The sequence below is a fragment of the Aegilops tauschii genome, chromosome 3 (assembly GCF_002575655.3).
Source record: "Aegilops tauschii subsp. strangulata cultivar AL8/78 chromosome 3, Aet v6.0, whole genome shotgun sequence".
NCBI classification, from domain to species: domain Eukaryota; kingdom Viridiplantae; phylum Streptophyta; class Magnoliopsida; order Poales; family Poaceae; genus Aegilops; species Aegilops tauschii.
In genome coordinates, this window is record NC_053037.3 from 171,453,321 (window position 1) to 171,525,409 (window position 72,089).

At 46.7% G+C, this 72,089-nt stretch overlaps 1 pseudogene; it reads right to left on the reverse strand.

Moving 5' to 3' along the window:
* Positions 1 to 18,278: 18,278 nt before the first annotated feature.
* On the reverse strand, positions 18,279 to 59,158 carry LOC123497602 (uncharacterized; annotated as a pseudogene).
* Between the last annotated feature and the right edge of the window lie 12,931 nt (positions 59,159 to 72,089).

Consider the following 72,089-nt stretch of genomic DNA (forward strand, 5'->3'; position numbering starts at 1 on the left):
CACGGCAGGGCTAGACGAGGTGTGTCTGGGCACTCCTGAGCCAGCGCAGGACTCACGAGGCCCTACCTCAAGGCGGGTTGTGCCTGGTCTTGGTTCTTGTTAGCTGCGGCGGTCCTGCAAGATGGTTAGGCAATCCTGCGCCGAACGAATCTCCTGAGGTTATCGCATGAGAAGGCCAAGCACCAACGACCCCAGGAGGTGACGTGAACGGGACCGGCCCGCCAGACAGAGCTCAGCCGTTGGATTTATCGACGCTGCAGGGACGGACCCGAGCACAGACGCCGTGCCTAGCCTTCTTATGCGAAGCATCCTGAAGAAAGACGATCGGCGCGCTGCTCCCGTGGTGGGTGGCAATCAAGCAGACGATAACCATAGATAGATTATGCATGGAAAGCGAACTAGCTTAGGTAAATGCAAGAACGATACATGCCACTGGGTCGGACCTGAGCGGCCTGGGGATGATGCAGCCCGAGGGGCGCCCCCAGCATAGTAAGCTAAAGACGTAAAAGGATACATGCCGCAGGGACAGGCCCACGCGGTCTGGGAATGATGCAGCCCAGGGGGGGCTCCCAGTTGAATAAACTTGGAAAATGTCACCTGGTTCCGTTGTCGAAGGGATGTTGGGGTAGCTGAGGATGCGTGGCGAAGGGGTTGGTCCTCACGAGCCACTGGGGCCCCGAGCCTCGATAGGCTCTGGGGATCCAGGCGGTTCCTCAAGGACCGTCTGAAGGAAATATGCCCTAGAGGCAATAATAAAGTATTATTTATTTCCTTATATCATGATAAATGTTTATTATTCATGCTAGAATTGTATTAACCGGAAACATAATACATGTGTGAATACAAAGACAAACAGAGTGTCGCTAGTATGCCTCTACTTGACTAGCTCGTTAATCAAAGATGGTTATGTTTCCTAGCCATAGACATGAGTTGTCATTTGATTAACGGGATCACCTCATTAGGAGAATGACGTGATTGACTTGACCCATTCCGTTAGCTTAGCACTCGATCGTTTAGTATGTTGCTATTGCTTTCTTCATGACTTATACATGTTCCTATGACTCTGAGATTATGCAACTCCCGTTTACCAGAGGAACACTTTGTGTGCTACCAAACGTCACAACGTAACAGGGTGATTATAAAGGTGCTCTATAGGTGTCTCCAAAGGTACTTGTTGGGTTGGCGTATTTCGAGATTAGGATTTGTCACTCCGATTGTCGGAGAGGTATCTCTGGGCCCACTCGGTAATGCACATCACTATAAGCCTTGCAAGCATTGTGACTAATGAGTTAGTTGCGGGATGATGTATTACGGAACGAGTAAAGAGACTTGCCGGTAACGATATTGAACTAGGTATCGAGATACCGATGATCGAATCTCGGGCAAGTAACATACCCATGACAAAGGGAACAACGTATGTTGTTATGCGGTCTGACTGATAAAGATCTTCATAGAATATGTGGGAACCAATATGAGCATCCAGGTTCCGCTATTGGTTATTGACCGGAGAGGTGTCTCGGTCATGTCTTCATAGTTCTCGAACCCGTAGGGTCCGCACGCTTAAAGTTACGATGACAGTTTTATTATGAGTTTATATGTTTTGATGTACCGAAGGTTTCGGAGTTCCGGATATGATCACAGACATGACGAGGAGTCTCGAAATGGTCGAGACATAAAGATTGATATATTGGACGACTATATTCGGACACCAGAAGTGTTCCGGAGAAGTTTCGGATAAAACCGGAGTGCCGGAGGGGTTACCGGAACCCCCCGGGGAAGTATTGGGCCTTAGTGGGCCTAGGGGAGAGAGAGGGCAGCAGCCCAGGAGGTGGCGCGCCCCCTCCCATGTGGAGTCCCAATTGGACTAGGGGAGGGGGCGCGGCCCCTCTTTCCCTCTCCCTCTCCCTCTCTTTCCTTCCCCCTTCTCTCTTCCTAGTTGGACTAGGAAAGGGGAGTCCTACTCCTACTAGGAGGAGGACTCCCCCCTCCTTGGCGCGCCCCAAGGGCCGGCCGGCCTCCCCCCTTGCTCCTTTATATACGGGGGCAAGGGGGCACCTCTGAACACACAATTGATATACGATATTTTAGCCGTGTGCGGTGCTCCCCTCCACCATATTACACCTTGATAATATCGTTGCGGAGCTTATGCGAAGCCCTGCGTCGGTAGAACATCATCATCGTCACCACGCCGTCGTGCTGACGAAACTCTCCCTCAACACTCGGCTGGATCGGAGTTCGAGGGACGTCATCGAGCTGAACGTGTGCTGAACTCGGAGGTGCCGTGCGTTCGGTACTTGATCGGTCAGATCGTGAAGACGTACGACTACATCAACCGGGTTGTGTTAACGCTTCCGCTTTCGGTCTATGAGGGTACGTGGACAACACTCTCCCCTCTCGTTGCTATGCATCACCATGATCTTGCGTGTGCGTAGGAAATTTTTTGAAATTACTACGTTCCCCAACTATGGCATCTGAGCCTGGTTTTATGCGTTGATGTTATGCATGACTAGAACACAAGTGAGTTGTGGGCGATATAATTCATACTTTTTACCAGCATGTCATACTTTGGTTCAGTGGTATTGTGAGATGAAGCGGCCCGGACCGACATTACGCGTACGCTTACGCGAGACTGGTTTCACCGTTGCGAGCACTCGTTGCTTAAAGGTGACTGGCGGGTGTCTGCCTCTCTCACTTTAGTTGAACCGAGTGTGGCTATGCCCAGTCCTTGCGAAGGTTAAAACAGCACCAACTTGACAAACTATCGTTGTGGTTTTGATGCGTAGGTAAGAACGGTTCTTGCTAAGCCCGTAGCAGCCACGTAAATCTTGCAACAACAAAGTAGAGGACGTCTAACTTGTTTTTGCAGGGCATGTTGTGATGTGATATGGTCAAGACATGATGCTATATTTTATTGTATGAGATGATCATGTTTTGTAACCGAGTTATCGGCAACTGGCAGGAGCCATATGGTTGTCGCTTTATTGTATGCAATGCAATCGCCATGTAATTGTTTTACTTTATCACTGAGCGGTAGCGATAGTCGTAAAAGAAATAAGTTGGCGAGACGACAACGATACTACAATGGAGATCAAGGTGTCGCGCCGGTGACGATGGTGATCATGACGGTGCTTCGGAGATGGAGATCACAAGCACAAGATGATGATGGCCATATCATATCACTTATATTGATTGCATGTGATGTTAATCTTTTATGCATCTTATCTTGCTTTGATTGACGGTAGCATTATAAGATGATCTCTCACTAAAATTTCAAGATAAAAGTGTTCTCCCTGAGTATGCACCGTTGCGAAGGTTCTTCGTGCTGAGACACCATGTGATGATCGGGTGTGATAGGCTCTACGTTCAAATACAACGGGTGCAAAACAGTTGCACACGCGGAATACTCAGGTTAAACTTGACGAGCCTAGCATATGCAGATATGGCCTCGGAACACGGAGACCGAAAGGTCGAGCGTGAACCATATAGTAGATATGATCAACATAGTGATGTTCACCATTGAAACTACTCCATCTCACGTGATGATCGGACATGGTTTAGTTGATATGGATCACGTGATCACTTAGAGGATTAGAGGGATGTCTATCTAAGTGGGAGTTCTTAAGTAATATGATTAATTGAACTTAAATTTATCATGAACTTAGTCCTGATAGTATTTTGCAAATTATGTTGTAGATCAATAGCTCGTGTTGTTGCTTCCCTGTGTTTATTTTTGATATGTTCCTAGAGAAAAATTATGTTGAGAAATGTTAGTAGCAAAGATGCGGATTGGATCCGTGATCTGAGGATTATCCTCATTGCTGAACAGAAAAATTATGTCCTTGATGACCGCTAGGTGACAGACCTATTGCAGGAGCAGATGCAGACGTTATGAACGTTTGGCTAGTTCAATATGATGACTACTTGATAGTTTAGTGCACCATGCTTAACGGCTTAGAATTCGGACTTCAAAGACGTTTTGAACGTCATGGACCATATGAGATGTTCCAGGAGTTGAAGTTAATATTTCAAGAAAATACCCGAGTTGAGAGATATGAAGTCTCCAACAAGTTCTATAGCTAAAAGATGGAGGAGAATAGCTCAAGCAGTGAGCATGTGCTCAGATTGTCTGGGTACTACAATCGCTTGAATCAAGTGGGAATTAATCTTCCAGATAAAATAGTGATTGACAGAATTCTCTAGTCACCATCACCAAGTTAGTAGAACTTCGTGATGAACTATAGTATGCAAGGGATGACGAAAGTAATTCCCGAGCTCTTCGTGATGCTGAAATCGATGAAGGTAGAAATCAAGAAAAACATCAAGTGTTGATGGTTGACGAGACCACTAGTTTCAAGAAAAGGGCAAAGGGAAGAAGAGGAACTTCAAGAAGAACGGCAAGCAATTTGCTGCTCAAGTGAAGAAGCCTAAGTCTGGTCCTAAGCCTGAGACTAAGTGCTTCTAGTGCAAAGGGACTAGTCACTGGAAGCGGAACTACCCCAAGTATTTGGTGGATAAGAAGGATGGCAAAGTGAACAAAGGTATATTGGATATACATGTTATTGATGTGTACTTTACTAGTGTTTATAGCAACCCCTTGGCATTTGATACTGGTTCAGTTGCTAAGAGTAGTAACTCGAAACGGGAGTTGCAGAATAAACAGAGACTAGTAAAAGGCGAGGTGACGATGTATGTTGGAAGTAATTCCAAGATTGATATGATCATCATCGCACACTCCCTATACTTTCGGGATTAGTGTTGAAACTAAATAAGTGTTATTTGGTGTTTGCGTTGAGCATGAATATGATTTGATCATGTTTGTTGCAATACGGTTATTCATTTAAATTAGAGAATAATTGTTGTTCTGTTTACATGAATAAAACCTTCTATGGTCATACACCCAATAAAATGGTTTGTTGGATCTCGATCGTAGTGATACACATATTCATAATAATGAAGCCAAAAGATGCAAAGTTAATAATGATAGTGCAACTTATTTTTGGCACTGCCGTTTAGGTCATATTGGTGTAAAGCGCATGAAGAAACTCCATACTGATGGGATTTTGGAATCACTTGATTATGAATCACTTGATGCTTGCGAACCGTGCCTCATGGGCAACATGACTAAAAACGCCGTTCTCCGGAACTATGGAGAGAGCAATAGATTTATTGGAAATCATACATACAGATGTATGTGGTCCGATGAATATTGAGGCTCGTAGCAGGTATCATTATTTTCTGACCTTCACAGATGATTTAAGAAGATATGGGTATATCTACTTAATGAAACAGAAGTCTGAAACATTTGAAAAGTTCATATAATTCCAGAGTGAAGCGGAAAGTCATCGTAACAAGAAAATAAAGTTTCTACGATCTGATCGTGGAGAAGAGTATTTGAGTTACGAGTTTGGCCTTCAGTTAAAACAATGTGAAATAGTTTCAATACTCACGCCACCTGGAACACCACAGTGTAATGGTGTGTCCGAACATCGTAACCGTACTTTATTAGATATGGTGCGATATATGATGTCTCTTACCGATCTACCACTATCGTTTTGGGGTTATGCATTAGAGACGGCTACATTCACGTTAAATAGGGTACCATCTAAATCCGTTGAGACGACATCTTATGAACTGTGGTTTGGCAAGAAACCAAAGTGGTCGTTTCTTAAAGTTTGGGGTTGCGATGCTTATGTGAAAAGGTTTCATCCTGATAAGATCAAACCCAAATCGGAAAAATGTGTCTTCATAGGATACCCAAAGGAGACAGTTGGGTACACCTTCTATCACAGATCCGAAGGCAAGACATTCGTTGCTAAAGAGTGGATCTTTTCTAGAGAAGGAGTTTCTCTCGAAAGAAGTGAGTGGGAGGAAAGTAGAACTTGATGAGGTAATTGTACCTGCTCCCTTATTGGAAAGTAGTTCATCGCAGAAACCAGTTTCTGTGACGCCTATACCAATTAGTGAGGAAGTTAATGATGATGATCATGAAACTTCAGATCAAGTTGTTACTGAACCTCGTAGGTCAACCAGAGTAAGATCCGCACCAGAGTGGTACGGTAATCCTGTTCTGGAAGTTATGTTACTAGACCATGACGAACCTACGAACTATGAAGAAGCGATGGTGAGCCCAGATTCCGCAAAATGGCTTGAGGCCATGAAATCTGAGATGAGATCCATGTATGAGAACAAAGTATGGACTTTGATTGACTTGCCCAATGATCGGCAAGCCATTGAGATTAAATGGATCTTCAAGAGGAAGACGGACGCTGATAGTAGTGTTACTATCTACAAAGCTAGAATTGTCGCAAAAGGTTTCCGACAAGTTTAAGGCGTTGACTACGATGAGAGTTTCTCACTCGTATCTATGCTTAAGTCTGTCCGAATCATCTTAGCAATTGCCACATTTTATGAAATCTGGGAAATGGATAAACAAAACTGCATTCCTTAATGGATTCATTAAAGAAGAGTTGTATATGATGCAACCAGAAGGTTTTGTCAATCCTAAAGGTGCTAACAAAATATGCAAACGCCAACGATCCATCTATGGACTGGTGCAAGCATCTCGGAGTTGGAATATACACTTTGATAAGTTGATCAAAGCATATAGTTTTATACAGACTTGCGGTGAAGCCTGTATTTACAAGAAAGTGAGTGGGAGCACTACAGCATTTCTGATAAGTATATGTGAATGACATATTGTTGATCGGAAATAATGTAGAATTATTCTGCAAAGCATAAAGGAGTGTTTGAAAGGAGTTTTTCAAAGAAAGACCTTGGTGAAGCTGCCTACATATTGAGCATCAAGATCTATAGAGATAGATCAAGACGCTTGATAAGTTTTTTTCAATGAGTACATACCTTAACAAGATTTTGAAGTAGTTGAAAATAGAACAGTCAAAGAAAGAGTTCTTGCCTGTGTTACAAGGTGTGAAATTGAGTAAGACTCAAAGCCCGACCACGGCAGAAGATAGAAAGAGAATGAAAGTCATTTCCTATGCCTTGGCCATAGGTTCTATAAAGTATGCCATGCTGTGTACCAGATCTATTGTATACCCTACACTAATTTTGGCAAGGGAGTACAATAGTGATCTAGGAGTAGATCACTGGACAGCGGTCAAAATTATCCTTAGTGGAATAAGGATATGTTTCTCGATTATGGAAGTGACAAAAGGTTCGTCGTAAAGGGTTACGTTGATGCAAGTTTTGACACTAATCTAGATGACTCTAAGTCTCGGTCTAGATACATATTGAAAGAGGGAGCAATTAGCTAGAGTAGCTCCGTGCAGAGCATTGTAGACATAGAAATTTGCAAAATACTTACGGATCTGAATGTGACAGACCCGTTGACTAAAATTATCTCACAAGCAAAACATGATCACACCTTAGTACTCTTTGGGTGTTAATCACATAGCGATGTGAACTAGATTACTGACTCTAGTAAACCCTTTGGGTGTTGGTCACATGACGATGTGAACTATGGGTGTTAATCACATGGTGATGTGAAATATTGATGTTAAATCACATGGCGATGTGAACTAGATTATTGACTCTAGTGCAAGTGGGAGACTGAAGGAAATATGCCCTAGAGGCAATAATAAAGTATTATTTATTTCCTTATATCATGATAAATGTTTATTATTCATGCTAGAATTGTATTAACCGGAAACATAATACATGTGTGAATACATAGACAAACAGAGTGTCACTAGTATGCCTCTACTTGACTAGCTCGTTAATCAAAGATGGTTATGTTTCCTAGCCATAGACATGAGTTGTCATTTGATTAACGGGATCACCTCATTAGGAGAATGACGTGATTGACTTGACCCATTCCGTTAGCTTAGCACTCGATCGTTTAGTATGTTGCTATTGCTTTCTTCATGACTTATACATGTTCCTATGACTATGAGATTATGCAACTCCCGTTTACCAGAGGAACACTTTGTGTGCTACCAAACGTCACAACGTAACAGGGTGATTATAAAGGTGCTCTATAGGTGTCTCCAAAGGTACTTGTTGGGTTGGCGTATTTCGAGATTAGGATTTGTCACTCCGATTGTCGGAGAGGTATCTCTGGGCCCACTCGGTAATGCACATCACTATAAGCCTTGCAAGCATTGTGACTAATGAGTTAGTTGCGGGATGATGTATTACGGAACGAGTAAAGAGACTTGCCGGTAACGAGATTGAACTAGGTATCGAGATACCGACGATCGAATCTCGGGCAAGTAACATAGCGATGACAAAGGGAATAATGTATGTTGTTACGCGGTCTGACCGATAAAGATCTTCGTAGAATATGTGGGAACCAATATGAGCATCTAGGTTCCGCTATTGGTTATTGACCGGAGAGGTGTCTCGGTCATGTCTACATAGTTCTCGAACCCGTAGGGTCCGCACGCTTAAAGTTATGATGACAGTTTCATTATGAGTTTATATGTTTCGATGTACCGAAGGTTATTCGGAGTTTCGGATATGATCACGGACATGACGAGGAGTCTCGAAATGGTCGAGACATAAAGATTGATATATTGGACGACTATATTCGGACACCGGAAGTGTTCCGGATAAAACCGGAGTGCCGGAGGGGTTACCGGAACCCCCCGGGGAAGTATTGGGCCTTAGTGGGCCTGAGGGGAGAGAGAGGGCAGCAGCCCAGGAGGTGCGCGCCCCCTCCCATGGGGAGTCCGAATTGGACTAGGGGAGGGGGGCGCGGCCCCTCTTTCCCTCTCCCTCTCCCTCTCTTCCTTCCCCCTTCTCTCTTCCTAGTTGGACTAGGAAAGGGGAGTCCTACTCCTACTAGGAGGAGGACTCCCCCCCCTCCTTGGCGCGCCCCAAGGGCCGGCCGGCCTCCCCCCTTGCTCCTTTATATACGGGGGCAAGGGGGCACCTCTGAACACACAATTGATATACGATATTTTAGCCGTGTGCGGTGCCCCCCTCCACCATATTACACCTCGATAATATCGTTGCAAAGCTTAGGCGAAGCCCTGCGTCGGTAGAACATCATCATCGTCACCATGCCGTCGTGCTGACGAAACTCTCCCTCAACACTCGGCTGGATCGGAGTTCGAGGGACGTCATCGAGCTGAACGTGTGCTGAACTCGGAGGTGCCGTGCGTTCGGTACTTGATCGGTCGGATCGTGAAGACGTACGACTACATCAACCGCGTTGTGTTAACGCTTCCGCTTTCGGTCTACGAGGGTACGTGGACAACACTCTCCCCGCTCGTTGCTATGCATCACCATGATCTTGCGTGTGCGTAGGATTTTTTTTGAAATTACTACGTTCCCCAACACTGTCTCCATCTCCGCCAGGACTGCGTGATGCCTGGCCTCCTGAGCCGCCAGGATGCTCTGCAGGTTGCGCTGGAAGGTGGTTGCCATGCTCGGCAGGCTGAATGGCATGCGAACATAGCTGTGAGGTGGGCCCTCGCGACGTCCCATGCGCGAAGGCCAGAAGAGCTCCTGAGATGCGGCCCTGTTGAGCCCTGGGATGTCGACGCAGACGCCCAGCCCGCCATCCTCGCCTGCATGGTGAGCTGCGCCAGGTGGGCGGCGGTCACCGCGCATGGCTCTTATCCTGTAGCTCCTTTGTGGTCTTGGCGATGAACTCATGAGAGCCGAGCACTCCTCGCCCGGTGTCCTCCTGAGGGAAACGTGCCGCAAAGCACGCCTCCACGTGGTGCCTGAGCGCCTCCCTCGTGATGTTGGCTAGGTCAGAGGCCCTCCAGAAGAGAGCCCCCGAGGCCTGCCCGAGGAGGGCGCCGGGCGCGCCTTCCTATGCGAGGGAGGGAGGCGCCCCAGGCGCGGGCGTCGGTCCTGATGTGGCACCGTTAGAGGCGCCGCTCCCCTGAGGCCCTGTGCGGAGTAGTTGCTTCTTCTTCTTGGGGATGGCCTCAGGAGGGTACTATGCACCATCGTTGTCGGGGTCTTCGACTGCTGCGGCTTGGAAGGCACGCTCGAGGGAGCACACCACATCTCTTTCTTCGCAGGGGACTGTGATGATCTCGCCGCTTCCTGGCATCTTGAGGATGTTGTAGCCGTGGTGAGTTACCGCCATGAACTTGGCTAGGGTCGGATACCCGAGGATGGCATTGTACCGCAGATGGATGTGAGCAACATCAAAGTTGATGAGCTCGATGCGGTAGTTGTCACGCTGTCTGAAAGTGACAGGGAGGCAGACCTGCCCTATCGGGGTGGTGGAGCCGTCAGTTACTCCTAAGAAGGGCTTGGTGGGCTGAAGCTGATCGTATGGCACTTGAAGGCTGTCGAATGTCTCGACGGACAGGATGTTAAGCCCTTCACCACCGTCAATGAGGGTCTTGGTGACTTGTACGTTGCTGATGACGGGTGAGTAGAGCATCAGGAGGGCGCCAGCGGTGGCCGCGCACTTGAGCTGGTCCGCCGAGCTGAAAGTGATGGCGCACTTGGACCACCTGAGAGGGCGCGTGGCCTCAAGCCCGGGAAGGGTTGCGTTCACCTCGCGAGCAAACTGCTTGAAGATACGCTGAGATGCTGGGGCTTGAGCTCCGCCCAAGATGCAGGCGATAGCACGCGGTTCCTGGAAGCCCCTAGCTCCCTCGTCCTGATGGTGGTGGTCGTTCCTTCTTGGTGGTGGCGGCAGCGGAGGAAGACCAGCATTGCCCTGGGGGCGGTCCTCGCGAGGCTGATCCCTCCAGGCGCCCTCACGAGGCTGGTCCTGCCATCGGTCCTCGCGAGGCAGGTCGCGCCACCCCTGGCGGGGGCCGCGATCGTCCCAGCGTCCTCTGCCTCTTCCTCCTCCTCGGCCGTAGCCTCGGTCGTTGCGCTCGGGGCATCGACCGAAGCATCCATCTCGAATGGCCCTGAGCTCTTGACAGTCGTTGGTGTTGTGGCTGTGTACGTTGTGGAAGGCGCAGAATGGTCGGCTGCTTTTGGACGACCCGGGATGTTCCCGTCCGCGCTTCGTATCCGGTTCCGCCGCGAGCACGTCTACTCCCTTGTGCTTCACGTCCTTGGCCTTCTTCTCCTCGGGGTCGGTAGCTGGGAGATCGAGGAGGGAAAGGCGCCCTTCCTCAGCTCTTGCGCACTTGGTCGCCAGGTTGAACAGCCCCAAAGCCGTGCATAGCTCCTCGTGGATGGCGAGCTCCTCCTTCATCTTGACGTCGCGGACACCATCAGAAAACGCCGAAATGATGGCCTCGTCCGTCACCTTGGGGATCTTGAGGCGAACGCTGTTGAAGCGCTGGATGTACTTCTGTAGGGTCTCTCCTGGCTGCTGCTTGATGCGGCGTAGGTCACCCGCGGCCGGAGGGCAGTTATGAGTGCCCTGGAAGTTGGCGACGAAGCGGTCGCGCATCTCGCCCCAGGAGGAGATCGAGCCCGGGGGCAGGTTCAGGAGCCACGAGCGAGCACCATCCTTGAGAGCCATGAGGAACCAGTTCGCCATGGCTTTTTTGTCGCCGTTGGCCGCCTCTATGCTCAGCTCGTAGAGCTGCAAGAACTCCGCAGGGTCGGGGGTGCCGTCGTAGCGAGGAGGCAGGTCCGTCTTGAACTTGCCCAGCCAGGCGACGCTACGCATCTCAGGAGTGAAGGCACGACAGCCTGCCGTGGCCACCAGGGCCCTTTGCTGATGCGAAGCCTGCCCCTGATGCCCGCGCACCACCACTGCAGGAGGCACGCGGTCTTGTTGCGGTGGCGCTGGGAGCGCGGGAGCATTCTCTTGCGGCCGGGGAACTTCTTGGCAGCTTCCTTCTTCTTGCGTGGGCGCCCGACGCGGTGCGTCGCGCCGGGGGGCCGCGCACCGTCTTGGTGCAGAGGTGGTGGAGGCGCTCCGTGAGCCACGTTGCCCGCAGCTGGCAGAGGGCAAGGCAGCGAGAGGGATGGCGCGGGGGAACCCCCTGCGGCGCTGATGAGCTCGGCGATGCGGTCCAGCCAGTCCTCATAGAGGTCGTCGACTGGGCGGTAGCGCAGGAGCTTGCGTGCCATGAGCAGTGTGGCCTGCGCGTCTGTAGGTGCACGACGTGCGTGGGACGACGAGCCGGCTGGAGTCAGCGACGGGGTGGCGGTGCGGCCGTCTCGCCGCACCGAGGGGTGCAGCGAGGACGCTTGCTGCTTGTTTCCCGCCGGGCCGGTGGCGACGGGCGACGGGTAACGACAGGGAGGCCCGCCGACAGGAGCTGTCTGAACAACGCGGGCGGCGAGGGCGGCCCGGCGCTTGGCAAGGGCGGCCCGGCGCTCAGCGCGGGTTCGACGAGTGTCTGCCATGGATGCGACGAAGCGATGGGACGCGGACCGGAGGAAGCAAAGCTTCGGCGCACCCCTACCTGGCGCGCCAAATGTCGGATTTCGGGTTCTGGCAAACCCTTGAGGTTCGAACACTGGGGTGCGCACGAAGATCTCCCCTCCCTCTAGCTCGCTCTCGCAACAGTCGCAAGGCCTAGCTCGACGAACCCAAAGAACGAGAGACACGAGAGTTTATAGTGGTTCAGGCCACCGATGTGGTGTAATACCCTACTCCAGTGTGGTGTGGTGGATTGCCTCTTGGGTTGAGGAGGAACAGTTACAAAGGGAAGAACGGCCTCTTGAGGAGAGGTGCTCTGGTGGTTGGTGAGCTTATGTGTGTCGAATCGATCCCCCTTCTATGGTGGTGGCTAGTCCTATTTATAGAGGCCATGGTCCTCTCCCCAAATGTTAGGCGGGAAGGGATCCCACAACGGCCAAATTCGAAGGGAGACAACTAGTACAAGTTATCCTGACTAAAGGTGGTCTTCGCCTGCCAAAGGCTCTGGTGGTGACGCCGTCTTGGGCTCCACGGTGACCTCCGTCCTTCTGGTCTTGGTCTTGTTGCACCGATATGGAAACCTTTGCCTGATGCCTCAGGACTCCTCGCCTGCACTTGCCTCTTTAGCACCAAAGAGGAAACGAGGACAGTACACGCTGGTGTCCGCCTAGCGCCCGCCTGGCTCCAGTCGTCATGGCTTGCGTCACAGGAACCTCGCGAGGTGCCCCTTGCCTTGATCTCTCCGCCCCTCGCGAGCCAGACTGGTGAGGCCGCCCCCGAGGAGGTCTTGTGTCATTCGCCTCACGAGGCTTGGCCCCTCGCGAGGGTCTTGAGTGTTTGCTGGTGAGGATGGGCCATACAGGGCCGCTAGTGGAGCCACGCCGTGGGCCGCAGGCAGGCAAGTCTGGGGACCCCATTCCCAGGACGCCGACGATGCGGGAGAACGTGCATCCAAGAAGGCCCCGGCTCTGTAGGCGCGTCACGACGTCGGTGAAGAAGCGAAGGTGGCTGGCATAGTCCTCGGCGTGGGGATGAGGGGCGTGATCGTCGCAGATGGCGCCTAGCGCCTGGTTGGCCCTCGTCGTGAGGTCCCGAAGCATGGGAGTGTTCTCGCGCAGTAATGTCTACCGGAGGAGCGCCTCTTCCCTGCTCTGTTGCACGAAGGACTCGGTGTCGGTAACTCGCCGCTAAAGCGGGAGCAGCTCAGCACGGGCGGAGGCCAGCTCGGCCTGAACGGAGATCAGGGATGCAGCGGCGGCCTTCTCACGCTTCTCCGCTTCATTCAGTTTCGACCGGAGGATAGCGGTTCTACCCTCAGCTTCAGCCCCCAAGAGCTTCAACTTCAGGTCGTATCTATTGGCAAGATCCGCGCGGCCCTCCACCACCCAGTGGTCAATCTCCTCCTGGATCTTGGCCTCTCGCGCGCTTGCGGCGTCCTCCGCCTGGGCGACTTGGCGCTCCCTCGTCTCCAACTGTTCAAGCTCGAGGCCTCAAGATCTCCTCCTCTTTGGAAGGCGCCCCCTTCATCGACGCCAAAACAGCCCTACGGGCCTCGACCTGCTGCTCCAGGGAGGCATTCAGGGCCTGGAGCTCCTGCATGCGCTTCTCTGCGGCCTCGCGGTGGTGGTCAGCCTCCCTGGCCTCCTCCAAGGCTCGGGTACTAGCCTCGCGCGAGGTTTGAAGGGATGCCTCGACCTTCGTGTTGGCATGCTCACGCTGGAGACGCCCGAGGTTGATGGCTACCTTCAGTTGATGCCATTCGTCCACTAGCCGCAGACCCTCAACTTCAAGGTGGGCATCGACGTCCACGAGCTCTTCCCCGAGCCGGTCAGCGCACTCATGCCTCCTGGAAGAGCTCGTGACGAACGACACCCCGCTTCCGCGCAATCTTGAATGCACGGTCGGGTCCATCCTCCACGCTGGAGGCTGTTGAAGAGGTCCGAGGTGGCTCGCCTCCTCCCAGCAGGGGGCTGGGGGCCGGCGTCTTTCCAGTCGCCCTTCGGGCTCCGTCGGGGGCCTGGAGGGGAAGAGGCTCGTTGCCCGAAGAAGAGGCCCGCGCCGAGGCCACCTAGCCGCGGTCAATAACGAGAGGAGGAGCCCTTGGCATGCCTTCCGCATCCCAGGCAAGGCCACGAAGGAGGGATGGCAAGAACGCGGGGGTCGAGATGCCAGGCTGGCACGCCTACCTCCCTGGCCAGCCTCGCGCCAAGCGCGACAGGCTAGCTTGAGGTGCTCAAGGTCAGCAGAAGACTCGGGGCACGAGGAGGTTGCTTCTCGGGAGACTTCGTCGCCACAGTAGAAGGGGCCCTGAGGAACCACGGTCAGGAGGGGAAGCAGCACTCAAGAAGTTACAAAGAAAAGGTACTCACTCGTCTATGGCAATGTACTTTCTCTGTTTCAATGCCGGAAGGCACCACCGCTGCAGCTTGGAGACCCATTCCTCTTCCGGAGCACGTCGAAGTTCGGTCGGAGCCGGCCGAAGCCCCGGGTGCGGTCACCAGCGCCGGGCACGGCTGGTGTGGCTCCTGAGAAGGCGACCTCTCGGGTGCTGGACTGCGCGGAGACCTCGGCCCCCGCCTCGTGGCGACTCGCCGGGGCCTCGGGGGCTTCAGCCTCGGGAGTATCAGACTGTGTCGTCCCTCCGGCCACTTCCTCAGGACGGCTCTCCAGGGGCCCGTGGGACGACCCTTCAGGAGCCCCGACTGGCGCCGGTTCCTCAACAGCCGTGTCACTAGCAGCCGACGGTGGTCGCCCCCCTGCGCCCACTTTCGGGGAGATCACCACGCCGATGGCAGGCAAGGGAGCCACGAAGACAGAGCTCTCGCGAGGCCCTTCAAGGCCAGTCGGGTGTAGCCCCCATTAATCGAAGGAGGGCATCTGCATCGCGAACTCCACCTTGTTCGAGCAGTAGTATAGAAGAAAACCTCCTTCTGGCAAACTGGCTGGCGTTGGGTCACTAGTCAGGAGCTCGAGCACCGTGCGCCGCGTCTCAGGGGCGAGAGCCGGCACTTGAAGCCTCATGCGGTCCCCGTAACTGGAGAAGGTCCACATCGGCCGAGAGTGACGCTGAAGCGTACCAATGCGGCACCAGATGAAATCCTTCACCACCATAGGCACCGTCACTCCGAGGCCCTTCAACCTAGCCAGCCGGTGCCAGACATGAGCGAGCCGCTGGTCGGCGAGCCTCGCGTGCCCCCAACCGAAGCTTGGGGCGGCCGGAATCCGCGGGAGCAGCAACAAGGGATTGCGCACACCAACATCCACATACACCCATCGCTTCCTGAAGCCTTCGACAACCGGCGAGAGCTCGAAGTCGATCTCCGAGCCGGCCGCCGCGGCCACAGCCTGGAAAGATACACACCCCAAGCGTTGGCGAGCGTCTGTCAGGTGCAGGGAGAAGAAGTGGCGGAGCAAGGCCACAGAAGGGGCAATGCCCACCATGGCCTCGTAGATGAAGGCGAAGACAGCAAGGAGGATGATGGATTGGGGATCAAGGTGCAACGCGTTGATCTGATAATGCAAAAGCACCTCATTGAAGAAGTCGGAGAAGGGAGGGATCAAACCTGCCCAGAGGGCACGAAGATGGAGGGGGATCTCGGTGGCCGTCATGTCGATTTCAACACAGGAAGCGGGTCAGGCCATCGTCTCCCCCACTCATTGGAGTCGGCAGCGAGCGCCTGGCGCACCTTGCCCATCGCCTCCTGATTGAGCACCACCGACCGCTCGACAGCGGGTTCGAAGACCGGCGGCGTAGGAGCCGAGGTACGGGACTCCTTCTTGCCCTTCTTTTTCCGGCTTGGTGCCATGGCGGCGGGGAGAGTTGGCGTCAGATTGGACCAGGGAAAGGATCCGCTAGTTGCCGGAAGACGAGGGAGCTATGGAGCACTCGCCTGCGATGGGGGTGGTGCTGTGTAGGCAACAGTGGCCGCCTAGCCAGGCGCAAATCGAGGCTGCGTGGGGAAATGGAGGCGCCCACGTCCATCAACCACCACGCGTCAAACGAGGCCGCAGGCTATTGGGGCCCGCGGAGCTTCGCACTTGACCCTTGGCTTCGCCTTGAAGCCAAGTCCGAGTGCGCCTTGGGCCCAGGCGCTACTGTCGGCGTCCTAGAAACGGGGGTACCCAGACTTGCCTGCGTGCGACCCAGGGCGTGGCTCATCCAGCGGCCTGGTACGGCCCATCTTCATCAACAACCAGTCAAGACCCTCGCGAGGGGCCAAGCCTCGCGAGCCAGATGACGCAAGACCTTCTCAGGGGCGGCCCCTCTAGGCTGGCTCCCGAGGAGCGGAGATATCTGTGGAAGGGGCACCTCGCGAGGTTCACATGACGTGAGCCATGACGACCAAGGCCAGGCGAGCGCCAGCAGGCGCAGGGTACTCGTTGCCTCTTTGGTGCTAAAGGGGCAAGCGCAGACGAGTAGTCCCGAGGCATCAGGCAAAGGTTTCCCTATTGGTGCAACGGGACCAAGACCAGCAGGACGGCACGACGGAGGTCACCATGGAGCCCACGACGGCGTCACGACCAGAGCATTCGGCAGGCGAAGACCACCTTTTGTCAGGATAACTTGTACTAGTTGTCCCCCTTCAAATTGGCCGTTGTGGGATCCCTTCCCGCCTAATATTTGGGAAGAGGACCCGGGTCACGATAAAGAGGACTAGCCACCACCATAGTGGGGGACGGATCATTCAGATCATCCCCAACCGCATAATCTCACCGAGCTCAAGAACACCTCTCCTCAGGAGGCTGTTCTTCCCTTGTACTTGTTCATCCTCAGCCTGTAAGGCAATCAACCACACCACACTGGAGTAGGGTATTACACCACAACGATGGCCCGAACCAGTATAAACCCTCGTGTCTCTTGTTCTTTGGGTTCGTCGAGTTAAGCCTTGAGATCGTTGCGAGAGCGAGCGAGCGAGCGAGAGAGAGAGAGAGATAGAGATCTTCATGCGCACCCCAGTGTTCGAACCTCAAGGCTTTGCCGAAACCCAGAATCCTACACGGTGTCGTTTAACTTCTGATGTGCTTGATCTTGATGCCATAATTGGTCATGTCACGATTGGCGAATCATCTGAAGACATCCTGCACTTCAGTCTTGTAGAGAATTATGTGCACCCATGTATATCTTGAGTAATCATCAACAATGACGAAGCCATAGAGGCATGCAGTGGTAGTAAGGGTAGAGTAGTGAGTAGGGCCAAATAAGTCCATGTGAAGCAGCTCGAAGGGGCGTGTCGTTGTCATGATTGTCTTCGAGGGATGCTTGGCCCTAGTCATCTTTCCGGCTTTTTCTTCACGATAGTGTGAAAGTTCCTCATGCCCACATGCCCTAGCCTCCGATGCCAGAGCCAAAACTCTAAAGCTTTTGCTAGAAGACATATGGCAAGCTGTGGTCCTGCGGAGAAATCTACCATATACAGATCGTATTTTTGATACCTTTCGAAGACTAGAGATTTGTCAGATTCCATAAGCACAAGGCAATGATATTTTCCAAATAGCACAATCATGTTCAAGTCACAAAGCATTGAGACAAACATTAAGTTGAAACCAAGGGATTCAACAAGCATCACTTTATCCATGTGTCGATCCTTTGAGATTGCAACTCTACCTAGGCCCAATACCTTGCTTTTACCAGTATGAGCAAATGTGATGTGACTTTTGTTAGACGGACATAGGGTTGAATCCATAAGAAGACTTCGATCACCAGTCATGTGGTTAGTGCATCCACTGTCCACAATCCACTTAGTAGCCTTCGGAGCCATACCCTACAGTGTAGTTTGGGGGATAGGCTTCACAAAGAGAAGTATGAAGCATAAACACTTGTTGAACAAGCATACTATCAAATTTCAGATCCTTGTTAGGGTAGATAGGATGATGGTCAAGAAATCCTGGGACGAAATACATAGTAAGACCATTTTGGCACTTTATCTTGCGTCTCACAATATGTTTTAGGTCCCCAGCATTAGTGCATGAAGCTTTTGATTTCCGGCTGGAGACCTTTCCCTGAAAAAGAAAGTTAATTCTTCTTAACCACCCACATCTTCAGGGGTGGCTTAGAAGCAATGAGTCTAAGTGCATCATCTGAGATCTTTGGCCTTGGAGCCCTAGCAAATAGCCTTGCAGGAGGTGAATAATACTCATAAGAATAAGCAGAAAAGTTCTTGGTCTTATGAACATAGCGGTTTGAAGAAACACGCTCATATTCATAACTCTGAGTATGGTTTCCCTGCAAATCATTGGCGTTAGGGTGACCCTGAGGGGTCCTATGTCTGTATGAAGCCTTTGGACCATATGAAGCCTTTGGTCTGGGGTTTGTCTTCTTCCCACGTGGTGTCATGATGACATTCACATGAAGCTTCTCAAGAAAACTTTTGGGCACTAAAATTTTCTTCAAGGGTGGTCCATTCCTACAGTTAGTACCAATATACCTGGCAAACACTTCACCATTCTGATTCTTAAACAACTTATAATTGGCGTCAAAGGATTCATCAATAATAATGGGGTTAGCACAAGTGAAGTCAGATAAGGTAGATGGGTCCACTGAAGGGCCCTTTGCAGCAACCCATGTGGTTTTGGGGTACTGCTCAGGCTTCCAGTAAGAACCATCAACATTCAATTTCCTCTCGAACCCGACACCCTCTTTCCTAGCGTTTCGGTTCAGAATCTGTTTCTTGAGGACATCACATAGTGTCTGATGCCCTTTGAGGCTCTTGTACATGCCTGTTTCAAGCAATGTCTTCAACCTAGCATTCTCATCAGCAATAGTAGTGGTATCCTCAGAAGAGGGGTTAGTCACCACATCAGCAGTTGAAGATATTGCAACACTAGCAGCAGTAGAACATTCAGCAATAGAGACAACATTATCACACTCAAGACGTTTTAAATAGGGTGGCTCAAAGTCTTCCTGAGCGGAACTGATCGGTTGAGCGTGAAGTGATTCGTTCTCCTTTTGAAGATCTTCATGAGACGCTCTCATATTCTCAAGTTCTTTCTTCCTTTGAAGATAATCATAGGAAAGCTTCTCATGAGTAGCTGAGAGTGTTTCATGATGACTTTTAAGTTCCTCGTACTTAACATGAAGATTTTTAATGTCTTCAGTTAAGGACTGAGTTCGATTCATTTCCGCGTCCAACGGGTCATAACTTTTGTCTACCAACTTTTGAATATGTTCCATAGCAGTTTGTTGTTCAGTTGCAATTTTAGCAAGAGTTTTGTAGCTAGGTTTGGATTCACATTCAGAGTCATCTTCACTGGATATTTGAAAGTAAGCATCGTGTGAGTTTACCTTGGCGCCCTGTGCCATGAAGCAGTAAGTCGGAGCAGATGGCTCAGGTTCGGGAGTCATTGTTTTGAGCGACTCTTTGAATTCATGGAACCAGGGGTCCTGACGTGTTCAATGACCTTCATAAACATCAGAGATCCGGTCCCGTATAAGCTTTGCATTGCAGAGATGCATGATGCGCCTGAACTTGTCTCTGGACAGGCAGGAGTATATAATGTCCTTCGCCTTGATATCCAGAAGAGTGTACTTGCGAATGTCGTCAGCATGCGCCATCTTGCATAAATCTGTGAGACCAATCTCTGTGACGGTCCAAAGCTCACTGTTCATCGCAAGGAGGCGCTTCCTCATCATAGCCTTCCATTTGGGATAATCATGACCATAAAAAATGGGGCACGCAGTGGAGACCTTGATTATCCCTGCAGTCGAGATAGCTAAAACTCCAGGTGGTTAAACCAAATCACACAGAACAAGGGAGCACCTTGCTCTGATACCAATTGAAAGTGCTAGTTATCGACTAGAGGGGGGGTTTAATAGGTGATTTTATGGAAGTCTTCAAAACACGAGGTCTTTGAAGACAAACAGATGAAATGAACCTATTGATATGCAACGGAAGATAGACTACACTAGACAAGCCATAGTCAAGTAAGCAATGTAGTGAAAGTACGAAGACTATCAGCAGCTAGGTAGTATGGATCAGGATGGAAGACAGTATGAAGCCAAACAGGTAATAGTCTTCACACAGGGAAGTCAAACAGATCAGATAGGCAAGCAATGACTTCACGAAGACAAACAGTAAAGTAAACAGAAGTGGGGGATATAACCAGTTGCTTGGCGAAGACAAGGATTTGGTAGACCAGTTCTAGTTGCTGTGACAACTGTACGTCTGGTTAGGGAGGCTGAGATTGAACTCAGAAGACCACGTCTTCACCTTATTCCCCTTAAGCTGAGGACACCCAGTCCTCGCCCAATCACTCTAGTAAGTCTTCAAGGTAGACTTCCAAACCTTCACAGACTTTGTTCACCGGCGATCCAGAATGACTCTTGGATGCTCAGAACGCGATGCCTAACCGGCTGGAGGATTTACAGTCCTCAAGTGTAACAAGTCTTCAGGTCACGCGGACAGAAAGACTTCAGTGATGCCTAACACTCTTTTGCTCTGGGTGTTTTGGGCTTTGTCCTCGCAAGGATCTCTCTCTCAAAGGCTTCAGAGGTGGGTTGCTCTCAAACGACAAAAGCTGTGTACTAACTCTGAGCAGCCACAAATTTATGGTGTAGGGGTGGGCTATTTATAGCCAGGCAACCTGACCTGATATGTCCAAAATGACCCTAGCTCACTAAGGAACCGACACATGTCCAACGGTCGGATTTCAAACACACGCGGCAGCTTGACTTGGGCTACAATTAAAGCTGACTCATCCAGCTCTGGATAAGATTTTCTCTCATTGTCTTCGCTCCAAGACATAAGATTTTGGTTGAGCATCACATCAGTCACTCTGACTTTGTTCACTTGGACCCCACTTAACAGTACAATGGTTCCTATGACTCAATAAATAAGAAAAGGAAACTACAAAACAACTATGTATTCGCACTCCATAGTCTTTAGGTGAATGTCTTCACATGTCATAATCTTCATCGTGAATGTCTTCACGAACCACCATTGTCTTCAATGTCTTCATACATTTTAGGGGTCATCTCTGGTAAGTAAACCGAATCAATAAGGGACTAGTACCTATGTTATCCTACAATTCTCACAAACACATTAGTCCCTCAACCAAGTTTGTCATCAATACTCCAAAACCAACTAGGGGTGGCACTAGATGCACTTACACGTACACTCTACAAACTGACACAATCACACAACAATAATTTTAAATAGGTTTAGTCGCCTGGCATTACGACCTATGTCCTATGCTAGGGTCGTCGAGAGTGGTACTTGGCACATGAGACACCTAAAGTGTTGTCATTTTTGGAGTCCCGCAACTACTGAAAACTGGTAGAGGCTACCCATGTGGGCGGAGGGGGGCTTATATAGCATAGGGGTCCTTCAAAAATGGCCAAGACTAGCCTTGAGGAGATGAGGTGGGAGGTATTTTTTTCATTGCCCACATGCCTTTAGTTATGCATAAGGTGGGTTGTAGCCCACTAAGGGGAGAATGCTTACACAATTTGAAGGCTTCCTTGCTTGGGCTTCTTTGCTCATTTGTCACCATCTTTAACTGAAGGAAATATGCCCTGGAGGCAATAATAAAGTTGTTATTTTATATTTCCTTATTCATGATAAAGGTTTATTATTCATGCTAGAATTGTATTGATCGGAAACCTTGATACATGTGTGAATACATAAACAAACAATGTGTCCCTAGTGAGCCTCTACTAGACTAGCTCGTTGATCAAAGATGGTTAAGGTTTCCTAACCATGGACATGAGTTGTCATTTGATAACAGGATCACATCATTAGGAGAATGATGTGATAGATAAGACCCATCCGTTAGCTTAGCATAATGATCGTTCAGTTTTATTGCTATTGCTTTCTTCATGTCAAATACATATTCCTTCGACTATGAGATTATGCAACTCCCGGATACCGGAGGAATGTCTTGTGTGCTATCAAACATCACAATGTAACTGGGTGATTATAAAGATGCTCTACAGGTATCTCCGAAGGTGTTTGTTGAGTTGGCATAGATCGAGATTAGGATTTGTCACTCCGACTATCGGGGAGGTATCTCTTGGCCCTCTCGGTAATACACATCATAAGCTTGCAAGCAAACAACTAAGGAGTTAGTCACGAGGTGATGTATTACGGAATGAGTAAAGAGACTTGCCGGTAACGAGATTGAACTAGGTATGAAGATATCGACGATCGGATCTCGGGCAAGTAACATACCGATGGACAAAGGGAATTACGTATGTCGTCATAATGGTTCGACCGATAAAGATCATCGTAGAATATGTAGGAGCCTGGTACGTCCATTTTGCATCATGTTTTCCTACTATTATTTATGATGTTTTAACCATAATAATGCTTTTTGGAGTAATTTTAATGCCTTTTCTCTCCTAATATGCAAGGTACATACAAAGAGGGAGAATTTCGGTAGCTGGAAATCTGGACCTAAAAAAGCTACGTCAGGCTACCTATTCTGCACAACTCGAAACAAGTTGAAACTTCACGAAGAATTTTTATGGAATATATGAAGAATATTGGAGCAAATAGGTATCAGAGGGGGCCCACCAGGTGGGCACAACCTACCTGGGTGCGCCAGGGAGCCCAGGCGCGCCCTGGTGGGTTGTGCTCACCCAGGCCCACCTCCGGTGCCCATCTTCTGGTATATTGGTCATTTTGACCTAGAAAAAAAATAAAGAGAGGACTTTCGAGACGGAGCGCCGCTGTCTCGAGGTGGAACTTGGGCAGGAGCACTTTTGCCCTCCGGCGGAGCGACTCCGTGATACGTCTCCAACGTATCTATAATTTTTGATTGTTCCATGCTATTATATTATCCATCTAGGATGTTTTATATGCATTTATATGCTATTTTTTATGATTTTTGGGACTAACCTATTAACCTAGAGCCCAGTGCCAGTTTCTGTTTTTTCCTTGTTTTTGAGTTTTACAGAAAAGGAATACCAAACGGAGTCCAATTGACCTGCCAATTTTTGTGGATTTTTATGGACCAAAAGAAGCCCCCGGAGTAAAAGAGTTGGGCCAGAAGAGTCCCGAGCCAGCCGTCCACGAGGGTGGAGGGTGCGCCTTACCCCCCTGGGCGTGGGCCCTTATCTTGTGGACGACTCGGAGACCCCCCTGACGTGAGACCTACGCCGAAAATTCCTATAAAAACAAAAACCTCCAGAAAATAACCTAGATCGGGAGTTCCGCCGCCGCAAGCCTTTGTAGCCACCAAAAACCAATCGAGACCCTATTCTGGCACCCTGCCGGAGGGGGGATCCCTCACCCGTGGCCATCTTCATCATCCCGGCGCTCTCATGATGAGGAGGGAGTAGTTCACCCTCGGGGCTGAGGGTATGTACCAGTAGCTATGTGTTTGATCTCTCTCTCTCTCTCTCGTGTTCTTGATTTGGCACGATCTTGATGTATCGCGATCTTTGCTATTATAGTTGGATCTTATGATGTTTCACCCCCCTACTCTCTTGTAATGAATTGAGTTGTCCCTTTGAAGTTGCCTTATCGGATTGAGTCTTTAAGGATTTGAGAACACTTGATGTATGTCTTGCATGTGCTTATCTGTTGTGACAATGGGATATTCACGTGATCTACTTGATGTATGTTTTGGTGATCAACTTGCGGGTTCAATGACCTTGTGAACTTATGCATAGGGGTTGGCACACGTTTTCGTCTTGACTCTCCGGTAGAAACTTTGGGGCACTCTTTGAAGTTCTTTGTGTTGGTTGAATAGATGAATCTGAGATTGTGTGATGCATATCATATAATCATACCCACGGATACTTGAGGTGACATTGGAGTATCTAGGTGACATTAGGGTTTTGGTTGATTTGTGTCTTAAGGTGTTATTCTAGTACGAACTCTAGGATAGATCGAACGGAAAGAATAGCTTCGTGTTATTTTACTACGGACTCTTGAATAAATCGGTCAGAAAGGATAACTTTGAGGTGGTTTCATACCCTACAACAGTCTCTTCGTTTGTTCTCCGCTATTAGTGACTTTGGTGTGACTCTTTGTTGCATGTTGAGGGATAGTTATATGATCCAATTATGTTATTATTGTTGAGAGAACTTGCACTAGTGAAAGTATGAACCCTAGGCCTTGTTTCCTAGCATTGCAATACCGTTTACGCTCACTTTTATCACTTGCTGGCTTGCTGTTTTTATATTTTCAGATTACAAAAACCTATTTCTACCATCCATATTGCGCTTGTATCACCATCTCTTCGCCGAACTAGTGCACCTATACAATTTACCATTGTAGTGGGTGTGTTGGGGACACAAGAGACTCTTTGTTATTTGGTTGCAGGGTTGTTTGAGAGAGACCATCTTCATCCTACGCCTCCCACGGGTTGATAAACCTTAGGTCATCCACATGAGGGAAATTTGCTACTGTCCTACAAACCTATGCACTTGGAGGCCCACCAACGTCTACAAGAAGAAGGTTGTGTAGTAGACATCAAGCAGTTTCTGGCGCCGTTGCCAGGGAGGTGAGTGCTTGAAGGTATATCTTTAGATCTTGCAATCGAATCTTTTAGTTTCTTGTTTTATCACTAGTTTAGTTTATAAAAGAAAACTACAAAAAAAATGGAATTAAGGGTGCCTCATATGCTTCATCTTTTCAATGTCTTTCGTGAAAACGATGGGAAGGAAAATTGTGCTCAAGTACTAGAAGAAGAATTACATGGAATGCTTGGCATAAAATATGTGAATGATGAGCATGATTGCAACATTGTTAGTATGAATTCATTGAATACCCATGATGCTAATGATATGCAAACCCACAAGCTTGGGGATGCTATGTTTGATGAAGATGAAATGTTTTGTCCCCCAAGTTTTGATGAGCAAATTAATTATGATGATAGCACGCCTCCTATTTATGATGATTATATTGATGAAAGTGGGTTTGGAAGAGTGTCAACATTAGGAAGTAATGATCCCACTATTTTGGAGGATGTTGAATATTATTGTGATAATTATGAAAGTTGATTTGGAGAGGTCATGACTTTATTTAGTAATGAATCCACTATTTTGGAAGAGGTTCCAATTGATTATGAGAACAAAGTTGCTATCTATGATGATTATTGTGATGAATTTTATGCTATAAGAATAATGATAACCATGAAACTTTTCATCATGATTTTAGTTTTCAATTGGATTATGCCTCACATGATAATTATTTCATTGAGTTTGCTCCCACTATTATTCATGAGAAGAAATTTGCTTATGTGGAGAGTAATAAAAATTCTAGGATTGTAGATCATGAAAAGAATGCTTTATGTGATGGTTATATTGTTGAATTTATTCATGATGCTACTGAAAATTATTATGAGAGAGGATCATATGCTTCTACATATTGCAATAATATCAAGTTTCCTCTCTATGTGTTGAAATTTTTGAAGTCATGCTTGTTTTGCCTTCCTATGCTAGTTGATTATTGTTCCCATAAGTTGTTTGCTCACAAAATCCCTATGCATAGGAAGTGGGTCAGACTTAAATGTGCTAGTCATATTCTTCATTATGCTCTCTTTATGTTTCAATTCTTATCTTTTATGTGAGCACCATTGAAATCATCATGCCTAGCTAGGGGCGTTAAACGTTAGCGCTTGTTAGGAGGCAACCAAATTTTATTTTTGTTCTTTGCTTTTTGCTCCTGTTTAGTAATAAATAATTCATAAAGCCTCTGTTTAGACGTGGTTTAATGTTTTAATTAGTGTTTGTGCCAAGTAGAACCTTTGGGAAGACTTGGGTGAAGTCTTTGCGATCTTGCTGTAAAAAACAGAAACTTTTACGCTCACGAGATTATCTGCCATTTTTTTACTGGACAGTGATTTTAGGTTGATTATTTTTGAAGATGATTAATAGAAAAATTCCTCAGGTCCACCAATTTATTTCAGAATTTTTGGAGTTACATAAGTATTCGAATGATACAGATTACTACAGACTGTTCTGTTTTTGACAGATTCTGTTTTCTATGTGTTGTTTGCCTATTTTGATGAATCTATGAGTAGTATCGGAGGGTATGAACCATAGAGAAGTTGAAATACAGTAGATATTACACCAATATGAATTTAGAATGAGTTCACAACAGTACCTAAGTGGTGATTTATTTTCTTATACTAACGGAGCTTACGAGTTTTTTGTTGAGTTTTGTGTTGTGAAGTTTTCAAGTTTTGGGTAAAGATTCGATGGACTATGGAATAAGGAGTGGCAAGATCCTAAGCTTGGGGATGCCCAAGGCACCCCAAGGTAATATTCAAGGACAACCAAGAGCCTAAGGTTGGGGATGCCCCGGATGGCATCCCCTCTTTCGTCTTCGTTCATCGGTAACTTTACTTGGAGCTATATTTTTATTCACCACATGATATGTGTTTTGGTTGGAGCGTCATTTTATTTTATTTTGTTTTTGCTTGCTGTTTGAATAATATACCAAGATATGAAATTCTTAAATGTTAGAGAGTCTTCACATAGTTACATAATTATTCAACTACTCATTGATCTTCACTTATATCTTTTGGAGTAGTTTGTCGTTTGCTCTAGTGCTTCATTTATATTGTAACATCCCAAATTATCAATTTGAATGTTATACATAGGTCATTCATGCATATCATATTTTATTGCATTTTGTTTTGTGATCCTCGAAAGTCTAAGCAACTCAAGGACCCTCTGAGAAAGTTTGGGATTTCCTAGTTTTCATATTTGAATTTTTTATAGAAACAAGGATCACTTTGGTTTTAATTATTTTTCTTTCTGAAAATATTTCATACTAAATGTATATGAGACGAGATAATATGACTTCTCCAAAATAAATGAAATATTGGAAGAAGAATACTAAAATCAAATAATATATTTCATTTGGATTTTATCGCTATTTTATTTTAATTAGGAAAAATATGCGTTTTTCAAGATTGCATTAGAGGCCCAAATAAATGTTCACTTTTTCCGCTATATTTTTAGAGGACGGGGAAAATTTATTTCAGGATTTTTGGTGTCCGTTTAGTATTTCTTTTAATCGTTTTTCTACGCGTTGGAATATTAAAAAAAACGAACCGCCTTACCGGGCCGTGTCCGCCTAGGACACTGACCCGGCCGGCCCTTTAAGAGCCGCAGCCCCGAGCCGCCAGCCCACCCCACCGAACCCCAAACCCTAGCCCGATCCGCGCCGCCGCCGCCGCTGCCGCGCCTTCTCGCCGCCGCCGCTACCAACGCCGCCGCCGGAGCCGCCCCGCCGGAGTTCCCGCCGCCGCTGTCGTCACGTTTGCCGAGGTAGCCACCGGTTTTATTTAAAAACCGTTCGGTTTTATTTCGAAAACCTAGATACGCTTTTTTAGATTAGATCGGTTCGGTTTTCTCGGTTTATTTATTCAGCGAACGTTCGTCCGTACGTTCGTTTTAAGGAACGCCGTTCATCCGTTAGTTGCAGACAGCGAACGTTCGTTCGTTAGCCTGTTCGTCAGTTTTTCTTTTTCCAGGGTTTTTCCGCGATTATTTTCGATCGCGATTTCTGCCCTAATCTTCGAACTAGTTTATCTTTTCGCTCGTTTATCCAAATCAGGTGAAACAAGCGCCTAGATCTTCGTGTCGAAGTTCTCTTTCTGTTTGACCAACTTGAACAAGATTTTGATACAGTAAAATTTGACTTTAGTCCATATTAGAAATCAGATCTTGTTTCTTTCGTAGTTTGAGTTTCGTTGCTCCGTTTGATTTGATTCTTTTTGCAAATCGGAGTTCTTCAGTTGAATTTTCTGGTTAGATCTTCTTATTTGAGTTTTACCCGTGCATCTTTGCTTGATTGCTTATGTATGCTATTGTTTGTTTGCGATAGAATTCTCGGAGTGCGAAGCGTGCTACTACGAGTCATTAGGTTTTGCGGATCGTCAGCAAGGCAAGTGACACATTGTGAAGGAAATATGCCCTAGAGGCAATAATAAAGTATTATATATTTCCTTATATCATGATAAATGTTTATTATTCATGCTAGAATTGTATTAACCGGAAACATAATACATGTGTGAATACATAGACAAACAGAGTGTCACTAGTATGCCTCTGCTTGACTAGCTCGTTAATCAAAGATGGTTATGTTTCCTAGCCATAGACATGAGTTGTCATTTGATTAACGGGATCACCTCATTAGGAGAATGACGTGATTGACATGACCCATTACGTTAGCTTAGCACCCGATCGTTTAGTATGTTGCTATTGCTTTCTTCATGACTTATACATGTTCCTATGACTATGAGATTATGCAACTCCCGTTTACCGGAGGAACACTTTGTGTGCTACCAAACGTCACAACGTAATTGGGTGATTATAAAGGTACTCTACAGGTGTCTCCAAAGGTACTTGTTGGGTTGGCGTATTTCGAGATTAGGATTTGTCAGTCCGATTGTCGGAGAGATATCTCTGGGCCCACTCGGTAATGCACATCACTATAAGCCTTGCAAGCATTGTGACTAATGAGTTAGTTGCGGGATGATGTATTACGGAACGAGTAAAGAGACTTGCCGGTAACAAGATTGAACTAGGTATCGAGATACCGACGATCGAATCTCGGGCAAGTAACATACCGATGACAAAGGGAACAACGTATGTTGTTATGCGGTCCGACCGATAAAGATCTTCGTAGAATATGTGGGAGCTAATATGGGCATCCAGGTCCCGCTATTGGTTCTTGACCGGAGAGGTGTCTCGGTCATGTCTACATAGTTCTCGAAACCAAAGGGTCCGCACGCTTAAAGTTACGATGACAGTTTTATTATGAGTTTATATGTTTTGATGTACCGAAGGTTGTTCGGAGTCCCGGATGTGATCACGGATATGATGAGGAGTCTCGAAATGGTCGAGACGTAAAGATTGATATATTGGACGACTATATTCGGACACCGGAAGTGTTCCGGAGAAGTTTCGGATTAAACCGGAGTGTCGGAGGGTTACCGGAACCCCCCGGGGAAGTATTGGGCCTTAGTGGGCCTTGAGGGAAGAGAGAGGGCAGCAGCCAGGAGGTGGTGCGCCCCCTCCCAGGAGGAGTCCTAGTTGGACTAGGAGAGGGGGGCGCAGCCCCCTTTCCCTCTCCCTCTCCCTCTCTTTCCTTCCCCCCTTCTTTTCCTAGTAGGACTAGGAAAGGGGAGTCCTACTCCTACTAGGAGGAGGACTCCCCCCCTCTCCTTGGCGCGCCCATAGGCAGCCGGCCTCCCCCTTGCTCCTTTATATACGGGGGCAGGGGGGCACCTCTAAACACACTTGATAAACAATATTTTAGCCGTGTGCGGTGCCCCCCTCCACCAGATTACACCTCGATAATACCGTCGCGGAGCTTAGGCGAAGCCCTGCGTCGGTGGAACATCATCATCATCACCACGCCGTCGTGCTGACGAAACTCTCCCTCAACACTCGGCTGGATCGGAGTTCGAGGGACGTCATCGAGCTGAACGTGTGTAGAACTTCGGAGGTGCCGTGCGTTCGGTACTTGATCGGTCGGATCGTGAAGACGTACGACTACATCAACCGCGTTGTAATGACGCTTCCGCTGTCGGTCTACGAGGGTACGTGGACAACACTCTCCCCTCTCGTTGCTATGCATCACCATGATCTTGTGTGTGCGTAGGAAATTTATTGAAATTACTACGTTCCCCAACAGTGGCATCCGAGCCTGGTTTTATGCGTTGATGCTATGCACGAGTAGAACACAAGTGAGTTGTGGGCGATAAATCATACTGCTTACCAGCATGTCATACTTTGGTTCAGCGGTATTGTGAGATGAAGCGGCCCGGACCGACATTACGCGTACGCTTACGCGAGACTGGTTTCACCGTTCGGAGCACTCGTTGCTTAAAGGTGACTGGCGGGTGTCTGTCTCTCTCACTTTAGTTGAACCGAGTGTGGCTACGCCCGGTCCTTGCGAAGGTTAAAACAGCACCAACTTGACAAACTATCGTTGTGGTTTTTGCGTAGGTAAGAACGGTTCTTGCTAAGCCCGTAGCAGCCACGTAAAATATGCAACAACAAAGTAGAGGTCGTCTAACTTGTTTTTGCAGGGCATGTTGTGATGTGATATGGTCAAGACATGATGTGATATAATGTGTTGTATGAGATGATCATGTTTTGTAACTGAGTTATCGGCAACTGGCAGGAGCCATATGGTTGTCGCTTTATTGTATGAGATGCAATCGCCATGTAATAGTTTTACTTTATCACTAAGCGGTAGCGATAGTCGTAAAAGCAATAAGTTGGCGAGACGACAACGATACTACGATGGAGATCAAGGTGTCGAGCCGGTGACGATGGTGATCATGATGGTGCTTCGGAGATGGAGATCACAAGCACGGTGCTTCGGAGATGGAGATCACAAGCACAAGATGATGATGGCCATATCATATCACTTATATTGATTGCATGTGATGTTAATCCTTTATGCATCTTATCTTGCTTTGATTGACGGTAGCATTATAAGATGATCTCTCACTAAAATTTCAAGATAAAAGTGTTCTCCCTGAGTATGCACCGTTGCAAAAGTTCTTCGTGTTGAGACACCACGTGTTAATCGGGTGTGATAGGCTCTACGTTCAAATACAACGGGTGCAAAACAGTTGCACACGCGGAATACTCAGGTTAAACTTGACGAGCCTAGCATATGTACAGATATGGCCTCGGAACACAGAGACCGAAAGGTCGAGCGTGAATCATATAGTAGATATGATCAACATAGTGATGTTCACCATTGAAACTACTCCATCTCACGTGTTAATCGGACATGGTTTAGTTGCTTTGGATCACGTAATCACTTAGATGATTAGAGAGATGTCTATCTAAGTGGGAGTTCTTAAGTAATATGATTAATTGAACTTAAATTTATCATGAACTTAGTACCTGATAGTATCTTGCTTGTCTATGTTAATTGTAGATATATGGCCCGTGCTGTTGTGCCGTTGAATTTTAATGCGTTCCTTGAGAAAGCTAAGTTGAAAGATGATGGTAGCAATTACACGGACTGGGTCCGTAACTTGAGGATTATCCTCATTGCTGCACAGAAGAATTACGTCCTGGAAGCACCGCTAGGTGCCAGGCCTCCTGCAAGAGCTATGCCAGAAGTTATGAACGTCTGGTAAAGCAAAGCTGATGACTACTCAATAGTTCAGTGTGCCATGCTTTACGGCTTAGAACCGGGACTTCAACGACGTTTTGAACGTCATGGAGCATATGAGATGTTCCAGGAGTTGAAGTTAATATTTCAAGCAAATGCGCGGATTGAGAGATATGAAGTCTCCAATAAGTTCTATAGCTGCAAGATGGAAGAGAATAGTTCTGTCAGTGAGCATATACTCAGAATGTCTGGGTATAATAATCACTTGATTCAACTGGGAGTTCAACTTCCGGATGATTGCGTCATTGACAGAATACTTCAATCACTGCCACCAAGCTACAAGAGCTTTGTGATGAACTATAACATGCAAGGGATGGATAAGACGATTCCCGAGCTCTTCGCAATGCTAAAGGCAGCGGAGGTAGAAATCAAAAAGGAGCATCAAGTGTTGATGGTCAGTAAAACCACTAGTTTCAAGAAAAAGGGGAAAGGGAAGAAGAAAGGGAACTTCAAGAAGAACAGCAAGCAAGTTGCTGTTGAGGAGAAGAAATCCAAGTCTGGACCTAAGCCTGAAACTGAGTGTTTCTACTGTAAGCAGACTGGCCACTGGAAGAGGAACTGCCCCAAGTATTTGGCGGATAAGAAGGATGGCAAGGTTAACAAAGGTATATGTGATATACATGTTATTGATGTGTACCTTACTAATACTCGCAGTAGCACCTGGGTATTTGATACTGGTTCTGTTGCTAATATTTGCAACTCGAAACAGGGGCTACGGATTAAGCGAAATTTGGCTAAGGACGAGGTGACGATGCGCGTGGGAAATGGTTCCAAAGTCGATGTGATCGCCGTCGGCACGCTACCTCTACATCTACCTTCGGGATTAGTTTTAGACCTAAATAATTGTTATTTGGTGCCAGCGTTGAGCATGAACATTATATCTGGATCTTGTTTAATGCGAGACGGTTATTCATTTAAATCAGAGAATAATGGTTGTTCTATTTATATGAATAATATCTTTTATGGTCATGCACCCTTGAAGAGTGGTCTATTTTTAATGAATCTCGATAGTAGTGATACACATATTCATAGTGTTGAAGCCAAAAGATGCAGAGTTAATAATGACAGTGCAACTTATTTGTGGCACTGCCGTTTGGGTCATATCAGTGTAAAGCGCATGAAGAAACTCCATACTGATGGAATTTTGGAATCACTTGATTTTGAATCACTTGGTACTTGCGAACCGTGCCTTATGGGCAAGATGACCAAAACACCGTTCTCCGGACCTATGGAGAGAGCAACAGATTTGTTGGAAATCATACATACAGATGTATGTGGTCCGATGAATATTGAAGCTCGTGGCGGATATCGTTATTTTCTCACCTTCACAGATGATTTGAGCAGATATGGGTATATCTACTTAATGAAACATAAGTCTGAAACATTTGAAAAGTTCAAAGAATTTCAGAGTGAAGTTGAAAATCATCGTAACAAGAAAATAAAATTCCTACGATCTGATCGTGGAGGAGAATATTTGAGTGACGAGTTTGGTCTACATTTGAAACAATGCGGAATAGTTTCGCAACTCACGCCACCCGGAACACCACAGCGTAATGGTGTGTCTGAACGTTGTAATCGTACTTTATTAGATATGGTGCGAACTATGATGTCTCTTACTGATTTACCGCTATCGTTTTGGGGTTATGCTTTAGAGACGGCTGCATTCACTCTAAATAGGACACCATCAAAATCCGTTGAGACGACGCCTTTTGAACTATGGTTTGGCAAGAAACCAAAGTTGTCGTATCTTAAAGTTTGGGGTTGCGATGCTTATGTGAAGAAACTTCAACTTGATAAGCTCGAGCCTAAATCGGAGAAATGTGTCTTCATAGGATACCCAAAGGAGACCGTTGGGTACACCTTCTATCACAGATCCGAAGGCAAGATATTTGTTGCTAGAAATGGATCTTTTCTAGAGAAGGAGTTTCTCTCGAAAGATGTGAGTGGGAGGAAAGTAGAACTTGATGAGGTAACTGTACCTGCTCCCTTATTGGAAAGTAGATCATCGCAGAGATCAGTTTCTGCGACACCTACACCAAGTAGTGAGGAAGTTAATGATAATGATCATGAAACTTCAGATCAAGTTATTACTGAACTTCGTAGGTCAACTAGATCAAGATCCGCACCAGAGTGGTACGGTAATCCTGTTCTGGAGGTCATGTTACTAGACCATGGCGAACCTACGAACTATGAAGAAGCGATGGTGAGCCCAGATTCTGCAAAATGGCTTGAAGCCATGAAATCCGAGATGGGATCCATGTATGAGAACAAAGTATGGACTTTGGTTGACTTGCCCGATGGTCGGCAAGCCATTGAAAATAAATGGATCTTTAAGAAGAAGACTGACACTGATGGTAATGTTACTGTCTATAAAGCTTGACTTGTTGCGAAAGGTTTTCGACAAGTTCAAGGAATTGACTACGATGAGACCTTCTCACCCGTAGCGATGCTTAAGTCTGTCCGAATCATGTTAGCAATTGCCGCATTTTATGATTATGAAATTTGGCAAATGGATGTCAAAACTGCGTTCCTGAATGGATTTCTGCAAGAATAGTTGTATATGATGCAACCGGAAGGTTTTGTTGATCCAAAGGGAGCTAACAAAGTGTGCAAGCTCCAGCGATCCATTTATGGACTGGTGCAAGCCTCTCGGAGTTGGAATAAACGCTTTGGTAGTGTGATCAAAGCATTTGGTTTTATACAGACTTTTGGAGAAGCCTGTATTTACAAGAAAGTGAGTGGGAGCTCGATAGCATTTCTGATATTATATGTGGATGACATATTACTGATTGGAAATGATATAGAATTTCTGGATAGCATAAAGGGATACTTGAATAAGAGTTTTTCAATGAAAGACCTCGGTGAAGCTGCATATATATTAGGCATTAAGATCTATAGAGATAGATTAAGACGCTTAATTGGACTTTCACAAAGCACATACCTTGACAAAGTTTTGAAGAAGTTCAAAATGGATCAAGCAAAGAAAGGGTTCTTGCATGTACTACAAGGTGTGAGATTGAGTAAGACTCAATGCCCGACCACTGCAGAAGATAGAGAGAAAATGAAAGATGTTCCCTATGCTTCATCCATAGGCTCTATCATGTATGCAATGCTGTGTACCAGACCTGATGTGTCCCTGGCTATAAGTTTAGCAGGGAGGTACCAAAGTAATCCAGGAGTGGATCACTGGACAGCGGTCAAGAACATCCTGAAATACCTAAAAAGGACTAAGGATATGTTTCTCGTATATGGAGGTGACAAAGAGCTCATCGTAAGGGGTTACGTTGATGCAAGCTTTGACACTGATCCGGACGATTCGAAATCGCAAACCGGATACGTATTTACATTGAACGGTGGAGCTGTCAGTTGGTGCAGTTCCAAGCAAAGTGTCGTGGCGGGATCTACGTGTGAAGCGGAATACATAGCTGCTTCGGAAGCAGCGAATGAAGGAGTCTGGATGAAGGAGTTCATATCCGATCTAGGTGTCATACCTAGTACATCGGGACCAATGAAAATCATTTGTGATAATACTGGTGCAATTGCCTTAGCAAAGGAATCCAGATTTCACAAGAGAACCAAGCACATTAGAAGACGCTTCAATTCCATCCGGGATTTAGTCCAGGTGGGAGACATAGAAATTTGCAAGATACATACGGATCGGAATGTAGCAGATCCGTTGACTAAGCCTCTTCCACGAACAAAACATGATCAGCACCAAGACTCCATGGGTGTAAGAATCATTACTATGTAATCTAGATTATTGACTCTAGTGCAAGTGGGAGACTGAAGGAAATATGCCCTAGAGGCAATAATAAAGTATTATATATTTCCTTATATCATGATAAATGTTTATTATTCATGCTAGAATTGTATTAACCGGAAACATAATACATGTGTGAATACATAGACAAACAGAGTGTCACTAGTATGCCTCTGCTTGACTAGCTCGTTAATCAAAGATGGTTATGTTTCCTAGCCATAGACATGAGTTGTCATTTGATTAACGGGATCACCTCATTAGGAGAATGACGTGATTGACATGACCCATTACGTTAGCTTAGCACCCGATCGTTTAGTATGTTGCTATTGCTTTCTTCATGACTTATACATGTTCCTATGACTATGAGATTATGCAACTCCCGTTTACCGGAGGAACACTTTGTGTGCTACCAAACGTCACAACGTAACTGGGTGATTATAAAGGTGCTCTACAGGTGTCTCCAAAGGTACTTGTTGGGTTGGCGTATTTCGAGATTAGGATTTGTCACTCCGATTGTCGGAGAGGTATCTCTGGGCCCACTCGGTAATGCACATCACTATAAGCCTTGCAAGCATTGTGACTAATGAGTTAGTTGCGGGATGATGTATTACGGAACGAGTAAAGAGACTTGCCGGTAACAAGATTGAACTAGGTATCGAGATACCGACGATCGAATCTCGGGCAAGTAACATACCGATGACAAAGGGAACAACGTATGTTGTTATGCGGTCTGACCGATAAAGATCTTCGTAGAATATGTGGGAGCCAATATGGGCATCCAGGTCCCGCTATTGGTTATTGACCGGAGAGGTGTCTCGGTCATGTCTACATAGTTCTCGAACCCAAAGGGTCCGCACGCTTAAAGTTACGATGACAGTTTTATTATGACTTTATATGTTTTGATGTACCGAAGGTTGTTCGGAGTCCCGGATGTGATCACGGACATGACGAGGAGTCTCGAAATGGTCGAGACGTAAAGATTGATATATTGGACGACTATATTCGGACACCGGAAGTGTTCCGGAGAAGTTTCGGATTAAACCGGAGTGCCGGAGGGTTACCGGAACCCCCCGGGGAAGTATTGGGCCTTAGTGGGCCTTGAGGGAAGAGAGAGGGCAGCAGCCAGGAGGTGGTGCGCCCCCTCCCAGGAGGAGTCCTAGTTGGACTAGGAGAGGGGGGCGCAGCCCCCTTTCCCTCTCCCTCTCCCTCTCTTTCCTTCCCCCCTTCTTTTCCTAGTAGGACTAGGAAAGGGGAGTCCTACTCCTACTAGGAGGAGGACTCCCCCCTCTCCTTGGCGCGCCCATAGGCAGCCGGCCTCCCCCTTGCTCCTTTATATACGGGGGCAGGGGGCACCTCTAAACACACTTGATATACGATATTTTAGCCGTGTGCGGTGCCCCCCTCCACCAGATTACACCTCGATAATACTGTCGCGGAGCTTAGGCGAAGCCCTGCGTCGGTGGAACATCATCATCGTCACCACGCCGTCATGCTGACGAAACTCTCCCTCAACACTCGGCTGGATCGGAGTTCGAGGGACGTCATCGAGCTGAACGTGTGTAGAACTTCGGAGGTGCCGTGCGTTCGGTACTTGATCGGTCGGATCGTGAAGACGTACGACTACATCAACCGCGTTGTAATGACGCTTCCGCTGTCGGTCTACGAGGGTACGTGGACAACACTCTCCCCTCTCGTTGCTATGCATCACCATGATCTTGCGTGTGCGTAGGAAATTTATTGAAATTACTACGTTCCCCAACACATTGATCATACTCTTTTCATACCCAGTTTTTATGCATTAGTTCCAATCCTCAAACATTGCATGATTATGATGTGTTTAACTTGTGGGTATTTGTGGAGTAGATGATGAGGTAGAACCTATTACCCTGTTTATTATCGAACCTTGGGAGTTACTTCTACGTTATGCTTATATTGCTATGCTATGCTCGTACACGTGGTTTGGTTTGAGAGATCCATGACAGATGTGAGTTGTTAATTAATGGTTCAACTTAAGGTGGCAACTTTAATACACATATGGGTGGATTGCTTGTGGGCACCTGGAGAATCCAGTGTTGTCCTAGGATATCTCGGAGTACCCATGTGATCATCCTACGGTCCGCCACCCAGGCTCAAAGGGATCATAAGATTATTCATGCTAGAAACTTACATGTGCAGCCACAAGCTATTATGGGCTCTAGCATAGTTGAGTATGTTGCATGACCTCTTCCAGTGGTGGGCTAGCAGATGTAGAGGGAAAGTAGGTGTAACTGTCCACCCGGAGTTAGAGTTAATGTTTCTGAAAGACTATGTCTCGGTCATCCATTTCTCAAACACCATGCAGTGCGATAAATTCAGTGGAGGAGATCGAGTCTTGTGGGGAAAAGTGCGCAAACCTCTGCAGAGTGTACAAACTAATCATGGTTAGCCGTGTCCCCGGTTATGGACATCTTGAGTATCTGCATTCTGGATTATCATATGGATCTCATCACTTTACTTAATTTAATTTGTTGGGTTGATAATTAATTTTAATTGGGTTTGAGTTGGAGGAACCCTCTCAATGATGTTTCAACTACCATGATAGTTAAATAAAATATATTCCTTTGTTGTAGGGAAAAATTGGCTTTTCGCAAAAACATATTAACCATACAGCCTCCACTAGCCATATATGCATGTAGTGATAACATTTATCTGTTCATACTCTAATGTGTTACATTGCCAGCATATTCCATGTGCTGACCCGTTTTCGGGCTGCAACGTATCATGTTGCAGACTTTTGAGACAAGGAGTAAGGTTCGCTAGGCCGTTGTCGTGCACTCAGCTATGCCGTTGGAGTTGATGGACTCACTTTATCTTCCAAGCCTTCCGTTGTTATTTTGTTTAGATGGCCTTAAGCCATATTTATTGTAATAAGTTCTCTTTGGAGACTATCGATGTAATAAGTGTGTGATTGCCACTCTGTTATAAATCCTTCGAGTACTGTGTGTGTCAGCATTACCGATCTAGGGATGACACTAAAGCACAGAGACTTGACCGTCTGAGGTCGGGTCGCTACATATATCTTTTAGAGCACGTTGGTGGTTTTATTTTATAGAAATTGTTGATCTCTCATGCTTCACTTATCTTATTTTGAGAATCTTTTAGAACAGCATGGTAATTTTCTTTTGTTATAAATTTAGTCCTAATATGATAGGCATCCAAGATGGGTATAATAAAAACTTTCATATAAAGTGCATTGAATACTATGAGAAGTTAGATACTTGATAATTGTTTTGAGATATAAAGATGATGATATTAGAGTCGTGCTAGTTAAGTAATTGTGAAATTGAGAAATACTTGTGTTGAGGTTTGCAAGTCCCGTAGCATGCACGTATGGTAAACGTTGGGTGACAAATTTCAAGCATGAGGTGTTTCTTTGATTGTCCTCCTTATGAGTGGCGGTCGGGGACGAGCGATGGTCTTTTCCTACAAATCTATCCCCCCAGGAGGATGCGTGTACTGCTTGGTTTTTGATGACTTGTAGATTTTTGCAATAAGTATGTGAGTTCTTTATGAGTAATGTTGAGTCCATAGATTATACGCACCCTCACCTTTCCATCATTGCTAGCCTCTTCGGTACCGTGCATTTCCCTTTCTCACCTTAAGAGTTGGTGCAAACTTCGCCGGTGCATCCAACCCACGTGATATGATACGCTCTATCACACATAAACCTCCTTATATCTTCCTCAAAACAGCCACCATACCTACCTATTATGGCATTTCCATAGCCATTCCAAGATATATTGCCATGCAACTTTCCACCGATCCGTTTATTATGACACACTTCATCATTGTCATATTGCCTTGCATGATCATGTAGTTGACATCATATATGTGGCAAAGCCACCATGCATATTTTCATACATGTCACTCTTGTTTCATTGACCGATCCCGGTACACCGCCGGAGGCATTCATATAGAGCCATACTTTGTTCTAGTATCGAGTCGTAATCTTTGAGTTGTAAATAGAAGTGTGATGTCATCATTAATGGAGAATTGTCCCAAAAAAAGGAAAAAAAGAAAGTCCAAAGAAAAAGGAAATAAAATGGGGACAATGCTACTATACTTTTTCCACACTTGTGCTTCAAAGTAGCACCATGATCTTCATGATAGAGAGTCTCTTATATTGTCACTTTCATATACTAGTGGGAATTTTTCATTATAGAACTTGGCTTGTATATTCCAACAATGGGCTTCCTCAAATGCCCTAGGTATTCGTGAGCAAGCAAGTTGGATGCACACCCACTTAGTTTCTTTTGTTGAGCTTTCTTAAATTTATAGCTCTAGTGCATCCGTTGCATGGCAATCCCTATACTCATCGCATTGACATCAATTGATGGGCATCTCCATAGCCCGTTGATTAGCCGCATCAATGTGAGACTTTCTCCTTTTTTGTATTCTCCACACAACCCCCATCATTATATTCTATTCCACCCATAGTGCTATGTCCATGGCTCATGCTCATGTATTGCGTGAAAGTTGAAAAAGTTTGAGAATACTAAAGCATGAAACAATTGCTTGGCTTGTCATCGGGGTTGTGCATGATGAGAGCATTTTGTGTGACGAAAATGAAGCATAGCCAAACTATATGATTTTGTACGGATGAGCTTTCTTTGGCTATGTTATTTTGATAAGACATAATCGCTTGGTTAGTATGCTTGAAGTATTATTATTTTTATGTCAATATTAAACTTTTGTCTTGAATCTTCCGGATCTGAACATTCATGCCACAATAAAGAAAATTACATTGAAAATTTTGTTAGGTGGCATTCCACATAAAAAATTCTGTTTTTATCATTTACCTACTCGAGGACGAGCATGAATTAAGCTTGGGGATGCGTGATACGTCTCCAACGTATCTATAATTTTTGATTGTTCCATGCTATTATATTATCCATCTAGGATGTTTTATATGCATTTATATGCTATTTTTCATGATTTTTGGGACTAACCTATTAACGTAGAGCCCAGTGCCAGTTTCTGTTTTTTCCTTGTTTTTGAGTTTTATAGAAAAGGAATACCAAACGGAGTCCAATTGACCTGCCAATTTTTGTGGATTTTTTATGGAATAAAAGAAGCCCCCGGAGTAAAAGAGTTGGGCCAGAAGAGTCCCGAGCCATCCACGAGGGTGGAGGGAGCGCCCTACCCCCTAGGCGTGGGCCCCTATCTCGTGGACGACTCGGAGACCCTCCTGACATGACACCTACACCAAAAATTCCTCTAAATACAGAAACCTCCAGAAAATAACCTAGATCGGCAGTTCCGCCGCGGCCAGCCTCTGTAGCCACCAAAAACCAATCGGGACCCTGTTCCGGCACCCTGCTGGAGGGGGGATCCCTCACCGGTGGCCATCTTCATCATCCCGACGCTCTCATGACGAGGAGGGAGTAGTTCACCCTCGGGGCTAAGGGTATGTACCAGTAGCTATGTGTTTGATCTCTCTCTCTCTCTCTCATGTTCTTGATTTGGCACGATCTTGATGTATCGCGGGCTTTGCTATTATAGTTGGATCTTATGATGTTTCTCCCCCTCTACTCTCTTGTAATGAATTGAGTTGTCCCTTTGAAGTTATCTTATCGGATTGATTCTTTAAGGATTTGAGAACACTTGATGTATGTCTTGCATGTGCTTATCTGTGGTGATAATGGGATATTCACGTGATCTACTTGATGTATGTTTTGGTGATCAACTTGTGGGTTTAGTGACCTTGTGAACTTATGCATAGGGGTTGGCACACGTTTTCGTCTTGACTCTCCGGTAGAAACTTTGGGGCACTCTTTGAAGTTCTTTGTGTTGGTTGAATAGATGAATATGAGATTGTGTGATGCATATCGTATAATCATTCCCACGGATACTTGAGGTGACATTGGAGTATCTAGGTGACATTAGGGTTTTGGTTGATTTGTGTCTTAAGGTGTTATTCTTGTACGAACTCTAGGATAGATCAAACGGAAAGAATAGCTTCGTGTTACTTTACTACGGACTCTTGAATAGATCGTACCCTACAATAATCTCTTTTTTTGTTCTCCGCTATTAGTGAGTTTGGAGTGACTCTTTGTTGCATGTTGAGGGATAGTTATATGATCCAATTATGTTATTATTGTTGAGAGAACTTGCACTAGTGAAAGTATGAACCCTAGGCCTTGTTTCCTAGCATTGCAATACCGTTTACGCTCAGTTTTATCACTTGCTACCTGATAACCCACAGGTATAGGGGATCAATTTTAGCCTCTTTCGATAAGTAAGAGTGTCGAACCCAACGGGGAGCTAAAGGTAGAATAAATATTCCCTCAAGTTCTATCGACCACCGATACAACTCTACGCACACTTGACGTTCGCTTTACCGGAAACAAGTATGAAACTAGAAGTACTTTGTAGGTGTTTTTGGATAGGTTTGCAAGAAAATAAAGAGCACGTAAATAAAAAGTAGGGGTTGTTTAGATAAAGACACAAATAAATTAGTTTTAGTAGAGAGTTGTTTGTTATGAGAAAGTCATTTGTCCCTAGGCAATCGATAACTAGACCGGTAATCATTATTGCAATTTTATTTGAGGGAGAGGCATCAGCTAACATACTTTCTCTACTTGGATCATATGCACTTATGATTGGAACTCTAGCAAGCATCCGCAACTACTAAAGATCATTAAGGTAAAACCCAACCATAGCATTAAAGCATCAAGTCCTCTTTATCCCATACGCAAACAACCTACTTACTCGGGTCTATGCTTCTGTCACTCATGCCACCCACCATAAGTAAATCATGAACATATTGCAAACCCTACAGCGGGAATCCCTCAGGCTTGCGCAACATGGAGAGTACCATAGGACAACACCAATAATAAAACATGCAACTCAAACCAATCTTGATCATCAAATAACCCATTGGTCAAAACAGATCTACTCAAACATAAAAGATAGCCATACATCATTGGGAAACAATATATAGCGTTGAGCACCATGTTTAAGTAGAGATTACAGCGGGTAAGAGAGAGGTTACACCGCTGCATAGGGGGGGAAGAGTTGGTGATGATGGCGGTGAAGTTGTTGGTGAAGATTGCGGTGATGATGATGGCCACGGCAGCGTTCCGGCGCCACCGGAAGAGAAGGGGAGAGGGGGCCCCTTCGTCTTCTTCTTCCTTGACCTCCTCCCTAGATGGGAGAAGGGTTTCCCCTCTGGTCCTTGGCCCCCATGGCGTGGGAGGGGCGAGAGCCCCTCCGAGATTGGATCTGTCTCTCTGTTTCTCTTTGTTTTTGCGTTCTGGTCTGCTGCCCTTTCACCGTTTCGTATATATATGGAGATCCGTAACTCCGATTGGATTGAAACCTTCACCGAGATTTTTTTTCTGAAAATTAGCTTTCTTGCGGCCGAAGAAGAGCAAGAACCGCCTTACGGGTGGCCCACGAGGGGGGCAGGCGCGCCCCCTGCCTCATGGCCACCTCGGGCACCGTCTCGCATTGATTCTTCCTCCCATATTCTCCAAATATTCCAAAAGTATTCTCCATCCGTTTTTGTCCCGTTTGGATTCCGTTTGATATGGGGTTTCTGCGAAACATAAAACATGCAACAAACAGGAACTGGCACTGGGCACTGGATCAATATGTTAGTCCCAAAAATAGTATACAAAATTGCCAAAAGTATATGAAAGTTGCATAATATTGGCATGGAACAATAAAAAATTATAGATACGACGGAGACGTATCAGCATCCCCAAGCTTAATTCCTGCTCGTCCTCGAGTAGGTAAATGATAAAAAATTTGATGTGGAATGCTACCTAGCATAATCTTGATCATGTATCTAATCATGGCATGAATATTAAGACACGAGTGATTCAAACCAATAGTCTATCTTTTGACATAAAAACAATAATACTTCAAGCCTACTAATAAAGCAATCATGTCTTTTCAAAATAACATGGCCAAAGAAAGTTATCCCTACAAAATCATATAGTCTGGCTATGCTCCATCTTCACCACACAAAATATTCACATCATGCACAACCCCGATGACAAGCCGAGCAATTGGTTCATACTTTTTAACGCGCTTCAGCTTTTTCAACCCTCACGCAATACATGAGCGTGAGCCATGGACATAGCACTATAGGTGGAATAGAATATGATGATGGGGGTTATGTGGAGAAGGCAAAAAAGGAGAAAGTCTCACATCGACGCGGCTAATCAACGGGCTATGGAGATGCCCATCAATTGATGTCAATGTGAGGAGTAGGGATTGCCATGCAACGGATGCACTAGAGCTATAAGTATATGAAAGCTCAAACTGAAACTAAGTGGGTGTGCATCCAACTTGCTTGCTCATGAAGACCTAGGGCATTTGAGGAAGCCCATCGTTGGAATATACAAGCCAAGCTCTATAATGAAAATTCCCACTAGTATATGAAAGTGACAAAATAAGAGACTCTCTATTATGAAGAACATGGTGCTACTTTGAAGCACAAGTGTGGTAAAAGGATAGTAACATTGCCCCTTATCTCTTTTTCTCTCTTTTTTTTGTTTTTTTGGGCCTTCTCTTTTTTTGGCCTTTCTCTCTTTTTTATTTCTTTTTTTTTCGTCCGGAGTCTCATACTGACTTGTGGGGGAATCATAGTCTCCATCATCCTTTCCTCACTGGGGCAATTCTCTAATAATGATGATCATCACACTTTTATTTACTTACAACTCAATATTACAACTCGATATCTAGAACAAAGATATGACTCTATATGAATGCCTCTGGCGGTGTACCGGAATGTGCAATGATCTAGCGTAGCAATGACATCAAAAAACGGACAAGCCATGAAAACATCATGCTAGCTATCTTACAATCATGCAAAGCAATATGACAATAAATGCTCATGTCATGTATATGATGATGATGGAAGTTGCATGGCAGTATATCTCGGAATAGCTATGGAAATGCCATGATAGGTAGGTATGGTGGCTGTTTTGAGGAAGATATAAGGAGGTTTATGTGTGATAGAGCGTATCGTATCACGGGGTTTGGATGCACCGGCGAAGTTTGCACCAACTCTCAAGGTGAGAAAGGGCAATGCACGGTGCCGAAGAGGCTAGCAATGATGGAAGGGTGAGATTGTGTATAATCCATGGACACACATTAGTCATAAAGAACTCATATACTTATTGCAAAAGTTTATTAGCCCTCGAAGCAAAGTACTACTACGCATGCCCCTAGGGGGATAGATTGGTAGGAAAAGACCATCGCTCGTCCCCGGCCGCCACTCATAAGGAAGACAATCAATAAATAAATCATGCTCCGACTTCGTTACATAACGGTTCACCATACGTGCATGCTACGGGAATCACAAACTTCAACACAAGTATTTCTACAATCCACAACTACCCACTAGCATGACTCTAATATCACCATCTTTATATCGCAAAACTATTGCAAGGAATCAAACATATTATATTCAGTGATCTACAAGTTTTATGTAGGATTTTATGACTAACCATGTGAATGACCAGTTCCTGTCATCTCTCTAAATAGATATAAGTGAAGCAAGAGAGTTTAATTATTTCTACAATAGATATGCCCACGCTCTAACAAATATAAGTGAAGCAAAAGAGCATTCTACAAATGGCGGTTTTCTATGTGAAGAGAAACAGGCAATCCAAACTTCAAATGATATAAGTGAAGCACATGAAGCATTCTATAAAGCCATACTCAAAAGATATAAGTGAAGTGCAAAGAGCATTCTATAAATCAACCAAGGACTATCTCATACCAGCATGGTGCATAAAATAAAAATGAAAACTAAAGCAAAAGACGCTCCAAGAATTGCACATATTGCATGAACGAAACGAATCCGAAAACATACCGATACTTGTTGAAGAAAGAGGGGATGCCTTCCGGGGCATCCCCAAGCTTAGACGCTTGAGTCTCCTTGAATATTTAACTGGGGTGCCTTGGGCATCCCCTATCTTGAGCTCTTGCCTCTCTTCCTTCTTCTCACATCGAGACCTTCTCGATCATCGAACACTTCATCCACACAAAACTTCAACAGAAAACTCGGTAAGATCCGTTAGTATAATAAAGCAAATCACTACTCTAAGTACTGTTGCAAACCAATTAATATTTTGTTTTGGAATTGTGTCTACTGTAGTTTAACTTTTCCATGGCTTAATCCACTGATATAAATCGATAGTTTCATCCAAACAAGCAAACTATGCATCAAAAACAGAATCTGTCTAAAACAGAACAGTCAGTAATAATCTGAACATTCACCATACTTCTGATACTTGAAAAATTCTGCCAAAATTAGGAGAAATAAACAATTTGTATAGAAAGACAGTGAAAAAATAATCAGAACCATTTGACGTTCCAGTAAAAAATTAAAAATCGCTCACTACAGCCAAAGTTTCTGTCCTGCACGGTACAAACCAAAAAGCATTGTAAACATCCTAAAGGCAAATCGTGGCACATTATTTTTATAATACAATGGAATTTTACAAGGGGATAATTATTTTTGTTGAAAATTTTCTGTAATCAAGATTCACAAAGTTTCCGTGAGCATGAACAAAGTTCAAGGCTAGCTCCCATTTCAACAATGCTTGTCTTTCTCACTTTCGCTTTTCTTTTTGAAAAAGTTTTGGGTTCCCCTCTTTATTTTTGTTGTTTTAAAACTATATGAAAGAACTCAACAGAAATAAATGACTCTCTAAAACTTCCGGGTTGTCTCCCTGGCAGCGCTTTCTTTAAAGCCATTAAGCTAGGCATATAGTGCTCAAGTAATGGATCCACCCGGATCCCAAGGTATATCAAAGCCAATTTTAATTAACAATGATTTGTAATTTAGTAGTGAGCACAAAGTAACGTATATCATGTAATGACGAAGTCTAACTCTCTTCCTATGCATCGGCATGTCATAAAAGAACAATTCATGCACACATAGTAAAGGCCAATGCATAGTATAAACAGTTTCTTGCAATTTTTTCGTGTTGGAAACATGGAGAGGCAGAGATGTAGTTCCTCTCTCATAATAATTGCAAGTAGGAGCAGCAAGCACATGCATATTATATTCATCAAAATCATCATGTGCAACGGTAAAAGGCAACCCATCAATATAATCCTTAATAAGGGCAAATTTCTCCGATATAGTGTAGTTGGCAGAATTCAAAAAGATAATAGGACTATCATGCGTGGGTGCAATAGCAAAAATTTCATGTTTAACATAAGGAGCTATAGCAAGTTCATCTCCATAAGCATAATTCATATTGGCATCTTGGCCACAAGCATAGCAAGCATCATCAAAAAGGGCTATTTCAAGAGAATCAACGGGATCATAACAATCATCATAGCAATCATCCTTCGGTAAGCACGAAGGGAAATTAAACAATGTATCAGTTGAAGAGTTACTCTCATTAGAAGTTGGGCACGGGTAGCTAATCCGCTCTTCCTCCATTTGTTCTTCGCTCTCCTCATCATCTTTTTCATCCAATGAGCTCACAGTTTCATCAATTTCTTCTTCCATAGACTCCTGCAAAATATTAGTCTCTTCTTGGACAGTGGAGACTTTCTCAATAAATGCATCAATATCAGAATTGAATTCATAATTCTCATAGCAATATTTAAGGATAGCTAAATTTTCAGGTCTATAAACAGCATCATAAAGATTTTCAAACTCATAAAAGCAACAAATTCTTCTATTTGTTCCACATCATAGTAATCATATATACCTCTAGCATAAGAAGCCAAGGTTTCATTATCATTAAATTTGCATGAAAAGGGAAGGTGTGGAGACTTCATCCTAGAGCAACAAGTATAATCATATCTCAAGCATAGTTGCCTAGCATACCAGTTCAACATATGAATTTGATCCCATAATAGTTTCCCTTTTTGAGTCAAGCGATAATCCCTAAAGTATTCACGTTGATCCAACGTGTCTCCCATTACATAATTGAATGGGGTTTTCTCTGGATTATCAAAGTAGTACATAATATCTTTCACATAATGAGCATCGAGGGTTTTAGGAGGTTCCCCATCTCCATGAGCAGCAAGTACACCTAATTTTTTTGGTATTTCATGTTCCATATCCATAACTAAAGATAGAGAACAACTAAGAACAGCAAATAAAAATTACTTAGTGATAAAGCAAATAAGCACACACGAGAATATTCACCCCACACTATTGCTCCCCCACAACGGTGCCAGAAAAAGGTCTTGATAACCCACAATTATAGGGGATCAATTGTAGCCTCTTTCGATAAGTAAGAGTGTCGAACCCAACGAGGAGCTAAAGGTAGAACAAATATTCCCTCAAGTTCTATCGACCACCGATACAACTCTACGCACACTTGACATTCGCTTTACCGGAAACAAGTATGAAACTAGAAGTACTTTGTAGGTGTTTTTGGATAGGCTTGCAAGAAAATAAAGAGCACGTAAATAAAAAGTAGGGGCTGTTTAGATAAAGACACAACTAAATTAGTTTTAGTAGAGAGCTGTTTGTTATGAGAAAGTTATTTGTCCCTAGGCAATCGATAACTAGACCGGTAATCATTATTGCAATTTTATTCGAGGGAGAGGCATAAGCTCACATACTTTCTCTACTTGGATCATATGCACTTATGATTGGAAATCTAGCAAGCATCCGCAACTACCAAAGATCATTCAGGTAAAACCCAACCATAGCATTAAAGAATCAAGTCCTCTTTATCCCATACACAAACAACCTACTTACTCGGGTCTGTGCTTTTGTCACTCATGCCACCCACCATAAGCAAATCATGAACATATTGCAAACCCTACAGCGGTAATCCCTCACGCTTGCGCGACACGGAGAGCACCATAGGACAGCACCAACAATAAAACATGCAACTCAAACCAATCTTGATCATCAAATAACCCATAGGACAAAACAGATCTACTCAAACATCATAAGATAGCCATACATCATTGGGAAACAATATATAGCATTGAGCACCATGTTTAAGTAGAGATTACAGCGGGTAAGAGAGAGGTTACACCGCTGCATAGGGGGGGGGGAAGAGTTGGTGATGATGGCGGTGAAGTTGTTGGTGAAGATTGCGGTGATGATGATGGCCACGGCAGCGTTCCGGCGCCACCGGAAGAGAAGGGGAGAGGGGGCCCCTTCGTCTTCTTCTTCCTTGACCTCCTCCCTAGATGGGAGAAGGGTTTCCCCTCTGGTCCTTGGCCTCCATGGCGTGGGAGGGGCAAGAGCCCCTCCGAGATTGGATCTGTCTCTTTGTTTCTCTCTGTTCCTGCGTTCTGGTCTGCTGCCCTTTCACCGTTTCGTATATATATGGAGATTTGTAACTCCGATTGGATTCAAACCTTTGCCGAATTTTTTTCTTGAAAATTAGCTTTCTTGCGGCCGAAGAAGAGCAGCAACCGCCTTACGGGTGGCCCACGAGGGGGGCAGGCGCACCTAGGGGGGCAGGCGCGCCTAGGGGGGCAGGCGCGCCCCCTTGCCTCGTGGCCACCTGGGGCACCGTCTCGCGTTGATTCTTCCTCCCATATTCTCCAAATATTCCAAAAATATTCTCCGTCTGTTTTTGTCCCGTTTGGATTCCGTTTGATATGGGGTTTCTGCGAAACATAAAACATGCAACGAACAGGAACTGGCACTGGGCATTGGATCAATATGTTAGTCCCAAAAATAGTATAAAAAGTTGCCAAAAGTATATGAAAGTTGCATAATATTGGCATGGAACAATCAACAACCTATTTCTACCATCCATATTGCACTTGTATTACCATCTCTTCGCCGAACTAGTGCACCTATACAATTTACCATTGTATTGGGTTTGTTGGGGACACAAGAGACTCTTTGTTATGTGGTTGCAGGGTTGTTTGAGAGAGACCATCTTCATCCTATGCCTCCCATGGATTGATAAACCTTAGGTCATCCACTTGAGGGAAATATGCTACTGTCCTACAAACCTCTGCACTTGGAGGCCCAACAACGTCTACAAGAAGAAGGTTGTGCAGTAGACATCACTCCGCCGGGGGAACTTCCCTCCCAGAGGGGGAAACCATCATCATCATCATCACCAACAACACTCCCATCTTGGGGAGGGAAATCTCCATCAACATCTTCAACAGCACCATCTCATCTCAAACCCTAGTTCATCTCTTGTATTCAATCTTGTTACCGGAACTATAGATTGGTACTTGTGGGTGACTAGTAGTGTTGATTACATCTTGTAGTTGATTACTATATGGTTTATTTGGTGGAAGGTTATATGTTCAGATCCAATATGCTATTTAATACCCCTCTGATGTTGAGCATGATTATAATTTCTGAGTAGTTAATTTTGTTCTTGAGGTCAGGGGAGAAATCATGTTGCAAGTAATCATGTGAACTTGATATGTGTTCGATATTTTGATAGTATGTATGTTGTGATTCCCTTAGTGGTGTCATGTGAACGTCGACTACATGACACTTCACCATATTTGGGCCTAAGGGAATGCATTGTGGAGTAGCAATTAGATGATGGGTTGCGAGAGTGACAGAAGCTTAAACCCAAGTTTATGCGCTATTCCGTAAGGGACCGATTGGATCCAAAAGTTTAATGCTATGGTTAGAATTTATTCTTAATACTTTTCTCGTAGTCGCGGATGCTTGCGAGGGGCTTAATCATAAGTAGGAGGTTTGGTCAAGTAAGAACAGCACCTAAGCACCAGTCCACCCACATATCAAATTATCAAAGTAGAGAACACAAATCAAACCAACATGGTGAAAGTGACTAGATGAAATTCCCGTGTACCCTCAAGAACGCTTTGCTTATCATAACAGACCGCTTTGGCCTGTCCTTTGCCTCAAAAGGATTGGGCTACCTTGCTGCACTTTTTTACTACTATCGTTGCTTGCTTGTTACAAATTATATTGCTATCAAACTACTCTGCTACTTACAATTTCAGCACTTGCAGACATTACCTTGCTGAAAACCACTTGTCATTTCCTTCTGCTCCTCGTTGGGTTCGACACTCTTACTTATCGAAAGGGCTACAATTGATCCCCTATATTTGTGGGTCATGAAGGCTATTTCCTGGCGCCATTTTTGGGGAGTGAAGCGCCTTTGGTAAGTGGAATTTGGTAAGGAAACATTTATATAGTGTGTCGAAATTTATTGTCACTTGTTACTATGGAGAACAATCCGTTGAGGGGTTTGTTCCGGGTATCTTCACCTCAACCGGAACCACAATTAGCTACTCCTCAACCTATTGCACCTACTGAAAATATTGAATATGAAATTCCTTCGGGTATGATAGAACAACTGTTAGCTAATCCTTATGTAGGAGACGGAACAGAACATCCTGATATGCACTCGATATATGTGGAACAAATTTGTGGATTTTTTAAGCTTGCAGGTTTACCCGGAGATGAGATTATGAAGAAGGTTTTCCCTTTATCTTTGAAGGGAAAAGAATTTGCGTGGTATAGGCTATGCGATGATATTGGATCATGGAATTGGAATCGATTGAAATTGGAGTTTCACCAAAAAAATATCCTATGCATCTAGTTCATCGTGATCGGAATTATATATATACAATTTTTGGCCTCGTGAAGGAGAAAGTATCACTCTAGCTTGGGGGAGGCTTAAGTCAATGTTATATTCATGCCCCAATCATGAGCTCTCAAGAGAAATTATTATTCAGAATTTTTATGCTCGGCTTTCTCGTGATGATCAATCCATGCTTGATACTTCTTGTATTGGTTCCTTCATGAAGAAGATTGTTGAATTCCGGTGGGATATTTTGGAACGAATTAAACGCAACTCTGAAGATTGGGAACTCGATGAAGGTAAAGAGTCAGATATTAAACTTAGGTATGATTGTGTTAAATCTTTTAGGAATACCGATGCTTTTCAAAAGTTTAGAACTAAATATGGACTTGACTCTGAGATAGTAGCCTCCTTTTGTGAATCATTTGATACTCATGTTGATCTTCCTAAAGAGAAGTGGTTTAAATATCACCCACCTATTAAAGAAGAAACTAAAGAACCGGTACCAATTAAAGAAGAAACTATACTTTATAATGTTGATCCAGTTGTTCCTTCTGCTTATATTGAGAAACCACCCTTCCCTCTTAGGATAAAGGAACATGCTAAAGTTTCAACAGTGGTTAACAAAAGCTATATTAGAACATCTAAACTTGATGAAAAAATCAAAGTAGAACCTAGTATTTCTATTGTTAAAGATCTCTTGGAAGAAGATATGGATGGGCATGTTATTTACTTATGCGAAGAAGCTGCTAGAATTGCCAAACCTGATAAAAAGGATAAACATAGACCTGTTGTTGGCATGCTCGTTGTCTCAGTTAAAATAGGAGATCACTGTTATCATGGTTTATGTGACATAGGTGCTAGTGTGAGTGCTATCCCTTACACCTTATATCAAGAAATTATGAATGACATAGCACCCGTAGAAATAGAAGACATAGATGTTACTATTAAACTTGCTAATAGAGATACTATATCACCAATTGGGATTGTTAGAGATGTTGAAGTCTTGTGTGGGAAAATAAAATACCTACTAATTTTCTTGTTCATGGTTCCGCACAAGATGACTTCTGTCCCATTATCTTTGGTAGACCTTTCTTGAACACCGTTAATGCTAAGATAGATTGTGAGAAACAAATGGTCGATGTTAGTTTTGGTGATGAGTCTCATTAATTTAATTTCTCCAAGTTTAGTAGAAAGCTTCATGAAAAAGAATTGCCTAGTAAGGATGAAATAATTGGTCTTGCTTCTATTGTTGTGCCACCTACTGATCCTTTAGAACAATATCTGCTAGATCATGAAAATGATTTACATATGCATGAAAGAAATGAAATAGATAAGATCATTGAACAACGTCCTCTGTTTAAACACAATTTGCCTATTGAAACTCTAGGAGGTCCTCCTCCACCTAAAGGTGATCCTGTGTTTGAATTAAAACAATTGCCAAACACTTTGAAATATGCTTATCTTGATGAAAAGAAGATATATCATGTTATTATTAGTGCTAACCTTTCAAAACATGAATAAGAAAGATTATTGAAAGTTCTAAGGAACACCAAGGTGCTATTGTATATACTCTTGATGATTTAAAGGGCATTAGTCCCACTCTATGTCAGCACAAAATTAATATTGAACCTGATGCTAAGCCCGTTGTTGATCACCAACGTTGGTTCAATCCGAAGATGAAAGAGGTGGTAAGAACGGAAATATTAAAACTTCTGGAAGCAGGTATAATCTATCCGATAGCTGATAGTAGATGGGTAAGTCTTGTTCATTGTGTCCCTAAGAAAGGAGGTATTACTGTTGTTCCTAATGATAAGAATGAACTTATTCCACAAAGAATTGTTACATGCTATAGAATGGTAATTGATTTTAGAAAATTAAACAAAGCAACTAGAAAAGGTCATTACCCTCTGCCTTTTATTAATCAAATGCTAGAAGGATTATCTAAGCACACACACTTTTGCTTCCTTTATGGATACTCTGGCTTTTCACAAATACCTGTTTCTCAACCTGATCAAGAAAAGATCACTTTTACTTGTCCCTTTGGAACTTATGCTTATGGACGTATGCCTTTTGGTTTATGCAATGCACCTGCCACCTTTCAAAGATGTATGACTGCTATATTCTCTGACTTTTGTGAAAAGATTGTTGAGGTTTTCATGGATGACTTCTCTGTTTACGGGAAGTCTTTTGATGATTGTTTAAGTAATCTTGATCGAGTTTTGCAGAGATGCGAATAAACAAATCTTGTCTTGAACTGGGAGAAGTGCCACTTTATGGTTAATGAAGGTATTGTCTTGGGTCATAAAATTTCTGAAAGAGGTATTGAAGTGGACAAAGCTAATGTTGATGCAATTGAGAAAATGCCATGTCCTAAAGATATCAAATGTATTCGTAGTTTCTTAGGTCATGCTGGTTTCTATAGGAGATTTATCAAAGACTTTTTTAAAATTTCTAGGCCTCTTATGAGTCTTTTGCAAAAGGATGTCCTTTTGTTTTTTATGATGATTGTTTAGAAGCCTTTGAAACACTCAAGAAAGCCATAATTTCTGCACCTATTGTTCAACCACCTGATTGGAACTTGCCTTTTGAAATTATGTGTGATGCTAGTGATTATGTTGTTGGTGCTGTTCTAGGACAAGGAGTTGATAAGAAACTGAATGTTATTCATTATGCTAGTAAAACTCTAGACAGTGCTCAAAGAAACTATGCAACTACTGAAAAAGAATTCTTAGCAGTGGTGTTTGCTTGTGATAAATTTAGACCTTATATTGTTGATTCAAAAGTAATTGTCACACCGATCATGCTGCTATTAAATATCGCATGGAAAAGAAAGATGCTAAACCTAGACTTATTAGATGGGTTCTCTTGTTACAAGAATTCGATCTACATATCACTGATAGGAAAGGAGCTGAGAACCCCGTAGCTGATAACTTCTCTAGGCTTGAAAATGTGCCTGATGACCCACTACCTATTGATGATAGTTTTCCTTATGAGCAGTTAGCTGCAATAAATTTTTCTCATAATACTCCTTGGTATGTTGACTATGCTAATTACATTGTTGCTAAATATTTACCACCTAGCTTTACTTGCCAACAAAAGAATTTTTTTTCTATGATTTAAGACATTACTTTTGGGATGACCCACATCTGTATAAAGAAGGAGCAGATGGTATTATTAGATGCTATGTACCTGAGCATGAACAAGGACAAATCCTATGGAAATGTCACTCGAAAGCTTATGGAGGGCATCATGCTAGAGATAGAACTGCTCACAAGGTATTGCAATCTGGATTTTATTGGCCTACTCTCTTCAAGGATGCCCGTAAGTTCGTCTTATCTTGTGATGAATGCCAAAGAATAGGTAATATCGGTAAGCGTCAAGAAATGCCTATTAATTATTCACTTGCTGTTGAACCATTTGATGTTTGGGGATTTGATTACATGGGACCTTTTCCTTCCTCTAATGGGTATACACATATTTTGGTTGTTGTAGATTATGTTACTAAATGGGTAGAAGCTATTCCAACCAATAGTGCTGATCACAAAACCTCTATTAAAATGCTTAAGGAAGTTATTTTCCCAAGGTTTGGAGTTCCTAGATATTTAATGACTGATGGTGGTTCGCACTTTATTCATGGCGCTTTCCGTAAAATGATTGCCAAGTATGATGTTAACCATAGAATTGCATCACCCTATCATCCTCAGTCTAGTGGTATGGTCAAGTTGAGCTCGGTAATAGAGAAATAAAATTAATTTTGCAAAAGACTGTCAATAGGTCTCGGAAGAGTTGGTCTAAGAAATTAGATGATGCACTTTGGGCTTATAGAACAGCATATAAAAATCCTATGGGTATGTCTCCTTATAAAATGGTTTATGGAAAAGCTTGTCATTTGCCTCTTGAATTAGAACATAAAGCATATTGGGCAGTCAAAGAACTCAACTATGATTTCAAACTTGCCGGTGAAAAGAGGTTATTTGATATTAGTTCATTAGATGAATGGAGAACCCAAGCTTCTGAAAATGCCGAATTATTCAAAGAAAAGGTTAAAAGATGGCATGACAAGAGAATCCAAAAGTGAGAGTTTAAAGTTGGAGAATATGTTCTTCTGTACAACTCTCATTTCAGATTCTTTGCAGGAAAACTCCTCTCAAAATGGGAAGGCCCATATGTTATCGAGGAGGTTTATCGATCTGGAACCATCAAAAAATAAATGGCGAAGGTACTAACCCGAAGGTTGTCAATGGGCAACGAAAAAAACATTATATCTCAGATACGCCCATTAATGTTGAAAGTAATATTATCCAAACTTTGACACCGGAAGAACACATAAAAGAGTCCTTCCGGAACACTCCAGAATCGTGAAAATAAGGAGGTACATGATATGGTAAGTAAACGGACTCCGAAAAATCCACAAAAATATATTTTGTCAGTTTTGGAATATTTAGAAAAATAGGAAAATAAGAAACTTCAGGAAGCATACCCCGGTGGGCACAAGACACCAGGGCGCACCCAGGCGGGTTGTGCCCCACCTGGGACACCTTCCGAACTCCGTTTTTCTACCGTATGCTTGTCCTCCAAGATAAAAATTCTTTATATACTTCCCGAACCTGTTGACCACGTATCACGGAGAAATCCTCTGTTCTCTTTTCCTTGCTATTTTTTGACAGATTCAGCTAGACCAACATCATGTCTTCCTCACCCTTCAACAATGGAGAAGAAGACACAGGGTTGGTGCAGGAGGATCTAAGGAGAGATGAAGCTGAAGAGGTTGCTATGGAGGAAGAGGAGGAAAATCCCTTTGGGGTTCACTCTCCGGCCTCCGAGAGGGGCACATTAGCTGGCATCTCTACTCACCCTAACCCTCATCAAGCCATGGGATCATCAAACAATCAAGCGAGCCTGGAAGTGCAAGAAGAACTCCCACTGAGGAGGCCTTTACACAAGTTACATCGTAATAATTTTTGCAATTTGATTCACAATTATGGGTTCGAGAACACTCCTCGTAGGCACATACCGTCCAACTGGGACATATCCCGGCCGAGAGAAAACAGTGTGGGAACAAAACCATGGGGCTCAGAGAATAAAAACATAATTGCTGAGGTGAAGAAAAATAGTGAGTTACTTCATCAAGCCCTTCGAAAGATTCAAGGCTTGAAGGATCTACTCATGGTTATATTGGAGAATACTACATCATCACCACCACCATCATCTTCACCACCAAAGGAAAATTGAGTATCGGGTATAGGCACTCCCCTTGGCTTTCGTGAAGCTTGGGAGAGGTGCCCCGGTATCGTATCATCCCACTATCTTTTTGCCCTTGCTATTTTAGTTCAATCCTTCCTTCTTTGAGAGTTTGCTTAGTGATCTATCCTTGTAATCATGTGCAAGATATACAATAAAGTTTAGTTTGAGTTTTTGCTTTCTTTACTTTCTTGCTGCAATTAAAAGAAAAGAAATAAATAAAAGGAAAGGAAATAAACAAAAGAAAGGAAATAAATCAAGAGGGTCATATGCTAATCTTAGGGTAGGTAATGGCACCACATAAGGAAAAGTATAAGTAGAAAATTTTATTAGAGATTGACAAACATAACATTAGTCAATGATGCAACTCATGAAAGAATTAATAAGGGAAGAGAAGATTCACATATAAATATATTATCCTAGAAATCTTTTGTGATTGTGAGCCCCCATCAAAATATTATATGCCAAAATTGTTGACGTTGGACAAGGAAGATAACTTAATGATTTATGTTTGTTCATATTCACATAGAAGTCATATCGTTATAGATCCTTCAACATGTGGTGCTTGCCCCCTATCTTTGCTAGCCAAAATTCCGCACTAAGTAGAGATACTACTTGTGCATCCGAAAACCCTTAAACCCAAATCTTATTTTCAAGTGTCCACCATACCTACCTAGGGATTGAGCAAGTTGCCTCAAGTAAGTTGTCATCTATGCAGAAAGGCAATAAAAATTGCTTCTAAATGTGTGAGATCATTTAGTGTAAGAGAAAATTGAGCGTTGCACGAACTTGTGATGGTGAAGAATAAAAGCGACAGACTGCATAATGTCGGTGTACAAAAGTAGGGACGTTTCGTACCCCTTTACTTGTGCACGGGCAGTTGTAGCCACACCTGCGGCCACACTTGGCGGGGCAGAGGAAGCAAGAACAAGACTACCAGAGCAGCGCTTAAACTAGAGGCGCAGAGAGTGAAGGGGCAAGGTGGGTTTCCCCCGGAAGAGCCTTGCTGGGGATGACCTACGCTGCCCCGGCAAGAGCCTTGCAGGGGAAACTTACCCAACACCAGCAAGACCACCACCCTTGAGCCTGAGAGTTCCGACACCATCGCCAACATTGGAACCAAGGCTCGGGAGGCGCCTGCATGGTGGCATGCAGATCTTTGCGAAGACTGAAGGCCTACAAGACTAGATGAAGAACCAGAAGACAAAGCCCCCTGGCAAGATCCTTGCCGGGACGCCCACAAGACCCCGGCAAGACCCTTAACGGGGACATCCGCAGGGCCGCGGTCCGGCCCGCACGTACCAAGGTTTCGCTGCCCCATGGCCGTTCCGATGCAGCAGCCAACCTGCTAACTAGGCGCGCACCTACGTGGCAGCATGCAGCTTCTAGGCCAACCAGGCAAGCACCTGTGTGGGGGCATGCAGATCTTCGTGAAGACTCTGCCACCGCACTAGCTCAGCAGCCAGCCAGCGTGGCGTTGCATGCCTCTTCACCCTGGATGCGTGTCGAAGCAAGGCGAGGTAGCGACAGGCGAGACGAGCTTCCTTGCCTTCCCTGATAAAGCAAGAGGACACATAGTCGGCACATTAAATGCGTTTCTCCTATGATGTCAGGAGATAAACTTGTACACTGTAGACACTTTCCACCTCCTGTGTGCCGCTGTGGTAGCCCCTTTGACATATAAAAGGAGGCCCGAGGCGTACTGAGGAAGGATTCGGTCTTTTTGGGCTAAACATGCACTGCAGCTAGTTCAAGATCTCAAGAACTCCAAATATACACCAAAGCATGACTAGGGTATTACGCATCGTTTGCAGCCTGAACCTGGATAAAATTCCCCCGCGTTGATCTTCTAAACCCGCTCTTTCCACAGCCCCGCGCCCTGTCAACCGTAGTAGGGATTCCCTGTGATCCCATAGGTGTCGTTTCCCCGACATCTTTGGCGCTCCAGGTAGGGGGCGCAAGCTGTGAGAAATCCGGTTTTGAAGTCAACTCATCGACTCCTTCGTCGCGATGGCTCGAGAGAAGAAGGCTACATCCATCAGCCATGCTCTGGTGCCGTCAGCTAGGCGAGGCGATGTTCCCCGCAGCTGCAACGGCCATCCGCGTGGCAATGGGAAAGCTATGTCACGCAGAACCTTGAGCAAATTCCTTTTTAAATATAAGGTTATTCTCCTCAAAAAATCGTGCCCCTTGTATGGAAAACTTGTACGTGATGGAACCCTTCCGCTAATTGGCAATGCCCTTGTTCTGTTTCGAGTCCGCTCAACAGTTCGAGCGGCTGCGCTGAGAATGGCAGGGTGGCTTGCCCAGCATCAAGCGCCCCCCGGCTGGCTGCTAAGGATCTGTCCTTCAAAGCACCGTAGCATGGGTTTACGCGCTGACAAACCTATCCAACTAGGCGTAGGGTGTGTACATACGAGGAAAGATCGAACAGGAAGATATCATGCTTCATTTCAAAGTACTGTAGAGTTATATTACATCAATGATTGCCGCGGTTCTAACTTAAGATAAAATTGTCTTGGTCATGAACTCGCAGCGGCAATGAGAAACGGGGTGCCTAGTCTCGGCGCTGGCCCTCCACCCTCTTGACTCTGTCGACGCACCTGATGATGGGCTCGGTATGCTCCTCGAGCGCCGCGAGGTCCACATCCTCCGGTAGGCTCTCCACTTCCTCACGAGCCCCAGCCTCCGAAAGCTTCCTCTCCAAGCCGTCCAATTTCAGCTTCAGGTCGTTGATGGAGTCGTTGGCTTTGGAGAGCAGCTTGGCCTTGTCGGAGATGGCGACTTGCGCATCTGCCAGGGTGCGGTTGGCCGTGTACCTCTCCGTCGTCAGCGCCGAGATCTCTTTCTTTAGCTGCCCCAGCTCCGGCTCCAGCTTCTCCACCTTACCAGCATGGTCCAGGGCCTGAGCATTGAGTGCCTCCTTATGCCTCTGCCCCAGCTCCTGGGTCCGCTGCGAGATGATCTTCCCGATTTCTTCATCCTTGCCGCGGAGCGTGGTGGCAAGCACCTGCTCACGGGCGGCGAGGTCTTCCTCCTGGCTGTCCAGAAGAGCCTGTTGCTGCTGCCAAGCAGCCTCGTCTTTGGCGGCCTGCAACTTCGCCACCTCCTGGACCTTCTCGATGTCGGCCTGCTTCAGGATGAGCTCTCGCTTGCGCTCATCCAGCTCACCCTGGGCAGCCCTCAGTTCATCCCGGGCCTCGCCAAACCAAGCGTGCGTCTGAGCGTCGCGCTCCTCAAAATCTGCCTCCGCCATGTCCACCGCCGCCATCCTGGATCTCACCTTGTCTTGGCGGGCACGGTGGAGCGCTTGGAGCTTCTGGAAGTTGGCGCTCATGGCTCGGAGGAGCTGCTCCTCTTGGGGGCCGCCGCTGCAGGTGCTCGGTTCATCGATGACCTATAGCCCAGCAGTGGCGAGCGCCTCATCATCAAAGACCTCCCCCTCGGCACGCGCTCTAGTGTCTGTCGTCCCTGGGATGCGGACGAACAAGTCATCGCCCACCTTCAAGTACTTGGGAGGCGCGGGGGCTGCGGGGGAGGAAGGTTGGTCGTTGGCCACCTCCTCCTCGGCAGGCATCTTGGCGGCCTCCCCGGCAGCAGCCCTGGCGGCCTCCTCATCGGCCTCCTCGGCGGCGGCCTTGCCGGCCTCCTCGGCAGTGGCCCTGCCGGCCTCCCCGGTGGCGGACTTGGCGACTTCCTCAGCCGCGATCTTGGCGGCCTCGGCCTCGGCGTCCTTGGCGACCTCCCCGATGACGATGTCGATATCCTCCTGGTCCATCGAGGGAGGGTCTAGAAACCAGAAAGGAAGGACGAAACGAGGCCAAGATGAAGGTTCAGAACAAAAAAACAGGGACAGGAGGCACGCCACATACCCGCGCCAAGCTGAGAAGATGTGGTCCCCCCCGCCAACGTTCGTTGCCGGGACGGAGCCGCCGGCACCCAAGCTCGCCTCCTCTTCCTCCGTGCGCGTGGGCTCGTCGGTAGGTGCCCTTGCCGGGGACACCCCTCTGGGTGGCATGGTCGATGGGGGTGGCATATCAGGGGTAGCCCTCAGCGGCTCCTCCTGTTGCTGCTCACCTCCTACAAATCCGGAAGGTCAGCACCGTGATTTACGCCCCGGCGCCCGTTGATGAGGAGTGAGTAATAAACTTACGCTGGGGCTGAAGCGGGGGCTACGTCGAGGGCTGGCATACGGGCTGATCTCTACCAACACCGGCGTGCACGGAGTGCTCGCCAGGGGCTTGGCACCCGTCGAAGCCTTGGCCCTCTTCGCCGCCCTCTGGGCCAGCATCTCCGTGTCCCTGCAAAGATGAGATCAAGTCAGGGGAAATAGTACGGGTTGGGAGTCAGAAATGATGGAGGGCGAGATGCTTACTCCTCCTCCTCCGCCGGCCTCCTCTTCCTCTTCAGGTTGAAGGAACCAAGGTCGAAGTCGGCCTCTGGGTCGCTGTCCGAAGGGGGAGGAGAAGGGGATGGGGCCCTGCGCCGCTTGGACGAGGAAGAACCGGCGGCCGCTGCCTTCTTCTTCGCTGACGCGGACCTCGTCTGGTGCACGGGCTGCTCCTGGGCCTGTTGCCGTTGCACGGTCCTGTCGGGCTGGGCCGGCTCGCAGGAGCTAGCCCGCCGCAGGACGCGCCTCCTCCCCGGGGCCGAGGAGTCATCCGCCTCGGTCTCCTCTTCGGTCGACTCCTCGAGCACGTCCTCAACAAGGGGAGCCCCGGCGCCGCTGCCTTCCCCGGCAGACCCCGCCCACTCGGCGAGCTCTTTCTCTTTTGCAGCCGTGTCGACCTCGTCCTCCATGGTGCCAACAGTGCCGGCCTCCTGGGAAAGTGCCGCCTCCTCCGCCCTGGCGGCAATGTATGCCAGCTCCGCCTTGGTGGTGTCGCGGATGAGCAGCGGCTCGTCACGAACGTACGTCTCCGACAGGTTTTCGAAGAAGGCCTACACCCGCTCCGCTTCCGGCTCGGCCCAGCTCGGATCCAGGCCGTGCGTGTTGAAGTCCGGCATCATGGCGATGATGGCGGTCTGGCAAGAGTTGTTGCTCAACGGGACCACTCCCGCTAGCAACCCAAACAGAGACCCGCGGCCCTGATGTCCTTGCCGGCCTTCTCGGCCTTCTCGGCCGTGCCAGTCCTCTTGACCCCGCCGGCCTCGTCGACCTTTTGCTGGAAAAGCCTCTGGAAAAAATGGGCATGCCCCGGCATCGTGAAATTGTGCTTCAAGCCAGGGCGGAGCCTCATAATGTCAATCGCGTTGCTGAAGTCCCAGGCTGGCCTCCCCTTGTTGTGCGGGCGGACAATTCGATGGTGAATGAAGTCAACCCCAATCATCTCAAGAGTGAGCCCAGCCGAGGTGAGGCGATGGATCTAGGTGGTGGCGACCGTGAGCTTCTTGTCATCGGCGTCGACATCGCTCCAGTCCTTGCCGCGGACCAGCGGCTTCCTACGGACCCGGCAGAACTCTTGCGGGTCTGCCTCCTTAATTCAGCACCATCGGCCCGCCACTCTTCCCACCTCTCCTTCTGGGCACCCTCCGGGTACGTGTCCCTCTCCTGGGTCCTCGGGATCCAGGTGATACAGCTAGAGATGGTGCTTCCTGGCTGGATGCGAGGATAGAAGTAGTGGCGAAAGAGCGCCGTGCTAGGGAACACTCCGGCAAAGCCCTCGCAGAGATGGGCGAAGAAGGCAATGCACGCCACGGCATTCGCGTAAAGTCCAGAAGGTGAAAGCCGTAGGTATGCATGATGTCGCTGAAGAAATCAGAGAAAGGGGGGCAGAGCCCGCAGGAGAAGTAATCAACGAAGAAGGGGTACCGGTTTGGACCGGCCTCGGCAAAGGCGGCAGGGACAATGCGTGTGGCAGGGTGCCCTGATGTCTCCCTCCCCCACAGGGGCCTGAAGTAGTCCCTGAGGGTGAGCGCATCGACCATCGAGGGGAAGAGGGCGCGCTGCATCCGCATCTCCATCAGCTCGCTCTGCGGCGCCTCCTTCCCCCTGGCGTCCTTGGCTGCTCCCTTGCTCTTGCTCATCTTGGGCGCCATGGTGGTTGAGGAGGGCTGAGGGATTGAAGGCAATGGGGGCACGGCGGCGGCGGGCGGGTGAGGGAGTCCTAGACTAGGGGGTCCTCGGGCGTCCGGCCTGTTGGACATGGGCCGGACTGGTGGGCTGTGAAGATACAAGACCAAAGACTCTCACCCGTGTCTGGATGGGACTCTCCTTGGCGTGGATGACAAGCCTGACGTTCGGATATGAAGATTCCTTTCTCTGTAACTGACTATGTACAACCCTAGTCCCCTCCGGTGTCTATATAAACCGGAGGGTTTAGTACATAGGGACAATCATAATCAGACAGGCTAGAATTCTAGGGTTTGAGCCATTACGATCTCGTGGTAGATCAACTCTTGTAACACTCATATTCATCAAGATAAAGCAAGCAGGAAGTAGGGTATTACCTCCATAGAGAGGGCCTGAACCTAGGTAAACATCGTGTCCCCTGTCTCCTGTTACCATCGACCTTAGACGCACAGTTCGGGACCCCCTACCCGAGATCCGCCGGTTTTGACACCGACATTGGTGCTTTCATTGAGAGTTCTGCTGCGTCGTCTTCAAGAGGTTCGATGGCTCCGTCAATCATCTACAACAACGCTGTCCAGGGGGAAGTTTTTCTCCCCGGCCAGATCTTCATATTCGGCGGCTTCGTACTGCGGGCCAACTCGCTTGGTCATCTAGAGCAGATCGACAGCTATGCCCCAGGTCACCGGATTAGTTTTGGAAACCTGGACTATGTCGCTAGCGTCCGAGGAGATTTGATCTTCCAAGGATTCGCGACTCCAATTCCCACTCTGGCCTTAGATCCGGAATACATCGCCATGTTCGAAGACAGACTTCACGAGCCCGCCGGACTGTCTGCGCCCACCAAACCCAGTACGGGGGAGCCAGTTGAAGTGGCGTCGCTGGCAACCATTACGAAGCCAAACCCTTCTCCGGGCACTGGCTCCGAACCCTTGGAATCGGCACCGTGTGAGTCCGGCCCGGGAGTATCCCACCCGCCGTACTCCGTGGATTTTCCTCTCTCCGAACAAACCTTACCTTTAAGCGAGGCTCTGGACCTAAGGCGATCCCTGTTCATTACAGAGGACCTAATGCGATCCCTGTTCATTACAGAGGAGCAACGTCCGGGCTGAGAGTAGGGAATTTTTCTCCCACCAACCACCCACCTTATAGCCACTGTCGAGGATTTAACCGACATGCGAGATTACGACTCCGAAGACACCGACGATGTGGACGACGATGTCGGAGAGGAGCAGGCCCAAGGCCCACCGCATACCAAACGCTGGGCGGCCACCTCCACATATGATATATATATATATATATGGTGGATACATCCAAAGACGATGGCGAGGACGGCGGCAGGGATCCGTTTAAGGACAATTACACTGATAAACCACTAAAGCGGCAGCATCAGCGGCACCATTGAAAATCACGCCGTAACAAAGAAAGCAATACCGGCACCGGCGAAAATAGTACTCCGGAGAATGCCGAAGACCCAAACGCCCTCATCGAACCAGCTTCCGAACAGGAAGGCAGGGAGAAAGGGCAGAGTAACTCGGACGAGTCAGTTGGGAACGACGACTCAGAGGACAGCAGCTATATGCCACCCTCCGAAGACGAAATAAGTCTCGGCAATGAAAACCTCATCATGCCAGAAGAACCCCTCGAGCAAGAACGCTTTAAGCAACAGCTCATTGCAATAGCGAGGAGCCTGAAAAGGAAGCAGCAACGGCTTCAAGCCGAACATGATACACCCAACGACAGATGGACTCAGGTCCTAGCAGCCGAGCAATACGGCCTCGAGCGCCCGACCAAAAGTTATCCGAAGCACAAATTGTTACCTCAATTGGACGACGAGGCACTGGAGCCCGTACCGTCAACGCGTAATGCGGCGGATCGACCACCACGTGGCCGGGACAGTGCGACTACTCAAGCCGAACACCAGCCTGCACTACCCCACCGTAAATGCAGAGATAAAACAGATCGGGGACATACATACAACCTACGGCAAGACCTGGACGGTAGAGCAGGTCAGACCCGATCGATCTACGGATCGCGGGGGCGTGCGCCAACACACGACGACGGCCATCTAGCCGGACGCGACAAAAATAACCACGCCCGAACCGAACACCGCACACGAACTCCATCCGAGCCACGTCGCGACTTGGCCCGATATAGAGGCGCCGCACACCCCCTTTGCTTCACCGATGAAGTAATGGAACACGAATTCCCAGAAGGGTTTAAACCCATGAATATCGAATCATACAATGGAACAACAGATCCCGCGGTATGGATTGAGGATTTTCTTCTCCATATCCACATGGCCCGCGGTGATGATCTCCACGCCATCAACTACCTCCCTCTAAAACTAAGGGACCAGCGCGGCACTGGCTAAACAGCCTTCCAGAAAACTCCATTGACAGCTGGGAGGACTTGGAAGACGCCTTCCGCGATAACTTCCAAGGTACATATGTCCGGCCACCAGATGGCGATGACTTAAGTCACATCATCCAGCAGCCCGGAGAGTCAGCCAGGAAGCTGTGGACTAGGTTCTTAATTAAAAAGAACCAAATTGTCGATTGTCCAGACGCTGAAGCCCTAGGGGCTTTCAAACACAGCGTCCGGGATGAGTGGCTCAGCCACCACCTCGGTCAAGAAAAACCAAAAATCATGGCAGCCCTTACCGCTCTGATGACCCGCTTTTGCGTGGGAGAAGGCAGTTGGCTCGCTTGTAGAAGCAACAACGCCAGTGATTCGGGCACTTCCGAAGTCCGAGACGGCAACGGCAAGCCACGATGGAATAAACATAAGCGTCGCAATAATAACGCAGGAACGCAAGACACGACGGTCAATGCCGGATTCAGCGGCTCCAAACCCGGTCAACGGAAAAAGCCATTCAAGGCAAACAGAGACGGACCATCCAATTTAGACAAGATACTGGATCGGCCCTACCAGATTCATGGCACCCCCGATAAAACAGCCAATCATACCAACAGAAGCTGTTGGGTCTTCAAACAAGTCGGCAAGCTTAAAGCCGAACACAAGGGGAAGGGGCCGCCCAGTGACAGCGATGACGAAGAGACTCGCCAACCAAACACCGGGGGTCAGAAGCAATTTCCCCCCGAAGTAAAACCAAGAAACATGGTATACGTGACGCACACCCCTACAGGGGAGCGCAAGCGCGCACTACGGGACGCCTACGCCATAGAGCCGGTCCCCCCAAAATTTAGTCGATGGGCGGCCTGTCCGGTCACTTTTGATCGCAAGGACCACCCAGTCGGTATCCGTCACGCAGGTTCAGCAGCTCTTGTCCTCGATCCAATTATCGATGGGTTCCATCTCACGAAAGTTCTTATGGACGGCGACAGTAGCCTTAATCTAATCTACCAAGACACTGTCCGCAAAATGGGCATCGATCCTTCAAGAATCAAGCCCACCATAACTACCCTCAAGGGAGCAGTACCCGGTGTAGAAGCTCACTGCACGGGCTCCATCACATTAGAAGTCATTTTCGGTTCGCCTAACAACTTCCGTAGCGAAGGCTTAACCTTTGATATTGTCCCGTTCTGCAGTAGCTACCATGCACTTGTGGGGCGTACCGCTTTTGCTCGTTTTCATGCGGTCCCACACTACGCCCACACAAAACTTAAGATGCCCGGTCCATGCAGCGTCCTAACGATAAACGGAAATGCAAAACGCTCCCTCCGTATAGAGGATCATACTACGGCTGCTACAGCCGAACCACAAAGCGGCCTCATCAAGCCGCGTATCTCATCGGCCATTAAGCCGCCGGTCTCTATTAAACAGGACCGATCAATCTCAGTGCTGGAGTAGCAGTTTGGCCTCCGTCGTTCGCCTCATATACTTGCGAAGTTTGTACCGCGCATACATAATTATGCACTTAAAATACCCTGGTCATAGGCGGAGGCACAATACGGACAAGCCTACAAGCACTCCCATAGCCTCTTTTTCTTTTCTAAGTACCTTTTTTTATCTTTTACCATAGGTGGCTCAAAGGCTGGTCATCTCCCGGACTCTTTCAAAGTTCGTTCCTGTTAAGGAGTCCTTTCACCAAGGCAAGGCGGCGCAGACGTGTGACAGGAGATCCAAATAATTTTTTGTAGACCGCACTCTCTATTTCGAGCCTGTAAAGCGCCTTTTTCCTCAGCCTTCGACCCTCGGCATGTCAAATAGCCTAGGTGGTGGCGTTATTATTTGTAAAATGGCGATTGACATATCAATCAGGCTCCAGTGAACATAATCCGTATTCAGTGTTGACTTTTTCTAAAGAACTGAATGTTGCTTCTTCGGTTGTTTCACACACGCACCTCGGAATAAATTGCCAGGGGCTCGATATGGGAACAAATGAATTGCCGACAAGTCCGAACAACTTCATAGCACACTTTGGCGTCACGAGTTTGGCCTTATATGCATCAGCTCTAAGTCATGTCTTTGGTCAATAGTTGGGTTGCCCGGCTCCTGTGCTTACTACCTTACGTTCCGCTCTATCGGCTAGGGTAGTAAAGGGAGAACTACTGCGATTGTGTTTCCGGTTCATCTGGTCAAGCACCTCAGTAGAGAAAGCCGAAAACTGACTGTCATGATGCGGCGAGAGCTGGTCAACCACTCGATGACTTATCAGAATCTTTCGCGATTCTTTCTGTGTTACACGAAGGACTGTTCTTGAGGTCACCTATGTAACGCATCGTATTGGGATAACCGCGTACATACCAGGGGCTATATTGTAGACCCACCGTCAAACTCCTATGGCTAAGTGAAAGTGTTAAAGCCCTATAGTCCGATTGCCTGGTTCGCCGCATTGACACCTCCTTCTCGGACTAAGACGTTGGGTCAAGAGTGATCAAGTGCTTTTCCGAACACCCCTGTATTTTATGCGAGGGGGCCGAAGCCGACGATTGGAAAAGTTTCAGATTATACAAAAACGGCCGCACAGGAGGAACCAAATCTCTTGGGCAAAAGTATAAAAACATAGCCTTAATATATCGTAATATTGTTTTTACAATTTCGGTGCATTCACTCGAAAATCATATCCTTTGAGCACTGACCCTCTATCAAGCGGGCGCCCTCTAGGACATCTTCAAAATAATGCTCCGGCGTGCATTTGTCCTTGCCCACGGGTGGACTCTTTGCTGCAATATCGGTGGCCTTCATCTTCGCCCAATACATCTTGACACGGTCAAAGGCCATCCGTGCACCTTCAGTGCACGCTGACCGCTTCACGGCGTCGATATGCGGCACCACATCCACAAGTCGCTGCACCAAATCAAAATAACTATTCGGAACTGGATCAGTCGGCCACAGCCGGGCCACGACGTCCTTCATGGCAGATCCAGATATCTTGTGGAGTTTGGCCCACTGGGCCATCTGTTCGTTCAGCAACAGCGGGCGCTTTGACGTGCCGAATTGCGACCAAAAAAGCTTCTCCATTGCATAACCTTCTTGCGCTTGGTAAAACTGCGCCGCATCGGCGACACTCTTCGGCAAGTCCAAGAATGCATCTGGAGAGCTCCACATTTGATTAAGCGGGGCATACTTCGGATCGCCGAATTTAGTCTGTAATAGAAAGGGCTTACCAGCTGCTATCTCCCCGGCTTGCCAGATCTCCTCCCGAGCCGCTCTAGACTCAGATCGTGCCTCTCTCGCCTTTTGTAAGGCCTTTTTGAGTTCGACTAATTTGGCCTTGTTCTCCTCCTCGAGTGCTTGGCATTTGCCAGTGGCATGCTTTAGATCTCGCTCTATGGAAGACATTTTCTCCTTGCACTGGCGCCGAGCAGCCTGTTCGGCCTATAACTCCTCAGCTGCCTTCTTGGCAGCCACATTACTCAATCTGGCTTGCTCCTTGGCTCGGGCAAGCTCCGCCTGAAGGGTCTCAACCGCGGCAGCACTATCTGCAGTTGTGCATGTCTCAGTATATAATCCTCAGCCTAGTGCTCATATTATTATACATACATATACTGCCGCCCCAATACATACCTTGTGCCTCGTCGAGCCGCCTGTTAATAACCGTGATGTCGTCATCCGCCACGTCAAGTTTCTGCTTCAGACCTACAACCTCTGTAGTGTGGGCAGTCGCCATGGATGTAACAGCCTGTGTTCCAATTAGTTAGATTATTTCCTGGGTATATCTTTTTCGATCCTCTAATTGCCTCCCTTTGGACGCCAACCAGAGTCTCAGGGGCTACTATCTATACACAGGTGCATTTTGCGCATAGAGTACATTTGAAAATATTACATTACATACCTCGAAGTCTCTTAGCAGGCCCGTGAAAGCTTCATTCAATCCGCTTTTCGTGGACAGAATTCTCTCAATCACCATACCCATCAAGGCACGATGTTCCTCTAAGACGGACGCATGTCGCAACATGTCCATCAATGTATCCGGCGCATCCGGATTCCTGCAAGCACCTGCAGGGGTACGGACTCCCTTTGAAGGGATATGTTTACTCGACCCTAGAGTCGTTTCCGGCTGTAAACCGAATAGCCCGGGGCCTTCATTGTTGGTCCCTGAAGGGACCGCACACCCCGGACCTTGGGCGACCGAAGTATCACCTTCGGGCGTTGTTTTCATTGTCCCCCGCCCCACTTGTTGATCGGGAGAAGTCCTCCGGGACGACACTTCAAAGTTGTCCACTCTATCGGGCGAGGAAGCCTGTGGAGGCGTTTCGCTTTCCATCATCTCTGGAAGCAGATCCCCCGAGGAGGAGGACTGTTGAGGAAGACTACACGCCGGACTGCAAATGTATATTAGATGTTACCCTTGGAACATGAAAGGAATGGGATATGTTTAAAATGTCCTTGTTCACTTATGATTCGGCCAAAGGCTTGTCCTTACAGAGGAACTGTGCGGCAACGTCATCTTCCGAGCCCGAACCGCCTGACAGAGGCCTTTTCCTTCGCTTGGGAGCCTCTACCTCCCGACCTTCGGGGGGGGCCCTTTTCTTACCATGGGTAGAAAGGATGTCAGCTTCTTCTTCTCTTTTGTCCTTGGAAGGTGGGCCCTTATCTCCCCGGACACAGTACCTGGTGTACCTTCCGAATGGACGCCACTTTTGGCCTTCCAACTCATCTCCTTGTCCTCTTTCACCGGCACCTGGTATGGTGCTGGGGCCAGCATCCTTGTTAGCATGGGATCAGCTGAGTCTTCGGGAAGAGGGGACGTACACCTAATTCGCTCCGCCTTCTTTATCCAGCCCTGGAAGAAGATGGTTTTCTCAGCATTTTATTACAGATATTTGACTAAGTTGTGTTCAGGAGTAGAGTGCTTACCGGGGTATCCGGATGGTTGCAGTCAAGGCTGACATCCTCAGAGGTGTCCGGCCACTGTTTTCGTGCCCCGAAAAATAACTTGCACATTCCTTTGTGTGTCGTGTCGAAGAAGTGCTGAAGGGTTCGTGGTCCTTCCGGATTTAACTCCCACATGCGGAGGGGCCGTCGCTGGCACGGCAGGACCTGACGGACTAGCATTACTTGTATTACATTGATAAGATCGGTGTCCTTCTCAAGGAGACTCCGGATGCGGCTCTGTAGTGTCTGCACTTTGTCAATTGATCCTCAGTCCAACCCCTTATTGATCCATGATGTGAGCATCACTGGAGGGCCAGATCGGAACGTAGTTGTAGCTGCCCACTTGGTGCCACGGGGTTCAGTGATGTAAAACCACTCCCGCTGCCATAAGTTGCAGGATTCTGTGAAAGAGCCTTTTGGCCAAGGAGTGTTGGTAAGCTTGCTCACTGTGGCACTGCCACAGTCCGCTTGCTTCCCCTCGATCACTTTCGGCTTCACATTAAAGGTCTTGAGCCATAAGCCGAAGTGTGGCGGAATATGGAGAAAGGCCTCGCACATGACGATGAACGCCGAGACGTGAAGAAATGAGTCCGGGGCTAGATCGTGAAAATCTAGTCCATAATAGAACATGAGCCCATGGACAAAGGGGTGGAGAGCGAACCCTAAACCCCCGGAGGAAGTGGGAGATGAATACGACCCTCTCGCCTGATCTGGGGGTAGGAATAACCTGCCCTTTAGCAGGGAGCCTGTGGGGGATTTCCGCGATCAGGAATCCTGCCGCTCGGAGCTTCTCAATATCCTCCTCTATGACAGAAGAGGCCACCCACCGGCCTTGAGGGCTAGATCCGGACATGACCGAGAGACTCGTAGCAATTAAAACCTGGGTACAGGAACTCGAGGTTGGACGGGTTGAGGAAGAGGCAGGCGTAGAGGAGAAGGACGTGTCTATGCCCCTTATAAAGGCGGTGAATATCAAACGCCTTCTCACGGGCCTTAAAACTTGCCTATTCCCAAGGAATTATGCCAACGGGACGGTTGGATTACCCACGCCCGTATTCATAAGAATCCCGCAATAAGGGGACACGATCTCTGCTTTAACAAGACGTGCCAGTCAAACCACATCTCAAAACATGGAGCGGCAGGCCGAAAAATGGTTCGAATTAATGACTGGGTGGTGATGTGGCATCACGCTACCAAAAGTTGTCAGTAGATTGGACTCATGAAATATTATACTCTCTGCGGTTGTGTGTGGTACTTGTTTTGTAGAGCCGGACACGTTCTTTGTGTTCGGAGGATGTTTTGGAGTATTCGAAGGAGGAACCCACCTTGCAATGCCGAAGACAATCTGCGCGCCGGACATATCGACATTCAAGCCTGGTTCAGGGGCTACTGAGGGAGTCCTAGACTAAGGGGTCCTCGGGCGTCCGGCCTATTGGGCATGGTCCGGACTGGTGGGCTGTGAAGATACAAGACCGAAGACTCTCACCCGTGTCTGGATGGGACTCTCCTTGGCGTGGATGGCAAGCCTGGCGTTCGGATATGAAGATTCCTTTCTCTGTAACCGACTTTGTACAACCCTAGTCCCCTCCGGTCTCTATATAAACCGGAGGGTTTAGTACATAGGGACAATCATAATCAGACAGGCTAGACTTCTAGGGTTTTAGCCATTACGATCTCGTGGTAGATCAACTCTTCTAACACTCATATTCATCAAGATCAATCAAGCAGGAAGTAGGGTATTACCTCCATAGAGAGGGCCCGAACCTGGGTAAACATTGTGTCCCATGTCTCCTTTTACCATCGACCTTAGACGCACAGTTCGGGACCCCCTACCCGAGATCCGCCGGTTTTGACACCGACAGCAGGGGCGAGATCTTCAACTTGCGTTTGGAGAAGAGGGGAACGGCGGTTTCCAAGATTGGAAAGGGCGCAGAGGGTAAATGAGCAGCGCCCCTGCGTTTTCCTCTTTTTTATGGGGAAGGCGCGGGCCGCCTCTGTACTATTCACCATGACGTGACGCAAGCGTGCAGCAACCGCCCCACGCGCGACCCCACATCACGCATTCAACGCGGATCGTGGGGAAGCGCAACTGGGGAAGGAGTTTCCGCAGTCAAGACTCTGCCACGCGTACCTGCGCACCATTCTGGGTCTGGCCAAACAACGCTCTGCGCTTATGTGTGGCCCAAGCCCGGAGGCTCCTGTCGGTGTACAAAAGTAGGGACCTTCTGTAGCCCTTTACTTGTGCACGGGCAGTTGTAGCCACACCTGCGGCCACACTTGGCGGGGCAGAGGAAGCAAGGAACATGACTACCAGAGCAGCGCTGAAACCAGAGGGGTGGAGAGTGAATGGGCAAGGTGGGTTTCCCCCGGCAAGAGCCTTGCCGGGGACGACCTATGCTGCCCCGGCAAGAGCCTTGCTGGGGCAACTTACCCAACACCCACAAGACCGCCTGAAAGTGCGTTATATCTACTAGAGGGGGGGGGTGAATAGGCGATTTTTATAAATTCTTCACTCAGGAATTTGTGGGTGAGGAAATTCCTTAGCGAAGAACTACTTGCAGCGGAATAAGTACTCAAAAGTATGCATAGCAGAACACAAGCATAGTCATCATGATGAAATGAAAACAAGCACAGAGTACAGAAAGCGTAAACAGAGGATAACACAGGATGAAGACGAACAGACTGAGGAAATTGAACTGAGGAAATTGAGAAAGTCTTCAGTCAAAGTCTTCAAACACAGATATGAACAATTGCACAACACAGGAATGAGGAAATGAAAGAGTTGAGGAAATAGAACCAGTTGGCTTGGTGAAGACAATGATTTGGTAGACCAGTTCCAACTGCTGCC